The sequence below is a fragment of the Caretta caretta genome, chromosome 2 (assembly GCF_965140235.1).
Source record: "Caretta caretta isolate rCarCar2 chromosome 2, rCarCar1.hap1, whole genome shotgun sequence".
NCBI lineage: Eukaryota > Metazoa > Chordata > Testudines > Cheloniidae > Caretta > Caretta caretta.
Genome location: NC_134207.1, coordinates 44,096,241 through 44,157,188, shown reverse-complemented (window position 1 = coordinate 44,157,188; position 60,948 = coordinate 44,096,241). Strand labels below are relative to the sequence as shown.

The following is a 60,948-nucleotide window of genomic DNA, read 5'->3' as shown; positions in this document are numbered from 1 at the left end:
AGGGAGTATTACTTACCTGTGATTCTGCTTCTCCAAAGATCACAGTCTGATTAGAAGTCTCACTCTTGGGGCTTAGCTTCTTAGCATGAGAGACAGGAACAATTCCCATGGCTTGGATTTGATTTGTCTTTCTGACTGAGGTAATTGGAATCTCGCAAGGCAATCTTTGGTCAAACTCATAAACTACACTTGCTACACTATACTACTACTAAATACTAGCCTAGAAAGTGTCAGCAAATTTGGAGCCTCCTCCAAGGCCTTGTCATACCATGACAGCCCCGACACACCCTACCTGCATCACCTGCTGTACACCCAGGTCCCCTCCATAGTTAGGGCCCTACCAAATTCATGGTCCATTTTGGTCAATTTCAGAGTCATAGGATTTTACAGATAGTCAGTTTCTGGGCTTCAAATGTTTACATCTGAAATTTCACGGTGTTATAACTGGGGAGCCAAAAGGGGGTTGTGGGATGCCACCCTTACTTCTACACTGCTTCTGGCAGGGGCACTGCCTTCAGAGCTGGGTGCTGGACAGCAGTGGCTGCTGACTGGGAACCCAGCTCTGAAGGCAGCGCAGAAGTGAGCCAGTGGAGCTTCTTGCAGCTGGGGGAGGTTTCCTGAGGTGGGTCTGACCCAGCCCCAGGAGCGGCCCCTGCAGGGGAAGAGGAAGTCCTGTCCCTCCCCAGCCTGGCCAGGATTAGCAGCTGGAGCCTGGCACACAGTAGGAGCCCCCCTCCCCTACAATAGCCAGATCTCATAGGGGAGATCAGATTTCATGGTCTGTGACATGTTTTTCACGGCTGTGAATTTGGTAGGGCCTTATCCATAGTGTAATGGAATGCTAAATTGTATTAAACTGTTTTGCCACAAGTGACACTGTGTGTATTAATACCTTATTTAAGCGACAAGTGACGCTGTGTGTATTCATACCTTATTTAAGCTAACCTCAGTCAAACCTGGCAGAGAATTAAAAGATCTCATGAGGAGCACATCTGGAGTGTACCTCACTAAGGAGGAAGCTCTGTAGCCAGTCCATATCTGGTACAAGAAAAAAACACACAGTGTCAGAAAGCCAGGAATGGCAGTAGCTGATGCTGAAGTTTGCATCGTAATGTGTGATGTTTTGGGAGGAGAACATCCCAACAAGAGTAGAGATTGTTCCTTGACATTCCCCTCCCTGGCCAGTCATGCCCCTGGTTCCTGTGTACAACACTGAATATGGAGGGCTGCAGACCATTTATGCAGTGAATAGAAACCTGTACAGTTGCTTTTGCTCTGCCATGTGGCCCACTCAACTTTATGTTCTGAATTCTTGCTCCCATCTACACTGTGATTTGGAGGGGCATGTATAAGCTATGGAAAAGAGTTAAAACATTAAAACTAGGCTTGGAAGGATTAGATTTGTATCAGTAAATGTCAGCAAATATCAATTTCACCCTACACATAAATCAATGGAAATATTTTTTCATTGGTTTCAGAGTAACAGCCGTGTTAGTCTGTATTCGCAAAAAGAAAAGGAGTACTTGTGGCACCTTAGAGACTAACCAATTTATTTGAGCATGAGCTTTCGTGAGCTACAGCATCCGATGAAGTGAGCTGTAGCTCACGAAAGCTCATGCTCAAATAAATTGGTTAGTCTCTAAGGTGCCACAAGTACTCCTTTTATTTTTTCATTGGTGATCATTGAAATTTACAGAGAGGCAAAGTAAGAAAAATGCTGCTTGAGAATGTATTAGAGTTTGATGTAAGGATATTTACTTTGTATATTTTGACGTGATGTTGACATTTTGTGTTTTAACAGTTAAAAAGCTTTAATTTTTTGAATCTCACCATCTACTGTCATTAATTGATTATTTTCTAGATCCCTGCCCTCCCATTAGTTCCTGCACCTGTGAAAATTTAAATCAATAGAAATACTGTCCTGAGGAAACAGCAGTCTTCTGGAGTTTCTGGTGATGAGATGATTTTATAGCCCACTATTTTCCCCCTCTGGCTGAGGTTACTCTAGTGGGCCTTGCTTGATCTCTTCTTAATGGTTGCCTGAACTCCTTACATAGAGGTTAACCAATTTCTGGTTCTCCCTCTGAATGGGTAGCCAGACACATTTGCTTTTCAAGAGAGACTGAAATAAGAAGTTTTCAGTGCCACCAAATGAACCCTAAATTTGGTATTTAAATAGGGCTGTCTCCCTGAATCACTCTAACACTGACTAGACACATTGGACTCTAGTCCTCATTTTGTGTTATTACTATTGTTGTTTCATATAAATCAGTCTCCACCCAGTAGAAGAAAACAGATCCAATTGAACAGAGTCCGGCCATAGTAAAAGCTAAATATGAACACACAAGGATGGAATTGTAGCTAAAACAATTTGTGGCTCTGTCACAAACTTCCTGTGTATCATTGGGCAAGTCACTTAATCAATCTGTACCTCAGAAACTCTCACTGTAAAATGGAATGATGATGCCTTTATCTCTTATCTATTTTGACTAGAGCTGGCCAAAAATGGACGTTCTGTACCTCGGGGGAGCACCCTGTAACCCCCCCATATTCATCTGTATAGGATTGTGATATTAGATATAAAGCATGCCTTGTAAGGTATCAGGGAAAAGGTTATGATCTTCTGAAAGTCATTTCTCTATCCATATATGTATATCATCAATGCATGTGACGTTATGTGAATGTGTTGTATGGTTGTCACTAAAACATACTGTAAGTTGGGGAATCAGCCAGAGATAACAGCAAGGAGAGTAACCAACGCCTGGTGGGGTGTCAACAGCCATTGTCCAGCAGGGGAGCTACAATTCAGTGACTCACCTGCATGAGGCCACACCAGGGGGATTGCTCAACTTTGCCTGGACACTCAGCAATGCACCCAGACATGCCTGGACTTGTGTTCTACAAGCACATGGACTGAGGGTATAAAACTGAACACAGGGTGCCCAGGCTTGGCCTTTCTCCTTCACCCACCTACACTGTAAGCAGCAAGGACACTCTGAATACTCCAACTGAGGGAACTGGCCCTGATTTTGAGAGTAAAATTTGTGTACTATGAACTGCAATATTGAGTGGGGTGAGAAAAACTGCTTAGTCTAGTTGTTGTCCAGTCTAATAGGGTTGAGAGTTTTAGACTGTGTGCTTATATTTTATTTCTTTTGGTAACTAACTCTGACTTTTTGCCTACCACTTAATATCACTTAAAATCCAACTTTTATAGTCAATACATTTAATTGTTTATCTTTACCAGTGAGTTTGTATGAAGCGTGAGGCAAATCTGCTCAGGGTACAAAGGCTAGTGTATATCCACTTTCCATTGTTGAAGTGGTGAACCAATTAATAAATCTGTACTGCCCAGCTTCAGCAGTGCAAGACAGTATATTCCTGAGGTACAGTGCTGGGAGCTGGGGGGATTTGGCTCTGGGAGCATTAATGCAATGTAGGTGGGTGTGTGGGGCTCCACATGTTGTTGAGGAGTGATAACAATACCTAGAGGGGCTTGCTGCTGGTCACTAGCAAGGTATTATGAGACAGCCCAGGCTGGAGAGAGTTAAGGGGCCACAGCGGTCCCACAATCCCAGGCTGCACCCTGGATCCCATCAAACCTTCCCAGGAAAATTATTCAATTTCTGAATTTTTTCATCCCTAGTGGGGATGAAAAGTCAAAAATGTGAAATATAGGGGGTAAGGGGGTGAAGGAGATTTCCAGAAAAATTCCTTTCTGGGAGACCTGACCTGGAATTTTTTGGCTTGGCCGATGCCTAGCTCTCTGGGCTCCACAGCTCCCCAGCAGAGCCAAGTGACCTGTGGAGCCTGTGAACCCTGATTCTCAAATTTCCCACCATTTGCTGGGGAGGTAGGCAGGTGGGTGAGCTGGCAGAAAAGTAGGCAGATTGCCATTGAAAGTTTAGGCAGAATCATCACATTCCCAAGGAATGTTTCATTCTCTTGAGTCAGCATTGTTCCATCAGAAAACTCCCATCCAGCTCTAATTTTGACTGTCAGCTCTTTGGGGCAGGGACTGCTACTTACAGAACCCTGGTCTCAGCTGTGGCTTTTACGTGGTACTGTAATATCACAGTTGCTACTAATAAAAACAGGAAAAGAAAATTAAACCAGAATTAGAATAATAATCCTGGTTTAATTTTTAAAATATGAGAGAATTAACATTCACAGGAACACCAAACCCAGAGTATTATAAATTGTAAGTCACTGTGTCTCTACCTAATTACCCAAACTATGTTATTTTGCACCTTTTACACATATCCCACTCAAATTTTGTTTTGAAAACTTGTACGGGGAGATGTCAGCAAACCAGTAAAGTGCCTGAAACCACTATGGCTTATCATGAAAAGCAGCCAAGTCAGCAGGCCGTAAGGTGCCATGTAGCAAACTCAACTTGACCAAGGAAGGAGGGGAGGGGGTTTTTTGGGTGCCACAGAAAGGGCAGCTTGACCCCGTGTCCTTCCTGATAAGAATTGTGTTGAAGTGGCTGATACATGCATTTTAGAAGAGCAGGATGTGCCCCAGGAATGTCTACTGGGGCCTCAAGGCTGCAAACTCTGGAAAAACCTACACCTGGTTAATCAATAATCAGAAGGAGCCTCTTGCTTGACCATTGGAACTGCTTGCTTAACAAGTTTTCTTTAAGGGACATGTCATTCTATTACTAAATGTAATGTATAAATAAGGGGGAAAAGTTTGAGGTAGTGGGACTCTTCAGGACTGGACTCTCCCTCTGGATGCATCTTGTGTTCCCCACCGGCGGATGGGCTGCTGCTGTGCCACTCAGGAGCCACACTCAGCGTTGGTAATTATCAAAGGTTGGGGGAGTTTTACTAACCTGCCGTGGATGTGTGTAAGTGCTTTAGACTAAGTAAAGTTTAGCTGTAAGTGAAAGCACTCTTGTGTTGTCCTGTTTGTGCCAGCCATCTATCGGTCGGACGGCCGTGTCTCCCCTGATTTATTTCCTGACACCACCTCGCACAGAGTAAAAGTTACCAAGAGCCTTGAGTTGAAAGAACCCCGGGTACCAAACTGGTGGTGAAACTGTTCACTAGCCACAGGAGTCCAAATCCAAAGTCTTCTATTCAGTCCCAGGGAGGGACAGCTTAGCAGGAACGCTCAGAACTTCTGTCCTCTCTCTGGATGAGTGATGCTTTCCACTTAAATCCAAACATCCAGCTAGACTGCCTAAGTGACTTCTCTCTTCCCATCAAGAAAAGGTCTAGACTATGCACTTTCTGAGCATCCTTGGTCACTAGCATGCAGCCAACGATCTCTGGCACTTGCCCTTGTAACTTTACAGGAGTTATTCTTTACTCCTTTCTATAGAAAGTGTTCAGTTGTTGAAAGTAGGTGTCTAAGCAAGCTGGGCCTGGAATTCCTCCTCTGGATTTCCCAAATATGTTTCCTCAATGCCAGCCTCAATGGATGAAGTGCCCACACCCACATTCTACCTCTAGGATGCTCATCCCTACTGTCATAGAAGTGTTTCCCAGTTTATGGGATTGGGGAACCATTTGCTTAGATTTCCTTGGTTTTGGAGTTGACCCTGATAAGCTACCAGGGATTGGTTCTCTCTGATACCAGAATGATGACATTGGCCTTATGGAAGCCCAAAATAGGCTGGAACATGGGGCAGCCTTTTCTGTTGGGAGGAGCTTGCACAACTGCAAAATGTGGAATAACTGACGAGGGAGTAGTACTGCAGAAAAGGATCTGGGGGGTTATAAATGTGAGCCAGTAATGTGATACAGTTGCAAAAAAGATTAATATTCTAGGTGTATTAACAGGAGTGCTGTATGTAAGATGAGGGAGGTAATTTTTCACTCTATTCAGGACTGGTGAGACCTCAGCTGGAGTATAGTTTTGGGCATCAACCTCCAACAAAGATGTGGACAAATTGGAGAGAGTCCAGAGGACAGCAACAAAAATGATAAATAGTTTAGAAAACCTGACCTATGAGGAAAGGTTAAAAAAACTGGGTTTTGTTTGGGAAGACTAAAAAGAGGGGAGAGATGAGAAGTAAGCAGGATGGAAAATTGCAGGGATGGGGACATGAGGAAAGAAGCGGGGCACTGTCCCATTTTCACAGTGTAGGCTGCTTGTGCCCCTAGAGTTGGTTAAGATACATTTTTCAGCTACTCTAATTTGGGACCTATGTGGGATATGTTTTTCCATTGCAACCTATTGCCATAACTTGTTGCCATGGTTAGATAGATACATCTGGGGACTAGGTTGTAGTATTTTGACTATAATCAAAACAGGTAGAGGACTTTAACATGTTTAGTGTGATGCTTTTACTTTCTTAGCCTCAAAGCAATAAACAGTCCAATGACCCTATTGATCTCCACTCTTAGACCCATCAGAAGTCCAGATATTTATATTCTGTGATGTATCAGAAAATTATAAGTAAAATGTGTAGGCTGAGCTATGATTATTACCCAAATCAACACACAATGGAAGTACTGTAAGTCAGGGGTTCTCAACCTTTTTCTTTCTGAGGCCCCCCTCAACATGCTAGAGAAACTCTGGGGCCCAGCAGGGGTGGGTGGGTGGCTGGCTCTGGGCCAGGGGTGGGACCCTGGGGCATAGGCATAGTTTGACTTTTATTTCAGGGGTGGGGCAAGGACTGTCAGGGCTCTGACCAACTCTGCACAGTGGGGTCCAGGGAGGGAGTACCACCTCCACCCCCTGACTCACCTCAGGCCATGCACCTGTCTGGGTTGTGTGCTGGTAGCTACTCCCCAAGGGCTCTGTTGGGCCCAGAGCTGCCTTTGGCTGCGTGAGCAGTCAAGGGAGGCTGGGAGTTGAGCAGCCGGAATGCCACGGCTGCCCTCTCCATGGCACCACCAGTCAGAGGAGTAGCTGCCCCGCACTGCCTGGCTCCGGCTTCGTGCCTAGGACCTGGCTAGAAGGTAGGGACTGAGGGAGAGGAGGAGGAGGTGTGGGAGGGTGGTGCTCCCGCAGCACTACCCCACTCTGGGTAAGGCACTGCACTTTGTGGGGGAAATACCCTTGCGCCCCCTCAACTCTGCCCTTGGTCTTAAGGTTTCTGCCCATGGTGGTTGGGCTTCAGTGGGTTGGGAGAGCTCGGGGTTTCAGCCCTGCTCTGCTCCCAGCTGCAAGGGTTGAGAACCACTGTACTACAGTATATACAACAGTTTAACTGACCTAAAAAGTTGTCTTATCTGTGCAGCTTCTTTATTTTCAATCTGCTGTTGCACTTGTTAGGTTACGGGGTGTTCACCCCACACTAGCCTAGAAAGGGTTAATGAGGCTCAGAAGGGGCCAGTTAACTTGACACCACACCTGAGTGAGAATTAGCCTTGATAAGAAATCCTTAATTGAAGATGGAGTCCAGCTGACTAGGAGCAGGTGGGGTTGGTATAAGGCCAGGAAGAGAGGGTAGGACCTGGTAGCAGCTAGCTGGGCCTAAATGAAGTCACCCTAGAAACTGAAAAGTCTAATAGAGAGGGAGAATGGATACAAAGTAGGGGTGGAGGAACAGAAAAGTAGACGCAGAATCAGCAGATGATGATATTAGCAAAAGAGCAAAGCTGAGGAAGGAAATAAACCAAAGTGTTATAATTGTAAGATCCCTATTCAAAGGTAAAACAGTGAGCAATGTTAACCCTGTGAAAGCAGATGACTCAATTTAAAAAAGGATAGGGTTTTTTGTAGGAGCTAGAAGGCTATGAGATAGTGATTTTTCAGTTGAATGTAAAAATAAAGAGCAAAATGGTAAACTGCTAAAAACTAAAATGCTAGGAAAAGTTAAACTAAGTTACCAGCTACCAAAGTATTTGACCAAAATAAAGGGATAATATATGAAGTGCTGTTAGAGCTGCCCAATGATGAGATAACCAATAGCACAGGAGAAGCCAAAGTGTTAGTAAGTAAGCACCTAATTAGTAAATGAGGAGAAAACAAGCTACCAACAGCTGTACTAACATTTAAGAGAGGGACTCTAGCTGAGAAAGTAATAATAGGGTTTCAGATATTCAGAACCAAGCCATATATTCCCCTTCCCCTAAGGTGTTATAAGTGCCAACTGTATGGGCATGTAGCAGCTGTTTGTAAAGGGCAAACAAGATCTGGTAAAATGCGGGGTGGAGGGACATTCCTATGAAAACGGTATAGAAGGGACGGAGGTCAATTGTAGCAGCTGTGGTGATGATCACAATCCTGCATACAGAGAGTGTATTGCAGCAAAGCATGCTAAAGAGAGACAAAAATGTGAACATATCTTATGTGGAAGCTGTAAAGAGACTCTCAAAGCATCAGGTGGACGGGGAATAACCAATCAGCACAGGAAAAGGGGAAATGCAGACACAGCCTATATTTTATAAAGAGTATGATAAACACTGTGGAAGGAATAGTCGCTATGCTAGTAATGAAAAAAAGATATATTGCATTTATGATAGAAGTGATAAATTGTACATCACAAATAGAAGGAAATCAGAAGAAAAAAAGAGAAGAAAATTACAGCAAGGGCAGCAGAAAAATACCGGAATGTTAGCAACTTGTCAATGGACTGTATTCATGCAATTTTGAATGCAATTAATGGAGAAATATGACTAGGATCTTACTCTTGTTGGAATGTGCACAGTCTAATAGCATATGGTCAAGAACGAAAAGGAAATATCCTGGAAATGAAAAGTAAATCAAATGTCATATACATTCAGGAAACATGGTTGGCTGAAAAGCTTGCTTTTAAAATTCCAGGGTATGTTGCCTTCAGGCAAGACTGACAACTAGGAAAAGGAGGGGGAGTTTGTACTTTCATAAGGGAAAGTTAAACTATATAGTAGTAGAGAATGAAGAAGTAAGCCTAGCATATAATGCTATTGAGATCCCAATGCAGAAGAGTAGTATTTCTTTAAGTATTTATAATATCTATAACCCATGTGGGAAATTAGAAAGTCTGGAGCTACAAGACCATCTGTTATATGTGGTGTCCTAAGTACTCCTCATAAATTGTGGGGAACTAAGACAACTGATAAATATGGTCCAGGCTTAGAAAAGTTCATTGATGAAAACAATCTAGTGGTTTTAAACGATAGAACCGCAACTAGATTTAATGCAGCAGATGGTACTTTTTCCTGCGTAGACCTGGGAATTATAAAAGCAGATATTGCAAGTAAAAGCAACTGGGAAATATATAAGAGAAGGAATGGGAAGTGATCATTTCCCTTTACTTACTACTTTTCAAGGGCAAGGTAAGTTTGAAGATAATGGAAAATTACCCATCTGAAATTTTAAGAAAGCTAACTGGGAACTATTTATAAGTAGATGGACTGAATTTGTCAATAATCATAGTGTGATTACGTAGAGAATTTCAATGATAATGTAATAAAGGGATTAGTAGCAGCAGTTACTGTAGTCATACCTAGGATACTGACCTACCCCAAAAATAAAAACTCACTTCCACGGTGGAATGAGGAATGCAAAATGGCAGTTAAAGAAAGGAACAAAGCCTATAAAAATGTGAAAAATATAATGACTAGTGCAGCTCTAATGAAGTATAAAAGTAAGGCAATAGTGCAATGAATTTTTAAAAGATCAAACAAAGGGAGCTGAAGGAAGTACTGTGGGTAGATAAACAAAGACACCAGAAATATACAGGCAAATCAGAAAAGTCAATGGACGTCAGATTGACAGTAGCCAAATCCCAGGTCTGATTGGCACTTGGAACATAGTTAGAAGTTCTAATCGTGAGAAAGCAGAAATTTTCCAAGGAGTGAGAATGATGAAAACCAAAGTGAAGTTTTCCTCCAGATTAAAAGACAGTTCATTGAAGAGAATCATGATCTATTATGTAGTCGGGGTACACATGAAGATGCGATACTGAATGAATGGTTTTGTATTTGAGAACTTCAGAAAGCTATTGATATCAGCAAGAATACATCCCAAGTAAAGATAATATACATAACCCTTAAACTGCTTTCAGAGAGATACATAAACATTATGTTATCTTGTAATTATTTAACATCATATTGGAAAAGGAGTGATATTGGTTGGGTGGAAACACGCAGTAGTAATTCCAATATGAAAACCAGGAAAACTATCAACAAAGCAGATGCCTATAGACCAATTGCCCTTACATCCTCTGTGGGTAAAATTGTGGACAGAAGGGTGAATGAAAGATTGGTTGACTATTTGGAAAACAATGGTTTTACAGATAAGGTGCAGAGTGGTTTTAGGAGAGGAAGATGCACCATTGATTACACTGCTAAATTAGAAACTGAAACACAAAAACGTATGAGACACAAGGGTTTCAAGATAACTGTCTTTCCAAATATTGAAAAGATGTATGCCATACCATGGAGGGAAGGCTTATTGTACGAAGTAGGTTCACTAGGCATCAGGGGAAGAATGTATGGGTGGATTAGAGAATTTTTGAGCAAAAGCAACACACAGGTCAGAGATGAGAAATACGTCAAATATGTATAATATTAACACTTCTCTGTGGTGTACCATTTTTATCAGCCCAACCTTATTTAATATTATGATAAATGATCTTCCAAAACAATTAAGAGTTGGGGTAGGTGTCACTCTTTTCACAGATGATTGTGCTCTATGAGTTAGGAGAAGGAATACTGAGGTGGCAGAAAAGAGAATCAACAAAGCATTATGAGAAACCTCTGACTGGGGAAATGCATGGAGTTTCAAGTTCTCCACTGCCAAAACCAAAGAAGGAAAGTTACAAACATAAAGACATAAGAAAGGCCATACTGGATCAGACCAAAGGTCCATCTAGCCAAGTATCCTGTCTTCCAACAGTGGCCAATACCAGGTGCCTCAGAGGGAATGAACGGAACAGGCAATCATCAAGTGATCCGTCCCCTGTTGCCCATTCCCAGCTTCTGGCAAACAGAGGCTAGGGACACCATCCCTGCCCACCCTGGCTAATAGCCAATGATGGATCTATCCTCCATGAATTTATCTAGCTCTTTTTTGAACCCTGTTATAGTCTTGGCCTTTACAACATCTTCTGGTGAAGAGTTCCACAGGTTGACTGTGCATTGTGTGAAGAAATACTTCCTTTTGTTTGTTTTAAACCTGCTGCCTATTAATTTCATTTGGTGACACCTAGTTCTTGTGTTCTGAGAAGGAGTAAATAACCCTTCCTTATTTTCTTTCTCCAAACCAGTCATGCTTTTATAGACCTCTATCATATCCCCCCTTAGTCGTCTCTTTTCCAAGCTGAAAAGTCCCAGTCTTATAAATCTCTCTTCGTACAGAAGCTGTTCCATATCCCTAATCATTTTTGTTGCTCTTTTCTGAACCTTTTCCAGTTCCAACATATCTTTTTTGAGATGCGGTGACCACATCTGCACACAGTATTCAACATGTGGGTGTACCCTGGATTTATATAGAGGCAATATGATATTGTCTGTCTTATTATCTATCCCTCTCTTAATAATTCCCAACATTCTGTTCAGTTTTTTGACTGCTGCTGAACACTGAGTGGATGTTTTCAGAGAACTATCCACAGTGACTCCAAGATCTCTCTCGAGTGGTAACAGCTAATTTAGACCCCATCACTTTATATGTATAGTTGGGATTATGTTTTCCAATGTGTATTACCTTGCATTTATTAACATTGAATTTCATCTGCCATTTTGTTACCCAGTCACCCAGTTTTGAGAGATCCTTTTGTAGCTCTTCGCAGTCAGCCTGGGACTTAACTATCTTGAAAAGTTTTCTATCATCTGCAAATTTTGCCACCTCACTGTTTACCCCTTTTTCCAGATCATTTATGAACAAGTTGAATAGGACTGGTCCCAGTACAGACTCCTGGGGGACACCACTATTTACCTCTCTCCATTCTGAAAACTGACCATTTATTCCTACCCTTTGTTTCCTATCTTTTGACCAGTTACTGATCCATGAGAGCATCTTCCCTCTTATCTCATGATTGCTTACTTTGCTTAAGAGCCTTTGGTGAGGGGCCTTGTCAAAGGCTTTCTGAAAATCTAAGAACACTATATCCACTGGATCCCACTGTGACATTCCCCTCTGGTGTTATCCAGACTGGTGATCTGCTAAGTCACTCCAATTCTTGACTCTGGGAGCCAGCCTTACCCTGCTCTGCTGTGAGAACCTCCACTCCTGGGCTGTTCATGCACAGCCTCTAGCATGTAAGCTGCTCCTTCGATTGTGCAACTGAATGACACTAGCCAATATCTCCGGTCCCAGACACAGCTGGAACCCTAAGAACCTCCGTCTTGCAGTGTCCAGTTATGCCCGCTAGACACTGCAAGCTTATATGAGTTTGTCAATTTAACCAAGAAATTGATATGTACCAGGCTTGTTATCCCAAGGGGAATCTCTGACACACTTCAAACCAAATGCACTGCTTCAGGCAGAATAAACAAACAGATTTATTAAATATAAAGATAGATTTTAAGTGATTATAAGTCAAAGCATAACAAGCCGGATTTGGTAAATGAAATAAAAGCAAAACACATTCTAAGCTGATCTTAACACTTCCAATGCCCTTACAAACTTAGATGTTTCTCAGCACAGGTTGGCTGGTTGCTCTTCAGCCAGGCTCTCCCCTTGGATCAGCGCTTCAGTCGGTTGGTGGTGGTGGCTGTAGATGCAGGTGGAAGAGCGAGCGAGCATGGCAAACGTCTCTCCCTTTTATCATGTTCTTTCCTCCCTCTTGGTTTTGCTCCCCCTTTAGAGTCAGGTGAGCATTACCTCATCATAGTCCCAAACTGAAGGGGGATGACTCACTCAAAAGTCCAACAGATTCTTTTGTTGCTGCCAAGGCAGGCGTCCTTTGTTCCTGTGAGGCTGGGCTGGGTTTGTCTCATACATGCCCTGATGAGCTGTGAACTGCCTCTCTGCTCTTGGAGAATATTTGCCTGGGCTTATTTTAAGCCATGAAGATAAATTTTTAGCCTCATAACTATATACATAAAATTATTACCTATAATATTACTGTAAAACAATGCTCAGTGCATCATGAGCCTTCCAAAAACACCCAACATGACAAATTTTGCATTGGATACCACACAAACATTTTACAAGGATGAACATGGGGGTGTTGGGTGTTCTTCCGAGGTATAGGGTGTCACCCCCCCTTGTCTACATGCTTGTTGACCTCCTCAAAGAATTCTAGTAGATTGGTGAGGCATGATTTCCCCTTACAAAAACCATGTTGACTCTTCCCCCAACAAATTGCATTCATCTATGTGTCTGACAATTCTGTTTACTATAGTTTCAACCAGTTTGACTGGTACTGAAGACAGACTTAGAGGCCTGTAGCACCTCTGGAGCCCTTTTAAAAAATTGCATCACATTAGCTATCCTCCAGTCATCTGGTGCAGAAGCTGATTTAAATGATGTTACAACCACAGTTAGTAGTTCTGCAATTTCACATTTGAATTCCTTCAGAACTCTTGGGTGAATTCCATCTGGTTCTGGTGACTTATTACTGTTTAATTTATCAATTTGTTCCAAAAACCTACTCTTATGACACTTCACTCTGGGACAGTTCCTCAGATTTGTCATGTAAAAAGAATGGCTCAGGTTTGGGAATCACATAGCTGAAGTTGCATAACTTAGGTCGACTTAGTCCCACAGCGTAGACCTGCCCTTTCATATATAGTGCCACTCCCCTACCAGCATGACCTATTCTGTCCTTCTGATATATTTTGTGCCCTGGTATTACTGTGTCCCATTGATTAGCCTTATTCCACCAAGTTTCTGTGATGCCTATTATATCGATATCCTCATTTAATACGAGGCAAAAGAAGGTGAACTGTATCAGTATGGAGAACAAATACACATAGTTTAAAAAGTTCAAACTCCAAAGGGTAATATTTGATGCTAAATTACTTTGGAGAGATCATATAAACTATGTTAATAATGTACAGGAAGGATTAACCTGCTTAAAAGTCTTGCTGGGACTAATTGGGGAGCAGATAAGAAAACACTGCTGATGGTATACAGAGCCTCAATCAGAACAGTTATTGACTATGGCTGCCAAGCTTTTGGGTCAGCATCAAAATCAGAATGTTAAAAATTAGAATTAATACAAGCCTAGGCACTACAAATTGTGTACAGCACATTTATTACATCTATATATGCACTACAGATAACTTCTAGTGAAATGCCAGTTACACTATGAATGGAACTGCTCGATCTAACTTTTTGGGCCAAAGTTAATGGGAACTACAATGATGAAAGTACCAAATAAATTTATGAGGATTGTTGGGAATTCAATAGGTGAACTATAGCACATGACATTAGAACTCCAGATGCCATTTGAGTTAAAGTTGTGGATGCAGGAGTTGAAAGACGAGGGAAAGCTGAACAAAGTCAAAACTTTCAGTCATGGGAAAATTAATTATGAATGGAAAGTCGTATGTCCAAATGTGGATTTAGATTTATTTTATAAACTTATGGGTAAAAAAGAGAGAGTAGGTATTTAAAATGAAGTGATGAAAAGTGAAGTCAATTTTGTCAAATATATACTGGTAAAAAAGAAAAAACTGGAAGAGTAGGGAGGGCATATCGTATACCAAAATTTGGAATTAGTACATCTAAAACAATATCTGACTATGTAGGTGTCATGATAGCCAAACTAGTAGCATTAATGCTCGCACTGAATTGAATCTGGGACTTAATTCAGTCCCAGAAGCCATCATTGTTTTACATTCAATCTCTGGCCTTATGGCAATAAAAAAGGGCGTCTCAGCTTGTAGAAGTGATTTAATCAATAAAATTGTATTTCTAATAATAGAGTTAGTAAAGATAGGCATACATGCAGCATTAACTTGGATCCCAGCGCATACTGGGATAACAGGGAATGAAATGGTGGGCAAAGCAGGTAAAAAGGCTGCAAGAAATGCAAGGATTAACATAGACATACTCTTGAGTAAACAGGAATTCTAAAGCCTACTACAGAAAAATTTAAATGAGGAATGGGAAAAAATTGGGATTAATGGGAAAAAAAGGAATTTGTTGATTGTCCCCTAGAGTTGAGGACTACGACATACTTCAGGGATTGGATAGGACTAGTGCAGTGTTTTTGTTAGTACTAACTGGCCATTGTGGCTTAAATACAAATCTTTTTTGAATAACTAGACACAAAGATGGACTACGTGTGCTCTGTAAGGTGGAAGAAACAATTGATCCCCTTTTATGAGTAGGTAAGGGTTTTGATAAAGAAAGGGGAAAGCTTTTTGAGCAATTCAGACATCTTACGGCAAAAAAAATTACATCATGTGATTTACTAAAAACACTGGGGAACGGGAGTATTATTAAAAAGGTGCTGTTACATTACCTGAAAGACACAGGGCAGAGCAAGAGGCTATAAACCGCTAAGTACTGAGAAATTGTAGTTGGCAATGGCTATAGACTATTCAGTCAAGTCTCCTTCACCATGAAAAAGAAAAAGAAGCATAGGGCTGCAGTGTGGAAGCCTGCAGTCACTCTCTGGGCTTAGAAAGGGAAACAAGGAAACCCAGGAGGAGAGTAAAAGCCCTGGGACCCAGGGCCTGAAGAAAGGGCTTACCCAGAAGAGTGGAGGAGCAAGGAAAGGCTCAGCAAAACAGCAGCAAGGTTTGGAACCGTGCAGAGCTTGGCTGCAGATTTGAGCATCCCGAAACTGAACCTGGAGCAGTGGGTGGGCCCAGGTTCCCATACCAGCCACTGGGGAAGTGGCATAGCTTTGAATTAGAGGACTTCTGGGAACAATACCCAGACAGCCAGTTTGGTGAGACTTACTCCAGAAGTGGACATCACGTAGTGACCTGGCTGGAGGGCCAGTGACAAAGAGGGAACACTCTAAGTCACGGACAGGAAGCACCACAACTTGTGGAGTGTAAGAGGGGCCACAGGGTGAATGAGGGATAGGAAGGGATGTCAGACTGGGCAGAGCTGTTCCCCAGACACAATCACAAGGAAGCATCCCAACGTTGAGTAGAGACCAGACATGCCAAACCCGTGAAAAAAACGCAGAAATTGGGCTTGTTTTTGGCTTAATTGGCTTGTGAGTTGCTAGTTGGCTAGATTTTGGCTTGTAGCTTATTGTTTGGTGTAGTTTGTTGCTTCTTTTTTTTTTTTTTTTTTTTTTTGATTGGCTCCTGGCAAGCAGGAGCAAGGGGGCGAGAGAGTCAGGGGTGTGCAGAGGGCCCACCACAGTCCCAGACTGCACGCCGGGGAGATCTAGTCACATAGAGTGTTGGGGTTCTTAGGGATTGGCTTGTTTTGGCCTTGTTTTGAAATGGGATTAGCTTGATTTTTGGCTTATTGTGAAAATCGAGGTGCTTATTTACTGTGTGAAAGTTGGCAACTGTGGTAGAAATCCTGCTGCAAGGTTATCAGTGAACCTATCAGAAGTGCTCTTTTTGCAGAGATTTATTCATTTTTCACACCCTAATTATAATACTACTGTTTTCCATAACAAGCAGTAATGTTTGTTAGTACTAGAGGTTATAATGTAATGTACTGAGGGAAAATACTGTGATTTGGGGACTATTCTGTTCCATACTTGGTTCTGTGTTGATTTACACACGGTTAATCAAACTCAAAGATACAACAGTGATCAACTTTTATCCCTTTTTCTTTGAATTACTACCTCTGCAGTGTTTGCTGATAGCCCAAGTTCTGCTCTCTGAGTTGCTCAAACTGCAGATGTCATGGGAGTCGGTGGGAGCTGTTCGTGAATGTCTGAGGGTAGATGTCCTGCACTATTTGAAGAGCTGTGATTTTTTTCCCCAGCATTGTTTTTCCCTGGCCCTCATCAGGCTTTTAGCTAGTATAGGAAATTTGACCACATCAGAGTGCTGCCAGAGTTTGAATTCAACACATTATTTTATACAAAGATAGAAACTTTAATTGAACTAGGGATGTATTTATTTCTTCAAAATCCTTCTTATCTTCTAAGTACATCTTCAAGATTCTAAAACCCATAAGCTTTCTACAGCCCACATTTCAGACAAGTGTGCAGGTTGAATTTGTCCTTGGGCTCTAGATTTTAAATATGATGCAGAGATGAATGAGTAAACAGTCAGTTTCTATTTGATCCTGAAATTGACAGTATTGTACTCTGTTTCATACAGAGCCATGAAAAGTGATTTAAAAAGCAAATCTAGGCTGCATGTTTTATGAAAGAATTCAATGGCAGCTGAAGCAATGATTGATCCTTTTATTTTTTAAATAGAAACACCCTTCATATTCCTAACACACACCAGGCTCTGCTCCAAAAATATTTTACTTATGAGTAATTGGGGAAATGTGCTTTTCCTCTGTTGCAGAATTTCTGCGCATTTTACTTACATGACTCATCAGATGACTCAGTCTCAGGTTGGAAAGAAGCCTAGAATAGGGATCGTTGAACAATGGCATTTCTATTTTGCTGTGAAGCATATGCCATCACAGTACATGTGTTGCAAGTTAATTAAATATGTATTTAATGTAGTTAATATTCTCAGAGTCCTTTATTACTCATTTATATTTTTTACTTTTAAAGCTTAATTTTAATATTTAAAGTATGATAGTTGTAGGGTTTCTTAATGTTATACCAGTACTGTGTGTAACAATATAAATCCATACTTTTGGGAGCCTTCAAAGTTAACAACTGTATTTGCTAGTGTTACTTTATGTGGGTTTGTGCCAAGTGGTCAGTTGATCAGTATTCTAATGTAATCTGTGCAATCCTTTTGCATCAGAAAAATCCAAGGAAAACATTTACAAAGAGAGGAAAAATCTTATATGCCCTCCCAGTGCAATGCACTGGCTTCCGCATTGTGTCCCACAGCCCTCTATTGGATGGTATGTATTACAGCTGTTATTGTTTGTTCTCACTCATGGAGCAAAATTCTTTAATGCACCAAGTAGCTACCTGTGTTTCTGCAGCCTAAGGTCAAAGCTTCTAATCTCTAGGCCACATGGAGGAAGTTGACTAATGATTGTGATTTCTTATGTGGCCATGGATTAGGATTCCGTTTCCTCATGAATTAAGGGGTAGATCTGAATATACTAAAAGCCTTGAACATTATCACTGGTGGCTCAATCTATTTTCATTATGACATGTGATCCTGGATTATTATCAATTATTCACAACTATGGAAAAGTTCATGGAGATGTCATTTTGAGACGAGGATATGAATGTTATTTTTCCATCCAAAGTAATACGAATTTGTTTAGCTGTATATATTATATAAAGTCATACACTGTTATTTCTTGCTACATTCCATTTTAGGGCCTGATCCAAATCTCACTGAAATCAGTGGAAAGAATCTCCCGTTAACTTCAATGGGCTTTGGATCAGATCCTCAGTGAAAATAAATGCTAATATAATGCAATTCCATACAGTCAATACATATTTATTAAAATAAATCTGGAAAATGTGCATCTTAATCTATTTATTTTATGGTATGTATATATATATATATATATATATATATATATATATATATATATATATATGTATTTATGACATATTAAGCTACCCAATTTAAACCAGAAAAACAGGAATACAATATATTGCACTACTGCTAGCTCACAGTAGTTGGCAGCTACCTTCTTGCATTTCCTGACCTAAAAATGTCTCTAAGCCATTATCTTGCCAAATGCAATTTTAAATGAATGAGAGAGAAATCTTGACTATCAGGGTTAATTACGTAGATACATATTTTTAACTGTACCAGAGCAAGAAGAATTGCAGTAAGAGGCTGGAATTATAATAAAATAAAGTTAATTTTCAAATTCAGCTGTAACTATGGTAACCATTCACTGTATTTAACAGTCTGTATAAAAAGCTACCGACCTTAACTAGACAAGAATAAATCGCATATAATGTTACCCTACAGACGTTCCAAAGATTATAAACTATTTTAAATGGAACTTTGTGTGTTTTTTATATTTTCAGAAGCCATTTGACATTAACATTACCTTCCTTGTTCACATTGACTGCAAGGACATATAGTCAGACAGTTAAAGGCAGAATATTAAGTAAGTAAAATTTCAGAGTGAGAGGCAAAGGAGAGTTAAAATGTGAAATTAGGAATTAAATTAAGAAATACTAGTCACAGGGTAAAATGCTATGATTTTCTTTGGGTGTATAACATGAGATTGTGATACTGAGCCCAAAATCTGCTCTCACTGTAGCTCATGCATCCCCATTGTCTTAAATGGAGTTGTCTTCATGTAAGCAACTCCCAGCGTTCCTCTGTACAAGAATAGCTTGATTAAAGGACTGGATGCAGGGGAGGATTAATGCACAGGCCCATGGGGCTCACGCCTAGGGGCCCTGATCAATTTAGAGGCCTCCAGAAGCGCCAGAACCTGTTTAGAAGGTGGGGCCACTGGCTCCAGAACTGTGGCCTTACACCCCTGTTTCTGCTCTTCGCTCTGAGGCCCCACCCCTTGGCCAGGGTGAAAGCTGGAGCCAGGCCTTTATAAAAGCCGCACAGGGAGCCTGGGCTGCTGTGGGGAGCCCCAGACCCTCCACCTACCCTGGGCAGGGTCCTGAGAGCAGCCCGGAGGGGCAGGGACATGGGCCTGGGGCTGCTCTCAGGCATCCTGGGCCCCCACCCAGGGTAGGTGGAAGGTCCAGAGTTCCCCAAAGCAGCCTGCACTCTCTGGGTGGCTCTTGTCACGGCCCAGCTTCAGCTTCTGGCTGGGGGCGAGGGGCGGGGCCCTATGGCGAGGGGAGCGTGGGGGGCCCAAATGTTCTTTGTTCTCTGGGCACCAATAAATCTTAATCCACCTCCGACTGGCTGTAATATCCTAAACTCTGCCCAACCCCCAGGAGATTCCACATCTTCCTCTCGAGTTCCCAACGACCAAGTACAGCGCGTTTTGGTCTGATGGGTGAGATGATTACTTCCCTTGCTTGTTTCTTTCAGAATGCAACAAAGATCATGCTGACCTTCCTCTCCCATATCTGTCGTTCTGCTCTGTTTTATGTCTCATTCTTGTTTTCTGCCTTTGTGACAAGAATATTTTCATGGACCTGAGTACACAAAATTGGAGGCTAGGGCTAATGAAGTGTTCTTTTGCTATTTTGTTATGGGCAGCCGGTGACACTTTGGGGATCATAATGAGCAATAAAATACCTGTCAACTACTGTGAGAGCCCCTGGTTTAACTACTTGTGTACTATCTGCTTCTAGGTCAATTTGTTCTGCCTGCTGGTCTATAACATGGGATCTCACAAATCCCTGGCTCTTCAGGGAGGCATTTCGGTTTGTGTCTGACTTTAAGATAAGGCCACATCCCCTGTGTGGTGTAGCTAGAAAAGACTCAAAACACAACTTAAGCTGAGAGAACCCTATTAAAATGGAATGGGGGAGAAGGTATTTATAAATTAATCAGGCATGGTTTTGTTATGCAATGTTTTGGTTTTGGTAGGGTTGTCTCTACTGGTGAGAATGTCTTTACTATCTGGACATCAGTAGCTGAGGGAGGATAAAGAAAAAGAGGGGAGAGAAAAAATTATTTTAATTAAAATATTTGTAAACTCTTTCCCCTTTTGGTTGATGTAGCTGGCTTTAGTGGAAGGTTCAGATAGCCTTGCCTGTAGTAAATATTACAGATACAAGCTTTCTGAGCAAGTCTTGTCCCTTCAGGCACAGTCTAGGCAGGGGGACTGTGCCCTGTGTGTGTGCATTGGAGCATTGCATTGCTTCGCCACAGCACAGAGAGTTTGGAAGTGGGTCAGGGAGGATGACTGTAGATTTACTAGCCAAAACCACATGTAGTTGAAGGAGACTGGACTTTACCACAGCCCCTGGGATGTAGTAACAGCCATAAATGGCTGTGCTGCTGCTCCACTACTGCTATCAGGTTGGGGTGGAGAAAAGACTTTTTCTGCCTACACTTACATGGGTCCTATGTACCTGCTTTGCACAGGGAGCCAGGATTTGGCTCTGGATGAGCAAAGCTTTCTGCTCCAAGCATCAGTTCCAGCTCGCTACAGTAACTCCAAAAAGACAATGGGCTTCAAATAAAAAGTTAATGAGAAGAAACACAATTCTAGTTATTCAAGGGATTCATTTGCTTTTCATTTAAATCCATAAGAAAAACAAATGCAAGAAACCCCTTTTTGTTTGAAAGTGTGTAATGTGTGTTGATAGCATTGAGAACTGTCTGTTTAACATCACTGCATCCGATCACTGCTATCGTTTCACATCACATCACACCTGTTTTCATATCGCTATCGTACAACAAGCTTCTATGCTTACTGCACCTCAGCATATGTGCAAGTTAAAGCTTCAAGGAGCATGGTTTATTATAATTGCATCCTTTGGACACGTGTGTCCTTCCCTGAAATGTCTATGGTGATCCTGATGTCCTCAACGATCTAACAACTAGAAAGCACTAGAAAATGCAAGCCTGTATCTGGCATACAGCTTTAGATACACAGCTGTGCTGTATGCGTGCCAGGGCTGATCTGTCTGCAGTACATGTTGTGTTCCAGTTGCTTGACCTCTAGTAAGGTGAGAGGGAAACTGCTGTACTGTAGTAGGAGGCAGACACTTTCTCTTTACTGCTTTCTTTTCATTTCTTTTCCTTAAGCTTCTGTATCTTAAGAAAAAGTACGTTGCCGGTGCAGGCACATAGTTTTAGTTAATAATATGTTCAAGTAACTACTCTGCATATGTATCCCATGTATTACCATTTGGATTCTATGTAAGGTGTCTCTTTATCATTTTGATATGTAAAATACATGCAATGTTTTAATCACATATCTTAAATCTGTGAATGCATTTAACTACAATGGAAAAGGAAAGGAAAATCATGGGGTTTGTTCTTTATAAATCCTCAATGGATTTGATTAAATCATTTTTATTCATACTCCCAGATGCAAGCACCCTTATTATCTTATTTCTGCTAAGAGTAGATGCAATCACATGAAGATTACTAACATTTTGCTACATGAAACTGGAGATAAAGATTACCAGCAAAGTAGCAGATGCTGGATTTTGCAAACCAAATTATTTCCAGATAGTTCAGTATCTGTCTAAATATATTCACCATAGAGGATGAGGAAAAGTTCACTTAGCACCTCCAAGTTTATCCATTTTCATATTTCTTGTTTGAATGGTGTTAATATCATTGTGTCAGACTCACTGTGGAAGCTCCAGTGAGATACTGAAGGATGAATGTGGCCCACTGTTGTTGGTTTGATGGAACACAGTGCTTAGAACAAGTGTTTTGATAAACTGTAGGTTATGAAATTAATCTAGCATTTGCCTTTGAAAGATAAAAAGGAAAAACAAAGGTTGAAGTGATGAACTGCAGTAAATATAAAAGATAAATGATTATTTAAAATGTGGCTACGATGGTGGTGCTTGTTCATGGAGCAGGTCCTCAAGGAATCAATCCTGAAGCACTTACATGAGAGGAAAGTGATCAGGAACAGTCAGCATGGATTCACCAAGGGAAGGTCATGCCTGACTAATCGAATCGCCTTCTATGATGAGATTACTGGTTCTGTGGATGAAGGGAAAGCAGTGGATGTATTGTATCTTGACTTTAGCAAAGCTTTTGACACGGTCTCCCACAGTATTCTTGTCAGCAAGTTAAAGAAGTATGGGCTGGATGAATGCACTATAAGGTGGGTAGAAAGTTGGCTAGATTGTCGGGCTCAACGGGTAGTGATCAATGGCTCCATGTCTAGTTGGCAGCCGGTGTCAAGTGGAGTGCCCCAGGGGTCGGTCCTGGGGCCGGTTTTGTTCAATATCTTCATAAATGATCTGGAGGATGGTGTGGATTGCACTCTCAGCAAATTTGCGGATGATACTAAACTGGGAGGAGTGGTAGACACGCTGGAGGGCAGGGATAGGATACAGAGGGACCTAGACAAATTGGAGGATTGGGCCAAAAGAAATCTGATGAGGTTCAATAAGGATAAGTGCAGGGTCCTGCACTTAGGACGGAAGAACCCAATGCACAGCTACAGACTAGGGACCGAATGGCTAGGCAGCAGTTCTGTGGAAAAGGACCTAGGGGTGACAGTGGACGAGAAGCTGGATATGAGTCAGCAGTGTGCCCTTGTTGCCAAGAAGGCCAATGGCATTTTGGGATGTATAAGTAGGGGCATAGCGAGCAGATCGAGGGACGTGATCGTCCCCCTCTATTCGACATTGGTGAGGCCTCATCTGGAGTACTGTGTCCAGTTTTGGGCCCCACACTTCAAGAAGGAAGTGGATAAATTGGAAAGAGTCCAGCAAAGGGCAACAAAAATGATTAGGGGTCTGGAACACATGACTTATGAGGAGAGGCTGAGGGAACTGGGATTGTTTAAGTCTGCGGAAGAGAAGAATGAGGGGGGATTTGATAGCTGCTTTCAACTACCTGAGAGGTGGTTCCAGAGAGGATGGTTCTAGACTATTCTCAGTGGTGGAAGAGGACAGGACAAGGAGTAGTAGTCTCAAGTTGCAGTGGGGGAGGTTTAGGTTGGATATTAGGAAAAACTTTTTCACTAGGAGGGTAGTGAAACACTGGAATACGTTGCCTAGGGAGGTGGTGGAATCTCCTTCCTTAGAAGTTTTTAAGGTCAGGCTTGACAAAGCCCTGGCTGGGATGATTTAATTGGGGATGGGTCCTGCTTTTGAGCAGGGGGTTGGACTAGATGACCTCCTGAGGTCCCTTCCAACCCTGATATTCTATGATTCTATGATTCTAATATATTTGGTATTTTAAAGTACCATTAATGTTATAGCCATGTAAATACACATATGAGAAATAGGAATACTTATGTTAAAAAACTGTACTGACAAAGTCTGATTAGTCAATAATAGCCAAAGCTGAAATTTAAACCATAAAATGCCTCCTCAAGCGTCTATCTATATTATACTGGCTGGCACCCAGCATGTGTCAGTTTTTAAATAACTCATTCCCATGACCTTTGCAGCTCACCAACTTCTACAACAGTGCAAAAAAGAGCCTCACATAAGCGCTAAAGGCTGCCAAAATTTAAGAAGTCAGCATACCTCAAAATGATCAAAAGCAAAAGAAAAATAAAACACCGATTATATAACATACAGTCAATTCAAAAAGAGCTTGACAATGTTCCAAAAGCATGTTACAGAGATGGATCTGTAGTCTGAATAATTCCAGCATACTTCAAGGACAGTGAGCCAGACAAGTAAGCAGAAGTTAGGGGCAAGGGACACAACAACTAACTTTCATTTGATTTTTTTTAAATATTCATATAAACTAAATAGACAAAGTCTAAAGCAAAGAGTAAATATTTATGTGAAAGGGGTTTACATAAGATAATAGCTCTACTTATTAACTAAGAAGGAAAACATTATAGCTAACTCATCAAGCTGTTAATATCAAAGAAGTTTCTAAAAAAAGAAAGGGGTGGGGGCAGAGGGCTGTTGTGTGTAGGTTTTAAATTAGGAAGTCCTATAAAAATCCTTTTAGATTTTGTCTAGTGTTATTTCCATAGCAGTCATAAATCTTGAGTCTAAACTATCTGTCTACTCCCACTGAAATAAATAGGAGTGGGTGACAGACCACTTTTGTCAAGTAAATATTCTAATCTCCATTGTTATAAGAGCAGATGGGACCTAGATTAAAACCTCAGCTCCTAAGAACTTTGAATTCTGAGGCAGTGGTTCAGAATCGAAGCCTGGCTCCAAATCTGAATTTCTGGGCTATCCTCTAGCTCACCTTAATTGATCACTCTCATTATAGTGTGTATGCAACACCCATTTTTTCATGTTCTCTGTGTGTATATATATATATATATCTTCCTACTGTATTTTCCACTGCATGCATCCAATGAAGTGGGTTTTAGCCCACAAAAGCTTATGCTCAAATAAATTTGTTAGTCTCTAAGGTGCCACAAGTACTCCTCGTTCTTTTTGCTGATACAGACTAACATGGCAACCACTCTGAACTCTATCTCCATAAGCATCTTCAACTCAGAAGTAGACCTCCATGCTAAGAAAAAAGCACTGGACAGTACTTAGCTGAGAGGTGGTACCAATTGCTTCCCCAGTACTGGTGGCCTATAGTCACGGCTGCTTGGTTCCATAGAGGCAACTGCACTGGCTGAACACTGGCTAAATATTGTGCATTCTAGTCCATTTACTCCCACCCTCAAGCTTCCTCCACAAATACATAATGCACAGCACACTTAACTATTGCCCATATGTCAACCCTGGATATTTGATGAGTGTTGTTAATTAATTAATCTTAATTAAGATTTTGCATTATACTATGAAAGAAATGAATGTGGCTATTTCTTTATCAGCTGAAGACAGAAAGTTCTGGGTGACAGTCTGAAGTCTGTAACTGTTAGTGGAAGCATGCTGTTTGGCATTAGGGTATAGTTAAGAGGTGCCCCCATAACTTGAACTTATTTACTTGCTTTGTAGAGTTTACAATGGTGGGATGTCACATTTACCCTTAATCCCTTTTTAAACAAAGTTTTTGTTCATGCTAATGTCAGCAAGTTAAAGTGCTAGCCGAACACATTTCTATCATAGGGTAACCGGACAGAAAATGTGAAAAATAGGGGTAGGGGGTGGGGGGTAATAGGAGCCTATATAAGAAAAAAACCCCAAAATCGGGACTGTCCCTATAAAATCGAGACATCTGGTCACTCTATTCTATCATCACTCTGATGGGATTCAAAATTATCAACTATATATACCATCTTAAATGTACCAAATGAATAATAAAGTCCCTAGCTCTAAGCTAACAGACTAAAGGCATGAGTGGGTATAATGCAGTGCAATACAATAGAAAACAGAGTGGGTATCTGACCATAATGCTTCACTGAACATATATTCAATTCAATATTGAATATAATTCAATTTTTTGAATTGTTTTGAAGCAGGAAAGAGAAGGGATTTGGACTGCATGAACCAGGAAGCTGGTCAAAATGAACTGGGAGGCTTTGCCAAGTGAAACTGTATTGGTAATTTCAGTAAGAACTGCAAAATCATACTATTAGAAAAGGCTCAGATAGCATTTTACTGGTGAGTCCCAGAGCCCCAGTCCTGCAAGGTGCTGAATGCCCTCACCTAACATTCAACTCAGTGGAAGTTGAAAGTGCTCAGCCCCTGAACGCTGAAATCCTTTATTTACAGAACAGATGGAAGTGCAGCAGTAATGTGAGCCTCCTCATTATGCCCACCAATGTGCCTCTACCCTGACCTGGGACACCAGTTCTAGCAGGGAGTGGATATTTCAGTCCCCATGCTCATTTAGGCCTTAGTTGTCCCATTTAGAAACAGCCCTGGATTGCAGCCACACACATTTTGGGGGAGAAGAATTCTTTCTTGAACTCCCCAGTGCATGGGGGCAAAAGGACATCCACTGCTATCCCTTTTCATTAAGTACAGGTTATTCTACTGAGCTGCACTGATCCTGCTCTCTGGGCCAGTGCAAGGATGAGGGGTTGTGGCCACCTCTTCCTTTCCCACTTTGGGGTAGCTTCTTCATCTCTTCTCCTTGTGGACTGATATAAGAGCCAGGCATGTTCTGGCCCTCATTCCTTAGATTGCCTTTGCTGCAAGTCCATAGTGGTACTGATTATGGTTGTGGTTTCTGTAATACATATACTTGTCCACAGGGAACTGAACTAATACCAACAAACCACTCCACACAGGCCACCAAATGGTAACAACTCTTGATTACAGTGATCTGGAGTAGAAATGAAAGTTTATGTCCAATTACCAATCTCTTGAGCCATCCAATTTTTAAAATAACAAGATAATGATTGTGATGTTTTGGGGTTCAGCCAGGTTGTGTCACCACCTGCCCTGAAATCCTCCTTTATTGAGCCTGTGGGGCCTTGTGTTGAATGCAATCCTGTTTTACCGCTCTCCCTATCTTTCCCCTGCTAAATAAATATTTCCTTTTCCTATATTCATTGTATTCTGTGTGTGTGTGTGTGTGTGTTCATTCTGGGGGATTTGGAACAGGTGCCTCTGGGGTGAAAGGGACTTTAACTGCTGCATTCCTGTGTTCACCTTTTCTTGGCCAGAGCTATCTGCAGAGCAGACTCCATCTAGGCCACAAGGGCACTAAAGTTACAAGAGATCAACGCACAGCTTATTACTTCAACTAGAATTAACAATTGCTTAAATTCAAATACAACACTGGGTTGGGTTTAGATGAAAAGTAAAACAAGTCTATTTAATCAAAAAGAGGGGGGCTTTAAAGGAGATTAAGTACAAGAGATAAAGACAAAAATGCAAATAAAAGTAAAAATACAAGCAAATAAAAATAAAATATGCTTTCTATTGTCTAAGAACTAACTCAACAAGTTATAATCTTTGTTCAAGGTAGATTTCTTACCAATCGTTCTTCTTTCCAGCCAGGGATGACTTTGTCAAAGTCAGGACCTTCCATAACAGTACAAGGTGCTGGTTTTCCTCGTCTTCCTAGGTGAACGATAACCAAAATCTTTGTGTTCCTCATATCTCTGAGTTCATTGACCGAGTTTCAAGAGGCAGAGTGACCTCATGCTGTTCTTCCCTTCCTGTGGATTTCCCATCTCAATGCTGATTCATATGTGAATAGGGCTTCCATTGTTTTGATTCCATAATACTTAATTTATATTGTCTGGGAGAGAACCTTTTTCTCCCTTTGTTTGGTGGCAGACTTTAAAATATAATTTCAGTGAGTATCCATAATTCCTCATATAGTGTTAATACATACATTTTACAATTATATTAATCACCATTAGTGTCATTAGCTTTCATAAAAGACTTTACATGATACACTGTTATAATACAGTAATATTGTATACAATCAATTCAATTATTTATCCTTTGAGGTTCAGACCCCATCTTTATAGTTGAGGCTTTCTCTCCCACTCACAAGGTTGATGGCTTTGTTTCCATTTTATGTAAATATGCCTTCATTGTCTCTGCCTGACAACCGAGCTAGTCAGCCAAGCAAATACATTCCATTGTCTAGGGCAGAGTGGGTTTATGAATTGCTTGCCAAACACATTCTAAAATATAAGTCTAGCACCTATCCATAACTCTTTGTACATAACCCATACATACATCACATGGGAATACTAATGATCGGTGAATTATTAATTTTCCAGTTATATCTTACACGATACCTTTTAGATACAGACTATAACAAGTGTGTTAGCTGTAGTGAGTATGAGAGGCCAGATGAGCTGCTGACACAAAGTGGTGAACTATCAAGGGGTCTCTGTTACAATTATTAAATATTGGATGCTTTTCATAGTCTTAGGAGGATTATATAAACATAACATATTTTGTCTATTACTAAGCATACTATTAATCTTCTTTAGGAAAAATGCAAACATTTGGAGCCTATCAAGCTCTTTTGGATAGTAGCTAGTAGTAACTGCAAATTTAGTTACTTTTTTTGAAAGATTATATCGTATAAAAGGCAATGGGACAAACTCTACCCATAGATACGATATATCTGTCAACTTTAAAAAAAAATGCAGCAGCCAAAGAGCCCTCCTCCCCATCCAAAGCCAGGAAAATTATCTGGGCAAGACTCTCAGCCCTAGCTGCACGGTTGCATATATTATTTAATATGCTATATAGAGGTGCTACTACATCTTTATACATTATTTTTCCAGGATAGTAGCCAAAGTATTTAGCTTTGCCCTGTTCTCCCATATTTCCTCAGGCCACACACACACACATCCATTCCCACTCCCCCCAAAATATTTTATGGATCCTCTGCATAGGAACATTTTTGGGGTGTCAGTTGTTATGACGGCCTGCGAAGTAGAAACATTCAGTTTGTGCACAGAACTTTGAGATAGATTTTGTAGTAGATTGTTCTGCTTTTTGGCATGGAAGCTATAGGAGCAAGTTGGCTTTTTTTAAATCACTGTGCCTCTTATACTATGCAAAGATGGATATTGCAACAATATTAAGTAGGCAGGGGATGCAAAACCAATTGAAGTATCGCTCAATGTTCCTGAACTTACTTTCAGTAAAATTATGTGAATATTTAAACCAGAAGTTTATTACAAATGCCTGACTGAAAACGTGAGTTGAAGAGCTACACTAACGTTCTTCTGGAAATCTGTATCAGAGGCTTCAGGGCTGAATACTGAAACACTCTGACTGCTGTAATAATGCATCGCTGCCCTTAATTCTTCACTGTAGAATCAATCCACTATTGGCTGCAGACACAATAGAAAGAAACTGATGGATTTCAGTATACTTGGATGATAAACCATTCATCCAGAGAAACAGCTAGACGCTCCATGTCTTAAGTAATAAGAAGTGTTGGGAACTTGCATCCCCAGCAGCAAGTGACATCAAATGTTAACCAATCATGGAAAAACATATCTTTATTCTTTGGTACCTTTCCTACAAAAATGAGCATTGCTCAAAGAGAACAAAAAGTTTTGGTCAGCCAGAATATAGGAGAGAGGGAAAATCTAACATTCCATTCAGATAGAGAAACTTAATTCTTGGCAAGCCAATAAACTAGCATGAATTTGAAGGCCACAGTTTATCTATTGTTTGTAGAATTTATATTAGACTGTTATGGCCAAATCCTTTTCTATCTCTTGCTAGCTTAACTATCAAACTTTTTCCAGTCTACATCACACTTTGCCTGCACTGCTATCTGGACATTTACTGTCTTGCTCTCAGCGAGATATGTAGTTTGAGCACAACAGTGGGAGCCAGAGACTCGTCGCTTCTCTGACAGCTGTCATGCTAGTTTCCACCTTGGCCTTGAATGAGGAAGAGAGGTGGAGTGACTTAATTTCCCCACCCATTTCTGGCTGGCCATAAAACATGAATTCTGTTTCATGCACAAATAAACTGAGGTTTAAAAGTTTGTTTGCTCCGATGCAGAGTGAAAATGAGACTTTGAAACTTTTCATGAAAATATGAGTAAGCGAGCTCCTGTCCCAGAATAGCCAATAGTGCAGGGGGTAGGGCAATCAACTGGCAGGTAGGGGACTGATATTCAAGTTCCTGTTCTGCCTGAGTCAGTGCTCTAGAGTGAGTCAGTCTCTCTCTGGCCCAATGTATATTTAATTATTTATACACAGTGGAATGGCTTCAATATGAGAGATTAAAAAAAGAACAAAAGGCTGAATGAAGGTGGTTAGGTACTCACATAGGATGTGAGAGACTCAAGCTAAAGTCCTAGCTCTGAATTGAGCACAGCAGAACCTTTCACATGGGTCTCACACATACCAGGTGAGTTCCCTAACCACTGATCTTTTGGGTATTTGGGGGTGGCATTCTCTCCCTCTCTAACTTTGACCAGAAATTCCATTCTGGACCTGAAAAACCTTCATCAAACTTGAAACTTTTCTTGGGAAGTGGCATTTTCTGAAAAAAAAAATCAACAATTTCCTGATCAGCTCTAGATAATACTGATCTTGCTACTTCACAGGGCATTATGAAAAAGAGAATTAATGGTTGTAAAATATTTTGAAGAGTAAAAGTGCTACATATGATGATCTCTTATTTTGTATTTCATCTTTCCTGAGCAGACTATGGAGCATCATTTTCTTCAGAGGTGGAGACAAGAACCCATTTCAAATCATTTCTCAAGGCCTATAACTCTCAAATTTGAAGTACAATTGTCAGGAAGAGAATCTCACTCTGTACTCCCAGCTAATCGTTATTTTGCCTTTGACTAAGTCCAAGGCTGCAAGAGCTCCACATTCCCCAAACTGACAATTAATTAATATCAGTTCAGCTAATTCATAGAGTTCAAGATGACTGATTAGCTAATCTGATCTCCTGTATGACACAAGTCATTCAACTGGCAGCTTGCCCCTGCTTCTGTATATTACTTATTTACAAAAGAGGAGGGAGAATGGCAAAGAAATTTGAGCCAGGACCTCTCAACATCAAGTCCTTCAGTTTTTGATGAGCCCAAATGGCACCACCAGACTTCAACTACCACGTGGCTAGAAAGGGCTGATTATGTACCTCTGTAATAGGGGGCTTGAAGGGCCAGTTGGCCTAGTGGTTGGAGTGCTTGACTTCCTGCCACCTACTTCTGTGCTCAAGGTGCTTCAGTCTTTAAAGCAAGGGGTCGGAGAATCCAGGCGTTCCTACTCCACTGGGCCCCAGCTCAGGGCACTGTGTAAATCAACTCCTGAGTTGGGGAGCTCCCAGCAGGGAGTCTATGTTCACTGCCCTGGGCTACTTCCTACTGTTGCCCCTTCAGTTTGCAGCATGGCCCTTATAGTCCAAGTTCCTGGCTTGTCTCTAGGAGTGGCCCCTTTTGCACCCTAGGCAGAATCCTGCTGTGATTCCAGGTTCCTCTGGGTGGGAGAGCCATAAATTTGGTGGGTCATTACCCCCACAAGATCTCCACGCTTCTAGGTCTCTTTCTCTGTCTCTTTTGGCTAGAAAGATAATGCTTGGTTCCTAGTGGCTGCCTCTGCTGGCAGGCTAGTGAGCCTTCCTTCAGGTAGAGAAGCAGCTAGATTCTGCCTCTTCACCAGTCAGCCACAAACTGAGCCAGGCTCTGGTCTTTTCTCTCCCCTCCAGGCCTGGCATTTGCTGCTGGTATAATAGGGAGGGGCTAGCTGGGCCCAAAGGCTCTTTTTAACCTCGTCTGTGCTGTTGGGCCAATTTTACAGCCAGAAGCAAACTACCTTGCCACGGTGAACTGGGCAAGACTCTGCCCCTCTCATATTCCTATTTGTAGTGGAATGGACTTGGAGATTTAGTAACATACTAAAATACAGTAACACTTATTTTGGCCCATTTCTACCTCTAACATGATGGTGGCTCCTACCTTGAACATTTTAGAATGACAACTGGACCACTGCTGCTGCAATGTTGCTCTGTGACTACCAGCCATGATTTTTGGATGCTTCTTGTATCTCAAAGGATTTATCAGATACTGGCTGTCTGAACTGCCCTAGCAGCGATAAACTATTCAGTAACTAATGCCCGCTGGGCATTACATGACCAAAATTCATGCTTCCATCCATGTATAGAATGAGATCAATGGTGATTTTATACTAACCCATTTCTGCATGCCCATAAAGAAGTAGTTATCATCAATCAAGTACACTCAGATGCAGTCTGACTCCATTCTTTCATCTTTTCACACATTGGTGGGGGGAAATTAATGTCTTCATTGCGCCTGCCTATATACTACTTATCAGCTCCGATAAGTCATAGTCATAGCACACTTTGCTAATCTACTTTTATCTATGTGCTACAAAGAAATAATATAAATGATTAATCTTCTATGCTCTTTGATGAAATCCTTCATGTACAGAGGTGTTTGTCAGACATAGCTAGGTTATGCATATGTTTCCTATAATCATCTTCACCTTAATGGTTATCCTGTTGATCAGTAAATGTGCTTTAAAAACCATACAATCCAATAATACCACAGTGATGGACATGGCATAAATTCCTACATAGATACTATGCCACAATCACACAATATTACTATTTTAAACTGTAATGTTTTGGACTATTGCAGCATTTTAAAGGATTGTTCCATTATACTCTACTATTTGACCTTCATACAAAGTGTTAGTGAGCAGTAGTTTCTAAGTACATCCATTCTGACATCTCAAAGGGACTTAAGTAGCACAACCTGTCATTTCTTTTACTGCTTTCACTGCACAAATGTTAATATACTAACAGATACAAGGAAGGATAAAAATGCAGGTAGTGCCAATGTTTTAATTTTATCATAGAAGTGCTTCATTTGCAAAAAGAACATTACTTCCAACATTGCACAGGCTAGTTATTTAAATGCATCCAGAGTATGCCAGAGCAAAGGTTCAAATAACTTGTGAGTGGGCATTCTGCCAGCCTAAAGATAGGAATGGGTGGAGACAGTGAAAAGACCATGTATGTGTATAGAGATAGAGGTGAGCAAGTCAACAAAAGCTTTGCTCATGTTAAGTACTTAAGTCTCTGGTCCTGACTGAGGACAAAACAAGAATAAGCTAAGTAAAAAGACAGAATATCCAAGCTTTATAGTGCAGGCTCCAATATTCTGCTGGGATGTTAAGGTGAGCATTAATACTTTTTTCCTACTAAAAAGTATTTTGTGAACACCACAAGAAAATTGTATTGTAATTTTAAAATTAATTTATGCTCACAAACAGTATTCCTCCTTTCCCCTCAAAGAACAACTGCAGTAAAGGTAATGCTTCAAGTAAAGTTCCCCATACCTTCCCCTCAATCTCATCAAGACGAGCAACTTCCAGGGTTGAGAAGATAATTTTGTTTCCCGAGACAACACAAAGATGCCAGTTTTAATGGTGATTTTTCAATGTGGACACTGTTACACGAGGAAGCAAAGAGACACTGCCAGACATTTCCTTAGCTTTAACTTTTCAGTCTTATTCACATCACCCATTTTTTGTGGCTGGTAGAAGTCCCAGAAGCGATCCTCCTAATGTCTGCCCCTCCTAATTTTACATGTCTATTGTTAAAAGAAGATGCCATCTCTAATTCTGTAAACTCAAAATTTAATTCTGAATAGATTTGATTAAATTGGAATGTTGCACAAAGAGGGAGAAAGTTGACGGAAAGGACTTTTCTCCCTTTGTCTCTTTATACATAACATCTTTGAAGAGGGGAAAAACACAACCACCTCCTCCCCCCCAAGCTTCTGCACTTTAGCTGACTGTTGCGAGCGGGTTAGCAGCTCGTGGAAGAGCACAGTGGTTTAGACACATGTACGAAGAGTACAGCAGTAAGGCTGAGGCCAGTCCATAAACCAGACGTTCAAATTCAAGGAAGAGGAGTTTTCTCTAATTTGCAATACACTCTAGTTTTCCAGTCTGCTTCCCAGCCCAGGCGGTACCTTCTGATGATTTTCAGCAAGGTGGTATTTAAAAGCAGGCCAGTACAAGAGGGGCCATGGACGGGCAGCAGGACAGATGTTACATGCTGCTTTACGAGTAGCTCAGTTTTTCAACCAAATCGACAGTACAGTAAATGGCCAGAAGAAAATCGACAGGCCGGGGGAGCACCGCAAGAGCCCCCGGGGGAACGCAGGGGGCGACAAGGCTATGTTTGCCCCACGCTGAGGAAGGAGAGCGGGCGGGCTCGGAGGGTCCCGGCGGGCGGGAACCCAGAGGCTCGGGCTCTCTGCGCCTGTGCCCGTTGGGAGGCACGTTGCTGCAGGGCCGGGCCGCGCCCCAGCCCGGTTTAGCAGCGCTGCGGGGCCCTGGCAGGCGTGCGGGGAGGTTTCGCCCTTGCCGAGAGGTCGGGCGGTGGCCCGCGCTAGGGCGGCTGCGGGAGGGGCACCCGCTCCCCCGTTAGGCGGCGGCTGAAGGGGGCGGGACCCGGCTCTCACGCGGCGGGCGTCTGGCCTCAAAGGGGCGGAGCTCCGGGCACCCCGCCTGCTCTGGCCGGGTCACGGCCGGGAGCGCAGGAGGGGACGGGCCGCTGCGCTGGGACCGCTCCGCGGCACCGCCGGTGAGTCCGGGCCTCCAGACTTCCTGCGTCATGCGGCCCCTTCTCCCCCACAGCCAATAGGCGGCCGGGCCCCGGTGGCCAGGGGTTATAATCCGCGGCGCGTCATCACCCCCGCCGGCGGGGCGTCTTTCGGTCGCTGCCGTTTGGGTGCGCGGGGCGGCCGGGAGCGGGGCGCGCCGGTCTGGCAGCTCCGCGCCATCCTCCCCTGCCGCTCCTGGGCGCGCGGGACGGGGCTCCCCGGCTGCGGCCACAGAGCTGGCCAGGTGCGTGTCCACACAGCCCGGGGCCCGGGCGTGGGGCGGGCTGCGCGAGTGCCCGAGCCGGGGGGAGGGGGCTGCGCTGGGTTTCGCCCGTTGGCCGCCCACGTCCACAGAGCCGCTGTGCCCTGCTGTGGGGCGGCGTCTCCCCGCTGTGCCGCTCGTCCGGAGCCGGGCGGGGGCGGGGGGTGTGTGTGTGTGTGTGACGGGGGACGGGTCCCGTCGCGCTGGGTGGCGGATGTGCGCGGGCGCCGTGGCGCGGGGGCCGCTGTAGGGTTATTCGCGCTCCCTCCTCAAGGATGTGCGGCGGCTGCTAAGGCTGCTCGCTGGCGGCACAAACCGCCTGTGTGTGTCTCGCCTGTCTCCCTTCAATGCCGGAGAGCGGCTGCTGCTCCTCTCTCTCCGCGCTCTGCTGTGGTAACCTCTCTGCCTTGCTTTCCCTGGGCTGCGCTGGCTGCTTTGTGGATGTTGGCGGCTTCTTGTTGTGACAGGAGAATGTGTGTGTGTCCGGGGCCCAGGCGGATCGGTATGTATCTTGCCCTCCTCCTTGCTGTGTAGCTGGGGCTGGGGTCGGGTGGGAGTTAAGGAAGAGGTACACCTCCTGCAGGAGAGAAGGGCGAGCTGGCTCCTGATGGGGGCTGATACCTGAGCCGCTAAAACTCCTGCCTAATGGTTCTTCTCTCCCCAACATGCCTTCTCAATAGACCAGGCGGATCAGTTCATTTTCATGAACAGCTCTTTCTCAGTTTTGAAACTGGCATGGGGTAGGTTTCATATCGTAAGATACAGGGGTTTCTGATGTGATTAATTCATCCTCAGCACTTCATAGGGAGGAACCAGTTTTTTGTGTGTAGCACCAAAATATGGTGATTTCTAATATATTGACCAATACAAATTTTATAGTGCCTTAAAAAGTTATAACACTGTATATGCATGCTTAAATATCACATTACTATAGTGATAAGCACTGTAAAAAAAAAAATCCAGAATGTGCGGAGCTATAAACACAATGTCTACAGAATGGTATAAAACAGTTCTACGCACTATATAATGCATTTATGGTCTGAAAAGTGCTGTTTCCAGGCCATTTAAGCCCTGGGGGCTCTTTTAAGGCAGGTGTGGCTCTAGTCACTTGACAAGCTAACTAGTAATATTTCCAACTAATTTTGCCTTTGAGTTCTTCCTGTTTCTTTGTCTTGTACCAAATTTCTCACTACTTGGTTCTTAAAATACTTTGTGTGGACCACCATTAAAGTATCCTGTCTAGTCGTGGTCTGAGGCCATACTTTGTGTCAATGTTTATAGGGTTAACTGACCAGGCTTGGAGTAATTCTGTACCTTGTCAGTGAATTCAGCACATCCCTTAACTGGTAGCATAATGAGCCAGGATTTATTAAAGCTGACATTCAAAATAGGCTGCTTATGCACATGTCAGTATAGGATGTGATCTGCTGTAAAGTATACAGGGCAAGGAAAAGCTTAAGTATGTTTGCAGTTACAAAAACAAAAATGAAAAACGTGAGCCTGCCCTCTCGCTGCTTTTCTCTTTTAACTTCAGAGCTTCTCTCTGTATGTCTTCCCTATGTTGTTGGTGGCTGTGGTTTTTTTAACTGATAAAGATAAGGTTTTCACTAACTTAACCTCTGGTGGCACTGCAGAACCAATACAGCTGCAAAACATTAGTTGTATTTTTGCTTCATCATGGATCAAACAACAAAAACTCAGCAGAGTTTTCTACAGAATTGGTAGGGTGATTTGTGAAGATGAACACAATTTGACTTTGAAATTAGCAGTCATAAAATTTTGATGCAATAAACTTCTGATGAAGAACAAATACATAACACCCAATATCCACTTTTCTGACCATAAGTATACCTAAAGAACCTACTGAGACTTTTGTCTTGCTCAAAAAAAAAAAATGCTACATGAACATGACACTCAAACAATATGTATATAGAACTTTCTGCATATTTCTGTAATAGAAGGGACTATTACAGTTAGCTAGCAAAGTGGTAATGTAATGCTGTGTGTGTGTTCAAGCCTGTCCTTTTCAACCTAGGTGCCCAAGTCAAATTGGAAGCTTTCTTGGATGAATGCCATCAACTTTAACAAGTTATAAGCTTTCACTCTAATTTTAAAAATAAATAAATCAAACAACTAGACCTTATGGTCCAGATATGAATTGTGTGTAAACCAGTGCAGTGCTTTTTTATTAAGTCTACAGACAGGTGTTTCAGTAAGTCTGCTGAAGCTGGGGAAAGTTGTGGACAACAGCAGAAATGAAAACTAACCAGTTTTGTGAGTTTTCACAGCTGGTATTAGGAGCCCCATAAGGTGCAATGGAAACAGACAACAATTGAGTCAGTTTTCACTGAGGCAGATATTAAAGCTATTCACAGTGGATGAAGATCCAAAAACAGAATTAGAAAAGGAGTAGAGTATCAGAGACACCACCACCATCGCTTTCAGAGTAGCAGCTGTGTTAGTCTGTATCCGCAAAAAGAAAAGGAGGACTTGTGGCACCTTAGAGACTAACAGATACAGAAAGGTGAAGGAGGGGAAGAGTAGTGGAGACCTTCACACCCACTTATCTCATGGCAGGAGCCAAGAAAATGACAGGGAGTATTATCCCTTCTAAAGCCTGCGGGGGAGGGCAGCTTCAAGTTGATCAGACACCTATTAGCTGGGGGCTGACCTAAATGATAGAGTCCTTGAGCTGAGTCTGGGGAAAACATACTGGTAAGAATTTTAGCACCCTGCCCTTTCAAAGTAGTTGGTGGTTGGAGGCAGCCCTGGCTGCTCCACTGCACATTCACCTAGGATTGGGGTGGCAGTCTATTGTTACTAGGAAGTATAGTTTTCAGCATATTGGGTCTCTGGTAAAACTTCTGAGCCATGTGGCTGGGAGTGGGATGGGTGGGAGAGATTGAAGCTAAAAAGAGGAAGTGTGTATAAAAAGTGTGTAAAAATACAGACCCCTACAAAGGGGAACTTTTTGAGGGGAAAATGGGAGAGAAGGAAGAGGAAATGTGCTGATGACACATGAAGAAAAGGGATACCATGATCTTATAGGGAAAAGTAGAATGAAACTGTGAGAAGTAAAAGGACTGGATGAATTGTAATCACCAAATGTTATATTGGTATTTATTTGTCAGTTTATTCAACAAATACTTGGCTCATTATGTGACTACCTTTATAGCTGGGCAAATGCATTCTTTAATACCGTTGAAGTTAGTTGCATCACACAACTCTGATTAGTAACATTACTTATTATGTACTGATTTTTAATTGTATGACTTTAGCAGGGACCATGCTCTGGAGGGATGCAGTGGTGTTCAGTGCAAGTATCTTCAAGCTAGCTTCTTCCTAGGGGAGATGTTCTTGAATAATCTATTCAGTTGCTAGGTAGAATACTCTTGCTTGATTCCTTTGTAGTAGATCTCCTGTCTTAAACCTTTCTAGCAAGAAGCCACTTTCTTAATCTCGGGTGAGGATTTGAAATCTGTCATCCTGGCCTCTTGCACAAAGCTTGCAAATAAAAGCCTTAACTAAAAAAAATCCCTTTTTAGTTTATAAGTGAGAGACTAGTTTTGTAATGAGAATTTTTTTAGTAAAGAACACTGACATCTTATTCTGGACACTTTTTCCCTGAGAATAAGACATTGGAACAAACTATAGTATCTATTAATTGAAAATGTACATGCTCTCAAGTTGCTTCTACAAAACAGAAGGCCATTATTATAAGACCTAATCTGCAGGTAAAGTAACTCCTTGCTTAAAGTTGTAGTTATGTTCCTGAAAAATGTGACTTTAAGTGAAACAGTGTTAAGCGAATCCAGTTTCCCCATAAGAATTAATGTAAATAGGGGGAGTTTTTTTCACCACACACACACAGTGTAAGTTTTAAACAAACAATTTAATACTGTATACAGCAATGATTGTGAAGCTTGGTCGAGGTGGTGAATTTAGAGGGTGGAGGAGGGTGGGATATTTCCCAGGGAATGCCTTACTGCTAACCCTCAAGAGTTAACATGTTGCTAATGTAGCCTCATACTCTACAAGGTAGCACAAATTGAGGGAGGGGAGACAGCATGGCAGCAGAGAGAGACACTCTGTGTGTGGGGGAGAGAGATGTGCATTGCCCCTTTAAATATGCTGACCTCATTCTAAGTACATTGCCTTTAAAAAGATCAGGAAGTTGAGATAGCAGCTGCAGCCAGTGAGCTCTCTCCATCCTGAGCCCCCCCTGCCCCCATCCTGTCCCATCCCCACCCTGCTCTGTATGGAGAAGGGGTAAGCAGGGGGCAGGAGTAGGGGGACACCCTGACATTAGCCCCCCCTCTGCCCTTCCCCTCCCCTGCACAAAAAGCAGGAGGCTCCAGGGAGCAGCTCCAAGGCAGAGGGCAGGAGCAACACATGGCAGTGGGGGGGAAGGGACAGCTGAACTGCCAGCAATCGATAGCCTGCTGGGCGGCTGCTGCACAGGGAACTTAGGGGAGCAGGGAGCTGATATGGGGGGGGAGGCTCATTTATGCTATAATATTTGGTTTTCAGACTCTCAATTTAAGGGGCATTCCTAAACTTAATAGAACTGTCAGTGCAGATAACTTTGTGTAGGTCCCTCTAGAAGGCCTAATTTAAACAGGGGACTATGTATATACTGCCCCACAGTGTGCACCTAAGTGTTGCTCTGTAACTCCCCCATGTGGACAGTGGGCATAAACCTAAAGGTCTCGCGTTTGCACTAATGGTCTCTTCAAAGTCCAATAATAATTTTAGTAAGGAAGCTTCCAAACTAATCTAAACCGTTTAAGAATTTACTGGAAGGAGCCTCCACACTGGACAGGCTTCTGATGTAGAAAAGGCTTTAATTAATGTTCTTGAGACTTAATTATATTTCTGTAGAAACTTCAAAGAGGACTACTTAAGGTGCACTTGGGACCTTTACATTTGCACCTGCAGCATCCACATGGGTGAGTTAAAGCGCAGCAGTTTGGTGTGCAGTTCTGTTTGTGCCCCCCTTAGTCCGAATTGCAGGGCAATGTAGATGTGCCCTCAGTTTGAAGAGTTTCAGAGCTCCTCCTTGTATCTGCCAGCATTGAGGAACTCTTCTTACCTCACCACTTCTAGTTTGGAATTAGTTTTGCTCCCTCCACAGCATCCTCTGGCTCCTGTTGGCCCAGGAAGTGAGACTGGGAAATGAAAGCAGACTTCCAAAGAGTGGCTTGCTAACCTCCAATTTCTTTGAATTTATATTGGCAACCCGCCTAACCATACAAGGATGGTACTCATTTAACTTCCTACCTTATGTCTGGTAGAAAAGACCAAAATATCTAAATCAAATATTTAAGTACAGTATAGTTTATGTTGCTCCTGAACAAGATGATACACTTCTGCAAGCATTTTTTTCACACGGCCTTTCCCTCTTCCTCTTCTGTAAAAGGACTCCATGTGTGGGTGTATAATGGTATACAATTTCATCAACTTTACCATTTTCTTCACTGTCTTGAAACGCTAACTTATTTTGTTCTATAGCTAAGCTTTCTATGATACAAATCTATCTATGCTAAAGCTAACTGCTTCACTAAACCTAGTGGTGTATTGTTTTTTTTTCTCGTCCTGTCTTTCAGCAATTCCTGTCAGAAGCTCCAGACTGCCATTATTCTCTGATGCCATGCCAGCACCAACTCAACTGTTTCCATTGATTCGTAACTGTGAGATTGGCAGGATATACAATACAGTGTGCTACTGCCATCACAAACATCTTTGTTGTCTGTCACCTCATTTGGCTCACAATCATTTGAGATGTGCACCTCAGAAGAAACTTGCAACACTCTGTCCAAAAGAGAATTTTAATCAATTTATCCATGCAAGGAGCTATGTTTCCACACCACAGAGATTTTACCTCACTCCTCCACAGGTCAACAGCATTTTGAAGGCAAATGAATACAGCTTTAAAGTCCCAGAATTTGATGGCAAAAATGTAAGTTCTATTCTTGGCTTTGATAGCAACCAGTTGCCTGCTAATGCTCCAATAGAAGACAGGAGGAGTGCGGCAACATGCTTACAAACAAGAGGAATGCTTCTAGGTGTATTTGATGGCCATGCAGGCTGTGCTTGTGCTCAGGCTGTCAGCGAAAGACTCTTCTACTACATTGCTGTCTCTTTGTTACCTCACGAGACTCTACTTGAAATAGAAAATGCAGTGGAGAGTGGCCGTGCCCTGTTGCCCATCTTACAGTGGCACAAGCATCCCAATGATTATTTTAGTAAGGAAGCTTCCAAACTGTATTTCAACAGTTTAAGAACTTACTGGCAGGAGCTCATAGACCTCAACACTGGAGAGACTACTGATGTAAAGGAGGCTTTAATTAATGCTTTCAAGAGGCTTGATAATGATATTTCATTAGAAGCTCAAGTGGGAGATCCAAACTCTTTTCTCAATTACTTGGTACTGCGAGTGGCGTTTTCAGGAGCAACTGCCTGCGTGGCTCATGTAGATGGTGTTGATTTGCATGTTGCTAATACTGGTGACAGCAGGGCAATGCTTGGTGTTCAAGAAGAAGATGGATCTTGGTCTGCACTTGCTCTGTCCTATGATCATAATGCCCAGAATGAAAGTGAAATAGAACGAGTAAAAGTGGAGCACCCAAAGTCTGAAGAGAAAAGTGTTGTAAAACAAGATAGGCTGTTAGGCTTATTGATGCCTTTCAGAGCTTTTGGTGATGTGAAATTCAAATGGAGCATTGAACTTCAGAAGAGAGTGATAGAATCGGGCCCAGATCAGTTGAATGACAATGAGTATACGAAGTTTATCCCTCCTAACTATCACACTCCTCCATATCTCACAGCTGAGCCAGAGGTCATACATCACAAATTAAGGCCGCAGGATAAATTCCTGGTGTTGGCTACAGATGGCCTGTGGGAGACCATGCATAGGCAGGACGTGGTTAGAATTGTAGGAGAGTATCTCACTGGAGTTCATCACCAACAGCCAATAGCCGTTGGTGGTTATAAGGTAACTCTGGGACAGATGCATGGTCTCCTAACAGAAAGGAGAGCCAGAATCTCCTCTGTATTTGAAGATCAGAATGCAGCAACTCATCTGATACGTCATGCAGTGGGAAATAATGAGTTTGGCACTGTTGATCATGAGCGGCTGTCCAAGATGCTTAGTCTTCCAGAAGAGTTGGCTAGGATGTACAGAGATGACATTACAATTATTGTGGTGCAGTTCAACTCTCATGTTGTAGGTGCATGTCAAAATGAGGAATTCTGAATTTTAAATGGATGTACAATTTACCAAAGTTGTCAGAATGAGTAGTCTGATCAGAAGACAAAAATATACTTGGTGAGCAAACCAGAGTGTCTGCTTATTTGAATTAAAATGTGTGCAAGTACATTTCTCCCTCCATTGACCAAAGTTTTAACTGTGGAAAGTGCTATTGAACTAAGTCTTCCAAGAAGATGGCCCAACTTGGAAAGAGGGACTTGAAACAAGTTTGCACTATTGAATCAATGAATGCTGCTAGAACAATATTTTGGGTTTGGTAGTGGTAGGTGAGAGTGAGGGGATAGCTAATTCTCTATTAATCATCACACTGTTTTGACTAGTCATGAAACAAAGCCTGTTTGTAAACATATGTAAATATCTATATGGCTATCTTACTAGATAAAGATAGGAATCTTGTTGAATATCAGAACTGATAGGAATGAATTTTTGTCTGCAAAGTAGATATGGTTATTCTGCATGTATGTATGGTGTTTTGACCTTTTATATTTTTTTCTCCCTAGGGAAAGAAAGATGCTGTAAGTAGTAGGAAACTGACTTGATAAACGCTATCCTTGAGTTTTTTCCCAATTTTGCTTAGACAATGTCATTCTTCACTTAACATTCTAGGCAACTATATATGTATTTTTAACTTTCAAATGCAACTCTTTAAGCCATAATCAACCAGCTCTTAAAATAACTGGGCTAAGCATATTGGGATCTCATAGTAACTTATACAAATGCAGTTTTAAATTCCCTCATGCTGATAGTCTTCTACCCTTTTGGGGGTGGGGGGGATTTTTTGCACAACTTTAAGGGCAATAATATCTTTCTGACATCACTGAAAAATCAACTGCATAAGAAAATTCCATTATGGAAGACTTCCGCTTGCAGTATGAAACCATAACTCAGCCTTTTGCAAAATATGGAAGTATTTTCAGTCAGAACTGTGGTGCCTGTTCAAAAGGTCACATCCTTGGCAGGCAATACTACTGTCTGGTACCAAAAATCACCTTTAATCACATGATGAATTCTAATATGAACTTCTGAAGAGACTAGAAAATCACTGTTAGGTATTTGGTGGCTTAGTAAATTAGCACTTATGTTAACTTCTTCTGCTGTGGTAGTTTCAGCTGGGTCCCATGTACTGGATTACTTAAATATCAACATCGGGAAATTCACTCATGTTTTACATAGGCAGGTAAATTGAAAACATCATAATGATTTAAATAGTTTTCTCTATTAGTACACCTAACTGGCCTGCATGTTGTATGCGTAACAATAGTTGGTTTCTTGGCATTACAGCATCAATTACTGTAAATCCTTTGAAAGAACTCAATCAGTGAATGCATGTTCTCTTGCATTCACAATTTCATGATAGAAGAAAGTCTCTTAAATGGTTCTCTATTATGACTGAATTGCAAAGTTAAAAGGAGATTACATGGTATTTCAGACTAAATTTTATGCAACTGTAACTGCTGAACACGACTCTAAAGTAGGCATAGAGGCCATCATATCAAGTTTTCAGTCCCTCTTTATTTTACCTTTTTATATCTAAATAAGCATAACCTAAAACTGAGGGCTTTCTCAACTCAAATAGTATCAGTGGCCCTTTATACACTTAAATTCTTGAATTCAAAAACTTATAATTCTTGTTTTTATTGTAGAAACTTTCTTGATTACATGTATTCTCCTAGTAAGTAGTTGTGAACTTGTTTATAGAGGCCCTGGAGCAGTTATAGGTCACCATGTTCAATATCTTCTATGTTGCATTATAATTATAAACAAAAAGTCAGGAAGGTGTTTAACTCCTTTTTGGAGTTCTCCATTATAATTAACTTAGGGGAATCTTCTGAGTCAAATTCATATGATATGTGTTGTAAAAACAAAGTTTCTTGTCTTGGTCGGTCATTAAGCTACTTGAGTTTTCCAATAAACACTGTACTGCCAAGAAAGCCTGTCACAAACACTGAACTTGTTTATAGTACACACTTTTTTTTCATCTTACAAATGCTGTGCAGCCTTAACTGCCTGCAGCCTTAACAAAATATGTTGGTCTTCCCTCTCTGAGTAGAAGAAACTTGATCTTTACAGCAGAGCTTGCTTCATTTCCTCCCTTCTCCCGCTACTCCTCCTGTCCGTCCGTCCCACCCGTCCCCCCACAGCAAATTGAGGATGTTGTCTGGATGTTCATATTTTTGGAACGTGAATGACAAACTGGCCCTTTGGGGAGGAGGGAACAAACTATAATGCTGTCCTAAACAAATGTTGGTTGTTAGTCATCATTGGCTTTGTATGTTGCATATTAATGACTAAATGTCATTAGATAGGTCAGTGTGTTCTTTTGGCCTCTATTATGCTGTCTTTCATTCACTTACAAAATGTATTTAAGCTGTTACATTATTTAGACTTTGTTACACTTTTCTACTGTTTAAATATTTCAGTGTATGTATTATGTTTGTGTGGCTCTCGCTATGAGTTTGGTACAAGTCATAACTGGTTAAACCTAACACTGATCCTCTGTACAGCATTCACTTATAAGAAGCTTGTTTTCGTTCATACAAAAGATGCACATATACAGGATCAAATGAACCAGTATTTATGTATGGGCTGGAGACTTACTCAAAATGTATGCAGTGAACTGAAGCAGTATAACTACTTATTAAATGCCATGTGACATAATCTACAACAGTCTTCTAATAGACTTCAATAAAAAAATCAGTTATGCAGACATCACTGTGTATAAGGTAACATTTTGTTCTGTAACACACAAGGAACATTATTTTGCCTTTTTTCCCCTAAAAGCCTGGCTATGGGAGGAATTCTAACACATTACAGTACTGCCAGAATTGAAGCTACATTCTGTTAGGCTTTGTACAACAATGTCTAGTGAGAGAGTCCCTGCTCTGAAAATCTTATTCTAAATTGACAAAGCGTTGGGTAGGAAAATAGGAGCGATGTGATGACTTTGCCAGGGTAATACATCAAGTTACAGCCAGTTTGAGAATGCAGGTCTCAACTCACAGCATGGGGACCTGGATACTGGACTATATTGCTCTCTTTAATTCTGAGCCCAGCTACCCTGAAGCTTGTCTCTCCTGTACATATGAATATTACTGTGTATATCCTCTATTGATCTTCCTATTAATCTTCATGGATGGTTGAGGGGTGAGCCTGGGTAACACCAACTGTAAAACTCAAACTATTCTCTATTAAACTTGGGCCCTGCACCTTTTCTACTATGAATATGACATGCAATGGACCATACTCAATCTGAAATAAGGAAATGAATGTGTCTAATATGCAAAAACATCTGATGTGATGGTATAAGTCAGTTGTGTGGAACTCCCAATTTTTTTTTGCTGACGCGGGGGTGTTGCATGACCCCTCTTGTGGCTTCCCTTTGCTTCCCTGAGCAGAGAGTCATTTTTCTGCAGAGAAGTAAAGAAATCTGCGGGGGACATGAAGTCTCTGCATGCTCAGTGGCCCAGAATTCCCCCAGCAGTAGATAGTTCTATCTGACTTCAGGAATAGTTCTTCCTAACTTCTTGCCTAAATTTTGTTTATAGTTGAAGTTAAGTCAAGACCACATTTAAACTTAAGTGTCGTGGAGAGAACACTGTTGTAGAATAGTAACTGACCTTTGTTGAGGTACTCCTGCTTCCTAACTTGCCTAAAGCAATTTCACAGTACCATTGCATTTTAATGCAAATATACGCTTCCTATAGTTTGTCTTGCTGCAACCTAACCTTCAAAATGTGTGGTGTTTACTTCTAGCTATCTTGGGATAGATGACATGATCCCTAATGCATTGTGGTTAGTCCTCTAGCACTGGTACATAATAACACCACCGCTTCTGCTTCTACTGCAAAAATAAATACCTTCTAGATGGAGGTACTGAAGAAAACACACTAAATCTGTAAAAGCTGCCTTGAATAACTTTTCACAACACTTCTTCAGTAGAAGTTAAGAGTTCAACTTTACAATTTATATTTAATTCATATTCTGAAGATATATTCATGTTAAAGTGAATATAATCACTCTGTTGGCCAGGATTCCCTGAAGGAAAAGAGGAACACTAATCTTAAATTGTGACACTTGCTACTGTGTCTACTTTGATACTTAAGGTTGTGGTTTTAAGGATTTGATTGGGTTTTTTGTATTCAGTTTCTCTTAAAACAGAGGTAGGCAAACTTTTTGGCCTGAGGGCCACATCGAGGTTCCAAAACTGTATGGAGGGCCCGGTAGGGAAGGCTGTACCTCCCCAAACCCTAACCACCCCCTCCCACTTCCTGCCCCTGACTGCCGTCCCTCAGAACCCCCTACTTGTTTCCTGACCACCCGACTTGGGACCCCCTGACCCTAACCGCACCCTGGGACCCCAGCCCCGCCTTCTTCCTGACTGCCCCGACACCTATCCACACCCCCCCCCAAGCCCCTTTCAGAATGCGGCCCTGCGAACATGGGAGGAGGAACAGGGGCAGCCGCACAGCTGGAGAGAAGCGCAGTTTCTACTTCCAAGTGCCGCTTCTCTCTGGCCAGCTGCATGGCCACCCGGTGCTCCTGCGGCCCACCTGCTCCCCTGTGGCTGCAGGTGAGCCTCCCTCCCTGCTCTCTGCTGCCCCCACAGTGCAGTGCCCTCCCATGCTGAGGCTGCGAGGGAGGGGCTAGCCTCCTAGGCTGGGAGCTCGAGGGCTGGGCAGGACAGTCCTCCAGGCCGTAGTTTGCCCACCTCTGTTTTATAACAAATGTTATACCAGGAGGTACCATTTTGCAGGTATGTACCTGTACATTTCTGTGGGCTTCTCTACCTTGAGAAGTTGCGTAAGATTAATTTTAGTTTGGGGTTGTTGCTTTTTGTTTGGTTGGGTTTTTTTGAAGTGCCTTGTATCCACATACAAGCATTATTCAATCAAATTTGATGTCTTAGGTCACAGTAATTAATCCTCTTTGAAACAGGAGTAACTCTTCAGGATATAGTTCCTCTAAGGTTCATATGGACACATTTCTAACTACTCAGCTTCTATCAGGCATTCCCTGCTATCCCATAGTGCACTGCTTTATGCCTGAATCAGTTTACCTTTGTGTTTCCACCGTCAGAGGAGGAGTATCATCTTCACCAGACATTACCTCTGTTTAAATGCTGGCATGATGCAGGTATATACCCTCTTCTTCAATACAAGGTAGTGCTGAGTTAACACATTCAGTTGTATACCCAGGATAGCAGCCATGCTGCTGCCCAACCCCCAACAGTGCCTGCCTTGGCATGGATCCGTTCACAGTTCCTGGTCTTGATTTCTCTCCAGCTGGGACTGGATATGCAGCTCTCCATAGGTGGTAGAGTAAGTGGAATGCAGTCATCTACAAGATACTGTCAGAGCAAATTAAGGTGAGTGGCGCTCCCAGATCTTGTCCCAGTACCAAGTCAAAACAAAGGAGCTTCTGCAGAAGTACTTGAAGACAGGGGACAAGAGCAGGATCTCTGGTAATACTCGTATTACTTGTCCATATTATGAGCAGCTTGACTGTTTCCACCTCCCTCAAAGAGTGATGTGGTTGACAGTTGTTTTCCAGAAAGCAAATGAGACAACAGTGCAAGCACCCCAGGACAGAATTGTAAGTGTCTTTAGACCTCACATATAGTATGAGGTCTGAGCAGGAGCACAGATTTCCAGGCAACCAGGAACTGTAGGGCATGGCAGACTCCTCAGACTACAGAAGAGTCCCACATGTACAGCCACCCTGAAATACTTCAAAGGGGACCTCTGCTAGTAAGTATTACAATAAGCTGTATTACAATAAGCTGTACAGGGAGAGGGGATTTAAACTTTTCTAGTTACAGTAATAACAAAGGCCATACAGGATCAGACCAATGATCCCTCTAGCCCAGTATCCTGTCTTCTGACAGTGGCCAACACCAGGTGCTTCAGAGAGAATGAACAAAACAGGCAATTATTGAGTGATCACTTCCAGCTTCTGACAGTCTGTGTCCTTGGTTTTCCTTTTCTGCTTTTTTCCTGATTTCTCTTAGTAGCCACACCACCACTGCCTTTGTATACATCAGCCTTATCACCTGCTAAAATGTTCTCAAACTGCCAAAGCAGGAAAAAAGATGAGCGGAAAAGTTCAGGAAAGTAATGCCTGCATCAAACTAGAGGGCCACAAAGGCAGAAAGAGGGTGTCAGGAGCAATCCCAAAGGCTTGAAAGGCAGTGTATGGCCCTGGAAAGGAACATGATACAGAGACCAACAACTATGCTGTGATACCTTTTGTTACAAAGGTCAAGCACTATCCCCCATCCTTGTGCTGTCCTGCGGACTATGGTGAACATACCATTCTGTAACTTCCCTTTCAATCAATCTAATTCCAGGTGCTTCCATTGCCACTCAACCCACCTGGAGATGGAGAATCAGAACTGTTTCAAGTGCCCCACCTACAGGAGCTTGTGAGCACTGTATGCTGAGCATGCCATGGTTCCATTAGTCTTAAGTTTGCATTGTGTTCTTAGTTATTGTTAGCTAAAACCTTTCTTTTCACAACATCTGAAAAAATTCTTTATGGAACAGCTCCCTCATCAATTATGTAATATCACTCTTATGGTCTCAAGTCCTAATAAAATCAATACACAAACACCTTTCAGTCATTTCCTTGGTTACAATATATTCATTACACAGTTATGTGCTGGTCTCTGTAGGAGGAAGTGAGAGCCTGAAGCATGGGCCTGAAGCAAGGCCTGAGGCCTGAACCAAAGTCAGCAAAAGTTATGCTCGGAGCAACAGACAGGCCCTAGCAAAAGCAGATGCTTGCCTGCAAGTTAGTGTCCAGTACACGAACTCAGTACTAGTATTTCTAGTATTGCTAAAACACACTCAATATGTAAACACATTCCAGCAGGCCAATACAAGGACTCCCCAACTTAGCACACAATAAAATGGTTTGACAAAAGTGATGAGTAGAGATATTTTGTCTGAAGCATCTGGAGTAAAAGTACAAAGACAGGTGGTGAACAGGGATATTTTGTTTGAAACATCAGGATAAAAGTACATGGGTAGGTAACAAACATGTCATGAAACACTTCAGTTGTTTATCCCAGATTCTCTGTCTCAGTCTATAAATGATGGGATACCTTGCTTTAACCCTTCGTCTGAGCTGGTCTGTTGTCCTGGGCATACATGTGTTAGTGTACCTGTAACCATTGCCCCAGGGCACTAGCACCATGCTTTGTTGGCAACAAACCTTGCCAGGTGCCTTCACGATTAAACCAAGTCTTGTGGTCTTATTAATTGGGCAATTCGATCAGAGCCTGCTGTACGGGCTATCTGGCTAGAGCCAGTGCAGCACACTGAAAGAACACATGCATGCAGCCGAACGTCTAACGGCCTCAAAATAAGAGCATAATGTCTCCTTGTCCCTGCTTCTCTAAGCACTTGGGGCAATTTTCAGAGGCACTGTGTTTGGCTGTCCATAATATTCAGAAATTTTCCCCTTTATCCATTCAGGGTATAGCCAATTGTGGTGTTTAGATGCTGCTTGTAATTACTAGAACTGGGAGCACTGGCTGTTGGGAGTCTGCAAGGACAGGAAACAGGAAGGATGGGGGGGAAGTTGAGGAGGCAGAGTGAGAGCTACCGAGGGTGCAGCAGCAGCTTGGTAAAGAGGTTTTCACTTAAAAAATGAAGTTCTGTTGAAGTTTGTTAGTACCTTGCCTGGTTGCTGCAACACCAATACACTCTCGTCTCTTGTCCAGATGTCTAGTAAAAATTTTTATACACGAGGCAAACAGAGGGTAAGCTGGGTCTCCCAGAATGACAGGAGGAATCATAACTTCATTTATCTCCGTATTGGGTGGGAGAATCAAAAATTACCTTGTTCATTCCAGAAAAGAGGTTTGAGTTTCTAAAGATCCTGGCATCATGGGCCTTTCCAGATCACACCATGTTACCATTAGTGAACCTTCCACGGTGATCAACCATGCCTTGTGTCACCATAGAGACAAACCCCTTCCTATTGATAAAGACTTCAGCCTGGTATGGTGGAAAGGAAAAGCACATGGGTCCCGTCAATTGTCCCTTTTACAGTCTGGCAGTCCCTTCTCTGAAAGGTCAATCTGGGCATCACCAAGATTTATGAAGTGGCACAGTAGCACCCCTGAATAGTACTACACACCTCCATGACAACACCCATAACAGTTGACCTACCAATACCAGACTGATTAGTTACTGACCAGGAGTCAGCGGGCATGGTGAACTTCCCAGTTGTGACGGCCACCTGCTTCTCCACACTGAGGGGAAAGCTCATGTTGGTGTTCTGCCGCTGCAGCTCCAGAGTGAGCTCTGCACAAAACTCTAGGAAAGCAATCTTCCACATCCTGAAGTTATGCAACTGCTGCTGGTTAACCCAGTTCTGTAGCATTATCCTGTTCCCCCAGTCAGTGCTAGACGACTGAGCCCAGAAGTAGTACTCTACTGAGTAAAGCTACAGAAGTAACTGCTCAATTTCATCCTTCTGCTCCTCCTCCACCAGTAGTCATATTTCCATTTCATCCGAAACCCTCTGACCCAAATCCAGCCAGCTTTGTGTTTGCCAATATGTGCATCATCCTGTTTGTTCTAATGATGCCGTTATCACAATGCTCAGCAATGTGTCCTCCATGCTGCCTGACAGCAAGTCAAAATACAGATGAATTATGGAATATCAGGGGAGCAATCATGAGAGTTGATTAGTTTGTCCCCAAGTCAGAATTCCTGTAGCTTCTGGTAGGCATTCCATAATGCAATGCAATACAATGCAAGAAAATCCCAGAATGCATAGAGGCAAGTGGTGGATAATTGCTCAGAGAAGTGCAGAGCTGTGTGGACACAGTGATTAACAAACTACCTTGCAACAGTATAATAAAGCCGTGTGGGCCACACTTCAGTTGGATTAGGTAATTTGCTATATTTAGAGCAAACATACTAATCCAATTTAACATTCCCATATAGACATGGCCTAAGCTAGTGATTCTCAATCAGGGGTACTTGTACCTCTGGGGGTCCACAGAGATCTTCCAGGGGTACATCAACTCATCTAGATATTACAACAAGCTATATAAAAAGCACTAGCGAAGTCAGTACAAACTAAAATTTCATACAGATAATGGCTTATATATATTGCTTTATATACTATACACTGAAATGTAAGTACAATATTTATATCCAATTTATTTATTTTATAATATGGTAAAAATGAGAAAGTAAGCAATTTTTCAGTAACCGTGTGCTATCACACTTTGTATTTTCATATCTGATTTTGTAAGCAAGTAGTTTTTAAGTGAGGTGAAACTTGGGATATACAAGACAAATCATACTCCTGAAAGGGGTACAGTAGTCTGGAAAGATTAAGAGCCACTGCTCTAAGTGAATCTGCTCAGACATCAGGCAGTTTGTGTCCTCACTTTTGCTTTCAGGCATTTGCTAGGCAAAAACAGGAGGCCAAGCAAGGTCCATTCTAAATATCAGGCCTTTGAAGTGAAATAACATTTTCTTTTGGCAGTATTTTGCTGTTTTTTTTTTAATGTTTAAAATATTTTTTAATGTCTGGAAGACTAAGGGATCAGACTTTTTCATTATTCTTATGTTAAAGGTTAATCATATTAATGGGAATTTGAATAATCTCATTGGCTGGTACTTAACTTTTTTGGACAGTTATCTGTTCCCCCTCTTTAAAGTTTGCTTGGTTAAAGGGAAGCATACTTTGGTATGAGTTCATTCATCCTTTGAATTCTTCATTGAAGTCCATTCTTGTCTCTCACCCTTCTTTCTCTCCAGCCCTATTTTCATTTTAAAACACCCAACTAACTGCCAAGTGCTGAGCCTCCAAAGTCTGGGATCTGTGCCAGGACAGAGTCACTGCTGTCACTCTCCATGTTTTGTTTCTCATTCCATGGGTAAAGCAGGGTGTGTCTGAATTCTGTACCAGCCCCACTTCCCACAAAATCCCACTTCCCTCCTTCCTCATCTACAGGAGGGACACCTCTAGAGGTTCACCCTTAACGCAGGAAACTGGCTAGCCAATATGTTCAGGGGTAAATTATTTATTCAGCACTGACAGCATGTTTCATTGCCATGAAAACAAATAGTTATTGTCCCTCCCTGTAAGAGCTTGTACTCTAATTTTCATTATGTATGCCCATATAGTGTGAATAGCCGTTGCAACTTTTTTCCTCACTGTTGTAAAATGCTAACACTGCTAGCACTTATTACACTCTTTACTTTAACATTATCATAGCTTTTTAATTTTTCTGTTATAGAAAACTTTCCCAGTGGATGAAGTAGTATATGTTCATTTCCGACCCCCCTTCTTATCAGGTGATATGTAATTTAGAATTGTCAACATTGTCTTATTATAACAACTGCTAATCTTAACTACTGGCTTATAGCAGCCAAAGTTTGAAACTAGTTCCTGATCTCTTTAAACAATGATGAACATTACTTTTCTCTTTGGCATGCATAGATTCCTTTTTTAAAAATCTCAATTTTAAAATGTCTTTGTTTTGCATTCCATTAATGGAAAGTGGGTGATGCTGTGTGTTTTGGGCTCTTTTTAATGCTTTGTTGGTCCAGGTGCTGAAACCAGCTTCATATCAGCTGTAGCAGATACACTGTGTTATCTTCATGAACGAAACCACAGGTAGGGCAAAAATCAAAGTTCATTGGCAGAAAAGGAGAGTGAGCTTTCCATCTCAGCAGTATGACCAATATACCTCAAGCCTAAGCTCCCACTTGAGGGATATTGGTCAGACAGTGGAGTTGTCATAAATATAAAGGGAAGAGTAAACCTCTTTAAAATCCCTCCTGGCCAGAGGAAAAATCCTTTCACCTGTAAAGGGTTAAGAAGCTAAAGGTAACCTCGCTGGCACCTGACCAAAATGACCAATGAGGAGACAAGATACTTTCAAAAGCTGGGAGGAGGGAGAGAAACAAAGGGTCTGTGTCTGTCGGTATGCTGCTTTTGCCGGGGATAGAACAGGAATGGAGTCTTAGAACTTTTAGTAAGTAATCTAGCTAGGTATGTGTTAGATTATGATTTCTTTAAATGGCTGAGAAAAGAACTGTGCTGAATAGAATGACTATTCCTGTCTGTGTGTCTTTTTTGTAACTTAAGGTTTTGCCTAGAGGGATTCTCTATGTTTTGAATCTAATTACCCTGTAAGGTATCTACCATCCTGATTTTACAGAGGTGATTCCTTTACTTCTATTTACTTCTATTTCTATTAAAAGTCTTCTTGTAAGAAAACTGAATGCTTTTTCATTGTTCTCAGATCCAAGGGTTTGGGTCTGTGGTCACCTATGCAAATTGGTGAGGATTTTTACCAAACCTTTCCTAGGAAGTGGGGTGCAAGGGTTGGGAGGATTTTGGGGGGAAAGACGTGTCCAAACTACGTTTCCCAGTAAACCCAGTTAGAGTTTGGTGGTGGCAGTGGATATTCCAAGGACAAAGGATAAAATTAATTTGTACCTTGGGGAAGTTTTAACCTAAGCTGGTAAAAGTAAGCTTAGGAGGTTTTCATGCAGGTCCCCACATCTGTACCCTAGAGTTCAGAGTGGGGGAGGAACCTTGACAGGAGTAATGTCAGTGTCCTTGTCCATTCAGCTAGTTATGTCTTCTGTTGTACCTGCCACTACCTACTGTGATTGTCTGTTGGAGGGTTTTGTTTTTTGCGATCATTAGGGATCCACATCCCACCGGTTCAGGGTGGCTTGCTTGTGGTCTTAGGAAGAGAGGAAACATGGCCTTCTGCTTCATCAACAGACTATCACCTAGCTCGGTATATATGAAAGTGCTTTACGAAGGAGAGCAGAATCATTCCCCCCATTTACAGATGAGGAAACTGAGGCCAAGGGAGTGAAGTGACTTGCATTGAACTAGGAGGTGGGAGATTTGGGTTCAATTCCTGACTGTACCTGCATGACCTTGCAGCTGAAACTTAATCTCTCTGTACTTCCGTTTTTCATCTGAAAAATGACACTAGTGTATTGTTCCTTTTGCCCTTTGTCTTGTTTGCTTAGATTATAAACTTCAGAGCAGGGACTTTCTTTTAGTGTGCTTGTACAGTGCCTAGCACAATGGGGTCCTGGTCTTGGTTGGGGCCTGTCAGTGCTTCTGAAATAAAATAATAATACTAGCTAATTAATAAAACATTAAAAGCTTTTGGCTCCTCCTTCTCACTAACTTGTGCTCCTCCAAAAGGACTTTTATTCCTGAATTACCTGAGTTTAGTGTTCTGGCAGCCTTCTTGTTTTTGGTGAAGCAACTAATTCAAGACTTATATTTAAGATATAAGATAATACAAATGTAACCATTTTCTGATTCTACAACAAAAACATTCCTTTTTTGTCAACTTACATCTTGTGACAATTTGGAGCATCTGTCAGTACAACTTATGAATTCTGGCTGACATTATGAAGTTGTTACTATGAAAGATGATGTATCAATGAATACCTCTGTGTATGTGGATTCCATACTTGCTGATGTAAGCAGTGTAGGATGAGCTCCGCTCTGACATCTGGTGGTGACGTGTGGCAAGTTGTGGAAAAGAACTTCAGGAACCGATCTCATTTGCATAGGCACACCCACCCCGCCTAGAATGAGGCCATAGCTGCCCAAATGGTCATTTTGGCTGCTGTGGGATCCCCAGTGTCTCTGTTATTGGGGCAGGAACACTTGTCCTGAAGCACTTGTATGAGAGGAAAGTGATCAGGAACAGCCAGCATGGATTCACCAAGGGAAGGTCATGCCTGACTAATCTAATCGCCTTCTATGATGAGATTACTGGTTCTGTGGATGAAGGGAAAGCAGTGGATGTATTGTTTCTTGACTTTAGCAAAGCTTTTGACACGGTCTCCCACAGTATTCTTGTCAGCAAGTTAAGGAAGTATGGGCTGGATGAATGCACTACAAGGTGGGTAGAAAGCTGGCTAGATTGTCGGGCTCAACGGGTAGTTATCAATGGCTCCATGTCTAGTTGGCAGCCGGTATCAAGTGGAGTGCCCCAAGGGTCGGTCCTGGGGCCGGTTTTGTTCAATATCTTCATAAATCATCTGGAGGATGGTGTGGATTGCACTCTCAGCAAATTTGCGGATGATACTAAACTGGGAGGAGTGGTAGATACGTTGGAGGGGAGGGATAGGATACAGAAGGACCTAGACAAATTGGAGGATTGGGCCAAAAGAAATCTGATGAGGTTCAATAAGGATAAGTGCAGGGTCCTGCACTTAGGACGGAAGAACCCAATGCACAGCTACAGACTAGGGACCGAATGGCTAGGCAGCAGTTCTGCGGAAAAGGACCTAGGGGTGACAGTGGACGAGAAGCTGGATATGAGTCAGCAGTGTGCCCTTGTTGCCAAGAAGGCCAATGGCATTTTGGGATGCATAAGTAGGGGCATAGCGAGCAGATCGAGGGACGTGATCGTTCCCCTCTATTCGACATTGGTGAGGCCGCATCTGGAGTACTGTGTCCAGTTTTGGGCCCCACACTTCAAGAAGGATGTGGATAAATTGGAGAGAGTCCAGCGAAGGGCAACAAAAATGATTAGGGGTCTGGAACACATGAGTTATGAGGAGAGGCTGAGGGAGCTGGGATTGTTTAGCCTGCAGAAGAGAAGAATGAGGGGGGATTTGATAGCTGCTTTCAACTACCTGAAAGGGGGTTCCAAAGAGGATGGCTCTAGACTGTTCTCAATGGTATCAGATGACAGAACGAGGAGTAATGGTCTCAAGCTACAGTGGGGGAGGTTTAGATTGGATATTAGGAAAAACTTTTTCACTAAGAGGGTGGTGAAACACTGGAATGCGTTACCTAGGGAGGTGGTAGAATCTCCTTCCTTAGAGGTTTTTAAGGTCAGGCTTGACAAAGCCCTGGCTGGGATGATTTAACTGGGAATTGGTCCTGCTTTGAGCAGGGGGTTGGACTAGATGACCTTCTGGGGTCCCTTCCAACCCTTATATTCTATGATTCTATGATTCAGGAAGAATAAATTGATATTACCCTGATTATGGGAACTGTGCTTGGAACTGTACTTGGCCTTTTGTTATGCTGGAGGGACTCACCATCAACTAAGTAGCACTCGCTAGGCAAGGGTCATGGGTTCCAAAATTGTGTGAATTGAGAGAGGCTGGGGACAAGTATTAATACTTGGTGGCATGGGCCCCTTGGTGAGGGCCTTACATGCTAATTGCACTTCCTCCTCTCTCCACTGTGGAATATCAGAGCTAATTTTGATTTCATTAGAAGTCTAGTTACAGGCTGCTGAGCTCACTTTGGGCTAATAGTGCACCAGCACTGAGGCTCCCCTACTACAAGCTGAATTCACCAAAGAGCTGAACTGACTAAGAGCTGAAATCACTGAGCGTTGCGTTAAGTAGTGGGGGAGCCTGAAGATATATTGTGGAGCAGTTCATAGGACGGCGGGAGCTGCTGGTGGGACGCGGAGCAGTTTGTGGACCAGCTGGTGGAGCAGTTTGTGGGATGGCGGGAGCTGCTTGTGGGCCGCAGAGCAGAGCGGAGCTGAACGAAGCAGTTCGTGGGGCGGCTGGCGGAGCGGAGTCCTATGGAGCTGTGGGGCGGTCAGCTTCAGATCATGTAAGGTGCCTCTTACCCCTGCTCCCATCTCCACCCAGGTTGGGAGGTAAAGCTCTGCAGATAAACTTTCGAACTCTGGGGCTGCCCTGACCAGGGACAGAGACTTTTGGGTCATCGGACTTTTGGGACTTTGGGTGATTTGGGGTTGCTGGACTCACAAACCAAAGGGAAAGGGCATGCCCCAATTTGCTTGGGGTGGGTTTTTTTGCTCATGGGTTGTGTTATGAATCCTGTTGGTGGTGTTTCCCCAACATAATGCCACATTGTTTCTCTCTGTTATTAAAAGGCTTTTTGCTACACTCAGACTCTGTGCTTGTGAGAGGGGAAGTATTGCCTCTTGGAGGTGCCCAGCAGGGGTGGTATATATTTGTCTCAGGTCACTGAGTGGGGCTCGAGCCGGTTTGCATTGTGTTATTGGAATGGATCCCCTAGATATTGAACCTGGCCCTTGTTGCTGCCAACTCTGACGGGCAGAAGGGTTACACTGATAAGGGCTGTGTCATGGCCTTCCCAGGCAAGGTACAATGAGGGTTTGTCAAAATTCAGCAACCACCTATTCAGGGGAAAGCATTTTGGGACTATGGGTTAGTTCAAGTCCAAGGAGAACCCATTTTCTCTTACCCGCTGCAGGTGGCTGGCATTTGGAGAGTGGAGAATCCCTAAATGCAGAATAAAGAAAAATCACAGAGGCTGAGTGGGTCAGGGAAGAGTCAGAGCTCCAGAGGAAATTTGGGGCAAAAAGAAGTGAAGAAACTGGTAAGCTATGGTATGTTATAGAAACAGGAGGGTCCAGTTTAGCTGCAGGACCAACCAAGGTCATATAGCAAGCTGACCTGGAGAAAGAGGCTCCATGATTGAGAACAAAAGACACATGCTCCAGAAGGAACCTGGACTCTCCTAAAGCAGTAGTTCTCAAAGCCGGTCCGCCGCTTGTTCAGGGAAAGCCCCCGGCGGGCTGGGCCAGTTTGTTTACCTGCCACATCTGCAGGTTCAGCCAATCACGGCTACCACTGGCCACAGTTCACTGCTCCAGGCCAATGGGGGCTGCAGAAAGCGGCGCAGGCCGAGGGACATGCTGGCTGCCCTTCCCACAGTCCCCATTGGCCCGGAGTGGCGAACTGCAGCCAGTGGGAGCCGCAATCAGCCAAACCTGCAGACGCGGCAGGTAAACAAACCGGCCCGGCTCGCCAGGGGGCTTTCCCTGAACAAGCAGCAGACCAGCTTTGAGAACCATTGCCCTAAAGGACTCAGAGGTAAGCCCAAAGAATGCTTTATAATGGTCAGAAAATTGTGGTAGTGGAAAATGTATGTAGGGTTTATGCTGTTAGTATAGACTCATGTATTTCTTGTGTGCATGAGTAAAAGGCAATGTTGTTTTGGAATGCTGTTTAAAGTCTGTGTGTGTTATGTGTTATCCCTATCATGTGCCCTTGAAGAGTTAAGCTATGGACACAGAATGCTCACATGCCTGGCATTCTGGAAGAAGGTGTGTTTAAGGTACATGGTAATCTGAGAGGTCAGCATTAGTCCCAGGGCCCGGCTAATTAGTAGGCAGGTGTACTGTGGGGTCTAAGCTTTCAGGAGGAGGTGACAACTAGAGGGTCTGCCTCCCGAGAATGTGCCTGTGGACCCTAAGACAGAGGCAGTGTCTGCTCTCTGTTCAGACTCCCAAGGCTTAAAGCACACAATGGTTGGTTCCTCTCATAGCAGCATGGTGAGTGCACAGGATGGGAGGCAGCTCAGCTAGATCTCTGAAACTCCTCCCGCCAAAAACCCATGAGGCATGTGTAACTCTTCTGCTAGGTGGAGCCAGCAGCAACCAGGGTCACCTTCAATATCTATGGGTTCCTTTTCAACAGTACAACACAGAACCAGATCAACCTCCACCCAGTAATCTGGGAAAATAACACACCACCTCTGGATGCCTCTGAGAGGCAATACTTCCCCACTCACAAGCACAGAATCTGAGTGTAGAAAAGAAACTTTTAATGAAAAGAGGGACGTCACCTGACAATAATTAGGGGAAATGCCGCAAGCAGGAATCATAAACATAAAACTCAGCAGGACACCCACCCCAGAATGTGTGGGGCAGAGTCTGCTGCCTCATCTTCTTGAGTTCTACAACCAAAAGTTCCTTTACTGTGCCTCCCTCTGCTCCCTCACCATACCCCACTCACAGTGGTTGTCCTTGGACAGTGAGGAGCCAGGGTTCAAAGGTGTATCTGTGTGAGTTCACCTCCCAACCTGGGAAGAAGGCACCTGGCTTACTCCGCCATCTGAGCACTTGATTGCTGCTCCCGCCAGCCGACTGTCCACCACTCCCTCTGCCTGCCCGTCCATCAGTCACCTTCTGCTGCCACCTGCCTCTCTGCTGTGACTTCTGCAGGTCAGTCTCTTAGTGATTGTCAGCTCTTAGCAGGCTAGACAAAGACACTGTCCCACCACAAGTGGTTTCAGCTCTTTTGAGCATTTAAAATAACAAAAGGCTCCCAATAGAGCCTATTTAGCTCTATCTTTGAACAGTGGGAGGAACAGGTTAAACCAGACCAGGACCCTTAGGGAGAGTTCACACTTCCTGGCTGGGACACCTGTCCCCACCCCTCTTGCTTTCACAGGGGTCTGGCATTCGAGCCCCTGGCTTAACAAGGTCCTTTCTGCTGATGGTGGTGGAATCTCCATCCTTAGAGGTTTTTAAGGCCCGGCTTGACAAATCCCTGGCTGATTATTTAGTTGGGGTTGGTCCTGCTTTGGGCAGGAGGTTGGACTAGATGAACTCCTGAGGTCTCTTCCAACTCTAATCTTCTATGATTCTGTGAGTCAGGACAGGTTAAGCACAGTTCTGTTCCCCTTTATTCATACAATAAAGACATCAACATTGATAACAACATTTCACTACCCCTGCATTCAGTACTAAAGTGATTTGTAACCCAACACCAGCCAAAGTTGATCACTTTGAGCAACACCGCTCTGTCTGCTGGATATCTAGGCAGAGTAGGTGTGTTTTTGTAAATAGTTTGCTCCTGAAATCTCTCCCTTCCCAGCTACCTGTCAGGGGAGAACTCATTCAGATGCTGCTTACATCTTCCCCCAGCTGAGAATTTGCCACCCCAGCAAATCACACTCCAAATTATACCAACTGCATGAGTTCTCCTCAAAGGGTCTGAGGAACCCCACTGTGGCTGCCACAAGCTAATTGTAACTAATTGTCACTTCTTCACTAACCACTCCAGGTGCATTTTAAGTTAGCCTGTTTACTGACCTTATAACTTTGTTGTGTCTATTTAGAATGGGCATGGCAGGGACAGGGGGGACTTCTTCTTGGGCTAGGGATGGTGAGGGTTCCCTTGAGGGTACCCCCGCTACTGGCACAGGCCCCTGCATCTCTTGCTCTGGTACTGGAATGTCCCGACACCTTCCACTTGTATGTCCTCTCTGTCCAACAATCTAGGTGTGTCATCACAGGCCTGTGTTCCTTCCAGGCATGTTGGTGGGATAAGCTCATTATCCCAGGCTAGTCTCATTGTTGGTGGAGGTGTGTATGTGTGTGTGTGACAGCAACAAGCCTAAATGATTCTGCCATGGCGTTTAGACCTGAAGAAGTGGAGCTCTCACTGGCTCTCACTGTGCATTCTAGGGTACTCCACGGTAGTGTCCTCCTCTTCAGACTCACTCTCAGAGGTACTAGATAGGGGTGGATTAGCCCCACAAGGCCCACTGGTGCATGTTGGGTTGTAGATTTGGTCCAGTACCCTCTTTTTGCCAGGTCCCATGTCATGGTCCATTCCATTAGAGGTGCCTACCAACTCCCCCACAGGCAGAAGGAGGTTGCTATGTACCATGTTTATTTGCCCTGGGTCTAACTCAGGTTTAATCTTGTAGACTGGCAGATCTCCTAGCTTTTCCACCACCAGGTAAGGTATTGCCTTCCATATGTTGGCAATCTTGTGTTTGCCAGCACACCCAAATTTTGCAGCAGAACTCTGTCCCCTGGATGGAGCTCCTGCAAATGCACCCTAGCATCATACCAGTGCATGTTACTATCTTAGTTCTTGTGGGCATCAGCCATGGCCAAGCAATAAGTTTTTATTGTAGTTTTTCTCTTAGTTGGGAAAAATACTGCTGATGTGTCTCATAGCTTTCTGCATCCTCTGACACCCCAAACCACAGGTCTATGGGTAATCTTGGCTCTCACCCAAACATCAAAAGATATGGGGTGACTCCTCTAGCATCGTTCTTCCTGGTATTGTATTTCTTCAGGCCCTGGTTACTTGAAGACATCTACGTAACTTTTAACTTGTTCTTTCCTTATTTTAGCCTCTGAGCCTACCTTATTTTCACTGGCATTCACCATGTTGGATGTCCAATTGCTACTAACCTTTTTGGTGAAAACCAAAACAAAAAAGTAATTGAGCACTTCT

The 60,948-nt window shown here is 42.7% G+C and overlaps 1 protein-coding gene across 6 annotated transcripts; it reads left to right on the top strand.

Moving 5' to 3' along the window:
- The first annotated feature begins 4,785 nt into the window (after nucleotides 1–4,785).
- On the top strand, nucleotides 4,786–44,641 carry PDP1 (pyruvate dehydrogenase phosphatase catalytic subunit 1). Of its 6 annotated transcripts, none has more exons than XM_048841229.2 (3): nucleotides 33,637–34,381; nucleotides 35,130–35,164; nucleotides 40,269–44,641. In XM_048841229.2, the coding sequence occupies exons 2-3, from the start codon at nucleotides 35,134–35,136 to the stop codon at nucleotides 41,915–41,917; spliced, it is 1,680 nt and encodes a 559-aa protein (XP_048697186.1). In that variant the 5' UTR covers nucleotides 33,637–34,381; nucleotides 35,130–35,133; the 3' UTR covers nucleotides 41,918–44,641. The 6 variants fall into 6 exon arrangements, with proteins under 6 accessions (XP_074981154.1, XP_048697186.1, XP_048697188.1 ...); XM_048841230.2 differs by lacking the exon at nucleotides 33,637–34,381 and adding an exon at nucleotides 34,390–34,644; XM_075125053.1 differs by lacking the exons at nucleotides 33,637–34,381; nucleotides 35,130–35,164 and adding an exon at nucleotides 4,786–4,807.
- The last annotated feature ends 16,307 nt before the right edge of the window (nucleotides 44,642–60,948 follow it).

Bases quoted from the DNA above. Each gene is read 5' to 3' on its own strand.
- PDP1 (XM_048841234.2), top strand. From the start codon at position 35,104: ATGTTGGCGGCTTCTTGTTGTGACAGGAGAATGTGTGTGTGTCCGGGG. The intron at 35,165-40,268 runs GTATGTATCTTG...CCTGTCTTTCAG, and splicing joins TCCGGGGCCCAGGCGGATCG to CAATTCCTGTCAGAAGCTCC.